At 44.8% G+C, this 72,089-nt stretch overlaps 2 protein-coding genes across 3 annotated transcripts; one reads left to right on the top strand and one right to left on the bottom strand.

Annotated features, from left to right (window-relative positions):
* The first annotated feature begins 20,893 nt into the window (after window positions 1–20,893).
* LOC126504922 (P2Y purinoceptor 3-like) lies at window positions 20,894–21,982 on the top strand. The gene is given in 3 exon segments (XM_050147510.1): window positions 20,894–21,553; window positions 21,556–21,854; window positions 21,856–21,982. Coding segments are annotated over 3 exon segments (1,086 nt in total).
* Window positions 21,983–33,131: 11,149 nt separating this feature from the next.
* Window positions 33,132–53,090, bottom strand: Mfsd1 (major facilitator superfamily domain containing 1). Of its 2 annotated transcripts, XM_050147487.1 has the most exons (16): window positions 52,857–53,089; window positions 51,094–51,146; window positions 50,112–50,224; window positions 48,498–48,540; window positions 46,626–46,693; window positions 44,934–45,042; window positions 42,620–42,722; window positions 41,915–42,013; window positions 41,011–41,122; window positions 40,235–40,291; window positions 39,765–39,921; window positions 38,372–38,469; window positions 36,668–36,780; window positions 35,660–35,707; window positions 34,957–35,014; window positions 33,132–33,761 (listed from the first exon to the last, which is right to left on the bottom strand). In XM_050147487.1, exons 1-16 carry the CDS (start codon window positions 53,014–53,016, stop codon window positions 33,758–33,760), a joined length of 1,395 nt encoding a protein of 464 aa, XP_050003444.1. In that variant the 5' UTR covers window positions 53,017–53,089; the 3' UTR covers window positions 33,132–33,757. The 2 variants fall into 2 exon arrangements, with proteins under 2 accessions (XP_050003444.1, XP_050003445.1); XM_050147488.1 differs by lacking the exon at window positions 33,132–33,761 and having other exon boundaries at window positions 34,953–35,014; window positions 52,857–53,090.
* Between the last annotated feature and the right edge of the window lie 18,999 nt (window positions 53,091–72,089).

Below are 72,089 nucleotides of genomic sequence, written 5' to 3'. Positions count from 1 at the left end.
GAGCACTGTCTGCTCTTCCAGAAGTCCCGAGTTCAATTCCCAGCAACCACGTGTTGGTTCACAATAATCTATAGTAAGATCTGATGCCCTCTTCTTACATAAAGATGTACGTGCAGATAGAACACTCATCTAGATAGATAAAGTATGGTGAGGGGGCTGGAAAGATGGCTCAGCAGTTAAGCGTATTGGTTGTTCTTCCAAAGGTCCTGGATTCAGTTTGCAGCACCCACATGTTAGCCAACAACCACCAAGAACTGCAGTTCCAGGGGTTCTGAATCCCTCTTCTGGCCTCCAAGGGTGTCAGGCACACACGTGATACACGAACGTACGTGCAGGCAAAATATTCATACACATAAAATAAAATCTTTAATTAAGTATGATGATTAAGTGACTGGTCTACATTTCTTCCTTACTCATAAAATTCCTGTTGAAAGCAACTTTAGGAATGCAGTTACTAAAATATTTTCAGCAATCCAGAACTGAAGCCAGGCATGGTGGTGCAAACCTGGATTCCCAGCACTCAGGGCATAGAGCAGGAAGATCAGAACTTCAAGGTTATCCTCAACTTTGTAGCAAGTTTTAGGCCAACTGGGCTATATAAAACCCAGCCCCCTAAAAATTTAAAATAAAAATAAATAATGCCAAATTGGTTGAATGTCATACTAGCAGTTACTGATTTCAATATAACAATAAATAACATAAAAGTATATTAACATAGCATACATTGTATATATTTACATCCTTGATATTTAGCTAACAGAATTGTGCATTGTAGAAAATATACATTTTATATTTACATGAAACTCACATATACATGTGCCATATACACATCTATGCATATACAAGTACACATAAGAATATGTGTTTACATATGCATTCTCCTATTATTTTATGAATAATACAACTAACAATAGCTAAGAAAAACTGATTCCAATCCAGACCTTTCTGAACATGAAGGGTTTACTGGCTCAACTTTATTTCCAATAATTACTAAAACACAAACCAAAACAATTAACAGAAAATACTGCAATAAGCAAATAAAAGTACAATAGCAAAAATGATCAATTTAAATTGTGTAATAATGTCTTTTCCCCAAGAAACTGGAGGCATTTTATAGACATCAATTTTCCTGAGAGAAAACACAGGCTGCATCTCTCCTGCCAATGATTCTTGGCTGTTGATGCAATGCTGGGCCATTATCTGAAATGTGGGGAATTTTATATTAACCACAAGGAAAAGGCTGAATCAATAATGTTGCTTAGAAGGGACATGGCACTTCTCATCTTCACAGTGCTCTATGGATACTGATGAATTAATCCTCCCAGGGTCCTGTGAGACTGGGCTGGAGTCACAGTCTGTAACCTAGGGAAGGGAAGAGACAACGCCAATCCGCTGCCCTCAGCAGTTGGGGAGCGAGGGTCAGGGCAGGACTGAGGCTAGGACTGGACTTCTGGAGTGAGCTGTGCATCACACCCAGATCACACAAAGCCTCAGCCTTGCCCTGTCTTCAGAAAGAAAACAGTGGTCTTGGAGCTCAGGCGCCCCAGTGTCTGAGACAGCATAGAGAATGTGTTTTCAAGTCGAATATCTATCAATCAACACATATCGATTTTCTTTTAATTCTCTCCACAGAGCGCTCTTGCTTCTGAAGAGCCTGTGTGGTTTGAAAAATGTATCACCTATTTGTCAGCATGTATAATTCATGAAAGCCCTTTCATTCAAGGTCTGTAGTCCAAAGCCAGCAATGTGTGCATTATTAACATGTTATTAGATAGACCCTATTGAGACCCGTAGACGTCCAGCCTCTTACACAAAGGCAAGAGCGACGCTACATAAATTTTCACTTGCATGATTGGGCTTAGAGGATTCTGATTTTAACACCACCCCACGAATCCATCCCACAGAACAGTCTGCCACAATTAAGCCATCAAAAAATTACCCCTGACTTTAAACTCATTAGCTTGAAATGAGTCTGCTCTAGATGGGTCTCTCTCAGAATGTGTGGTTCCGTCCTATGTGCGATGCCTGTCAGTACTGACATACTCAGCAGGAACCCTTGGGGATCAAATAATCTGCTTTATAAGTAGCCAACTTAAAAACAGGCAGTAGTACTTAATTCATGAGGCAACACGTCCTTCACATTAGGTCTCGTTAATGCAAAGCGATGCTGCATTTCAGTGTGTCCAAAGACACGAGGCAGGGATTTCTATTACTCTAGTAAGGTAATTCTTTTTATAACTGTCTTTGTTTTACATACAGCAAAAGTAGAAGGATCATTGTCACCTCTCCTAACAGGTGACACCTAGGTGTATCCGTGCGGTGAACTGCTTCTCTTAAATCCCACAACTCTAATTTCAGGCTCTTGAGAGATCATAAACACGCATTGTTCGTATGTCCTTGGAAGCAACCTAAAACTAGGGATCCAGCAGGCAGTAAGGACAGCAACGCAGAGCAGGTGACTCAAGGCAGGCTGCCTCGGGGAAATACCTAGAGCCGGGAGCCCAAGGGAAATGGGGCTTCCGCTAGCTTGATCTCACACAGGTCTTGTGCATGGAGCCACAGCCACTGTGAGCTCCTGCGTGTTACGGTATTGTGGAGAGCCAGGTAGGCAGCAGGCAGAGACCTAAGATGAACCCCATGGGAGGCAACAGGGAGTGGCCTGACAGGAAGGCCAGCCTGCTGAGGAAGGAGCCTGGGACTGAATGCTACAGAGCTGCTGGCCACAGTGAGGCCTGGGCTTCAGAAGACAGCATGGGGCCAGTGGAGGCTTTCAAGTATGGGGACAGGCCAGAGCAAGAGAGGAACCCTGGGAAGAGCAAAACAAATCATTCTAAACAAAAAAAAAAGCCCTGAGAGTCTGGCTTCTTCTCAAAGTCTATCTTAAATCAGAATTGGAGGTGGTTTTTGCAGTTAAAAAGAAAGGTAACCTTCTCAAAAGCTCATGGAAAGAACTCAGTAGCCTACTGCAATGCTACAGTGTCTCTCTGAGGTCACAGGTGAAGCAGGAGAGAGTCAAAGAGGATGAAGCTGATCATTGAATGGATTAAATATTCCCCACACACCAAACATATGAAGAAACCCATTGCAAACACCCTCATGCCCACCACCAAAGTTTAGCCAACATTCATATTCTGCAATACTTCTTTCTCTCTTTTACTTGCTCAGTTCTTTTAAGAAATAAAACATTATAGACAGACATTGACCCTGCTCTGATTTTTGCCTCTTTCTCAAGAAGCAAACATCTCCAAATTCCTATTTATACATCATGGACATTTATTGTGTGTTGGCATCATATGTGTGGTCTTGTATGTTTGTATAATTTTCTTAATGTCTCATCTTGTAGGTGTGCTATGGCCCTGTCGTATCCAGAAAACGCTGGTTCACAGAAGTCATCGACTGCCTCTGACTCTTACAATCACTCTGCTCCCTCATCAGTGCTGGTCCCAGAGCCTTTGGTGGAGGGATGTAGTGCATGTGCCCCATTTAGAGCTGAGTGTTCCACAGTGTCTTATTTTCTACATGTGGGGTCATTCTTTTAGGCCCTTTGTGGATATTGTATGCTGATAACTCTGGTAGATATTAGCATCTTTCCTCCACTTTTTTCTCTGATTAGAAACAACACTGCCATGAACATCCTGACATTTATCTCCTAATATGCATGTGTAAGAGACACGTATGTAAGCTTTTAAGACACTGGAGAAACACTGCCTATTAAAATGAATCCACAGTCTATTTGCTCACCATAAAAATAGTACAATGACGTGTTCGGGTTTCAGGGAATAGTTTGAAACTGCTGTTTCATTTTCAAGATGCGATTTAGATGATATAAAATCATCTAGATGGACATAAAGAGTACACAGAAGTCTCCAGAACTTGAAGTTCTGGTTTCAGTGGCTGAGACGCCGCATGCTCTCATCTAAGCTTTAAGTCTGCTTGAAACAAGAGTTGAGTGCATCTAATTTAAGATATATGTCAAGGAGACTTAAATAGAAAAGGAAATGAGAATAGATGTACTGAGGGAGGCAAAGAAAAAAAAAACCCACCTTGACAGGTTCGGGTGTACATTTCATGGAACAAGTTTCAAAACCCCAGGGGCATCCAGCATTACTTATACAACACAAGCTGCAGATGGTGGAGCTCTTCACAGTCTGATTTTTTTTTCTGTCCTCAAACTATTTCAGGCCAGGCTTTGAGTCTGGTTTCCATTCACCCAGCATGGCTGCTTCCTTAACCGTTCCTCAGTGACGATACCCTAACAGCCACCTTGTCAGAACTTGTCCTTTGGCTAAGTGAAGTGAGAGTGGAGATCCCAAAACTGGACAGCAGCCTCCTGTGGGAGAAAGGCTCCATGGGAAGAAATGATGTGCAGGATGTATCCTTCCCAAGCCAATGAAGGACAGAGGCCTTACATCTCACCCACCATGGAATTCACCAATAATCCTTTGTAACATCTGGAAGACCCTGTGAATTGAGCTGAGGTTTCTGTCACTCCTGTGGCTCAGACACACAACCCATGTATGTGGGTTCATAAAAAAATGGCTCTCTTTGATTTACAGGGAACTGTAGGTATCTCCTTCAAACTACTTAAGTTTGTTTTGCATGGGGGTGAAAAGCCCATTGAAGCGTTATATTCAAGCTCACACAATAAACTGTGAGCATACAAAGTCTCTAAAGTCTTTATTTTGTGTTCTTTGCCCTGCCTTTACACTTAATAAAACATATGGTGACAAATTAGAATGTTTATTTCCCTTGGCTAGGTCTATAACTCAGTGACAGAGCATTTGCCTACCATCCATACACAAAACCCAGAGTTCCATCCCTGCTGCATAAAAACCACTTCTTGTTACACTTGTCATTCATTTTAAAAGTCGCCAGTAGGCATGGCGACTCAGTCCTATAACCCTAGCATTTCAGATGCTAAGAAAGGATAATCTCACTGCAAATTCCAAATCACTCTTGACTACACAGTGAGACCATATGTGTGTGTTCATATAGATAAAGATATAGATTAAATATAGATCTGGATATAGATATATGGTTCGGCCAATGCAGATCTTCAACGGCCACATAGAAAGATGGACACAGCACACATACACTTCTATTCCCAGTTCTGGAGAGACAGAGATGGGGAACTCTAGGGCCAAACTGGCTAGCAGACTGGCTGAGTCGGTGAGCTGAGAGTCAGGGAGAAACCCTGATTCAAAAAACAAATGTGAAAAGCAATAGAAAAAGACATCCAACATTGGCTCCTGCCATACACACATGGATACATAAGAACACACACACACACACACACACACACACATCTACACACAACTTTCCAGCAACAATACTTTATATCTTCTGCTATGGGACCAGATACAGAACACACAATATTTGCTGCAGACCGGTGTGAAGCAGTATTCTGGAAAGTTTTCCTAAGACCAGTAAAGAACTGAAGGAGTCCTGCATCTTTTTTTTTTTCTTCTTTTCTGCTTCTGTTTAAAAAGCCAACATTCTTCTGTTTCATAGATGTTCTTCATTCGAGGTGTAGTGCTGACAAGATGTATACTGTTTTAGTTACTTACAGGTTTCGAGGGAGGGCATGCATAAACATTAAAAATTTGAAACAGCAGCAGAGTGGTGAATTTAATTTTTCTTTATTGTGGGTGGTTTTAAAACAGTTTCCCTGTGTAATTATTGTGAACACCTTGCTTTGTGATCACTGTAACATTGGGGGGAGGGGGGGACAGGGAGGAAAGTAATAGTCCACGTGCCCCTGGCATTTGTTCAGAGCAGTGTGCAGAATGTAATGCTCTTTTTTAAAGAAACATTTTGTGATTTTTAAAATAAATTTAGTGAATCTAAAAAAATATTTTAGAACACTTTGTTATTCTAACAAGACCCAGTAAAAGCTGACTGATACGTTTGACAGCAAATGTCAATAACAACAAAGATATTTAACCAGTCATCATTAAACTGCTCTTAAAATTCTGAACAAAGGGATATACCTCTCTGACTAATCTTTTTCTTTGATGCATTTGCTTCCACACTGCACAGAACTTCCTTCCCAGAAAGTTGATGAAGAGTTCACTGTAGCAGTAGCTGCTTTCCCTTAATGTTCTCAGGAGCACACATTTCATACAAAGTGAGTATGAAGTGAAGGCATTTTGTGTCCACATCAATCAGTTGCTACTTGGAAAGGAAGGGGAAGAACTGAAACAACAAAGAATCCCAGCATCCAAAATTGGAGTAAAATCTCAAACTGTTTTTCCTTTTCTAAATGCGACTTATTTGCCTATTTAGTTATCTGTTTGTTTATTAAAAGGTGTTAGGGATCAAAGCCAGGGCCTGGTACGTACTAGCCAGATGTCCTACCACTGAGCTACATCCTCAGTTCAAACTACTTCTCTTCATGCTAATCTCTGATGGTAGTCCACAACAGCCACAGCCAGAGGCCACCTGATCATCATCTAAATGTGTTGTAGGAGGCCGTTTGTTCCCAGCTGCCCAGATCTGAAATAACCACACAGAAACTGTAGTAATTATATCACTGCTTGGCCCATTAGCTCTAGCTTCTCTTACTTACATCTTAATTTAACCTATTTCTAGTAATCTGTGTATTTCTACGTGGCTGTGGCTTACCAGGTAGAGTTCCATCTGGCTCCATCGGGGCTACGTGGCTTCTCTCTGTCACAAATGAATCCAGCTGTAAAGCCCATTGCACTGTATGGGAGAAACAGTGTGGCCCTCAACAGAGCAAGCCACAAGTCTCTGTTCCCTGCAGGCATATCTACATGTTTGACATTGCAACGTGACATTGTTATCTACAACGGTCTGGCAAGAACCACACAACCAAGTTACAAAAACAAAACAAAAAAAATCACATTGCAATAAAATCTCATAAAGTTTTAAGTAGTTTACATTTTGGGTCGATCCACATTTGTAGCTATCCTGGGGTACACACAGCCCATGAGCCACAGGTTAGACCCTATCACTAAACAAGGAAAAAGCAGCGGGCAACTGTTGAGCATCCACATGTGCAAGATACTGCAAGAACACAGACTAGGTTACTGACTTCATCGAATGTGTAATTTGGTTGGGAAAAGAGATGAAAATCAATCAAAGTATAAATAAGCAGATTTCTGTGGGGAATGAGGAAAGTAAATAAGTTGAGAACGTCAGAAACTGCAGTACAGATTGTCTCTGAGATAGCTAGAAGCCCCCGTGGTACATGACATTTTAGTTGAGAGCCTAAGGATAAGACAGATTCAGCCATGAAGAGAGAGAACTGGGAATGTGTATTTGAAGAAGGGGGAAGGGGTTGTACAAAAGAGCATGACATACTCCTGGAGCAGATTGGCTTTCAAAGAAATGGGCTTGTGACTTGAGTCCTAGGAACAACTCCATATCAGAATATCTCAGACTGAATCAGTCAGAGGAGAAGAACTTCTGAGAAACAAGGTTTCTAATGTGCTGGGGAGGGGGTGGTAAGAAAGAGACAGGCATGTTTTTCCTAGAAACTGATTCCCTCTGATGACAGTACAGCCTTGCTGATGCTGGGCAAAGTTTAGGCAAGGAAAACCCTACAAAAATGCAAAAATGTTACATCTCTAATTGAGGCCTATGTACCAAAGATGTGAGGGGAAAAGAAAAAAACCTTCCTCTTCTGTTAACCATCATATCCCTATCCTGCTTGGAACAGGCACCCAAATGAGGAACTTAATGACAAGGAAAGGCTCTATTAAAATTCACTGTGTCTGTTCCTGTCTCCTGTACCACCCGCCTCCCTCATGTGTTTTTGGACCTTGGCTAAGTGAATGAGGTCTACGTGAAGATGTACATAAGCTTGTGTTGTATGATGTTTTACTCTTTTGAGTTTTTGAACTCTTTGGGGGCCTGCCACATAGCTCTCAAATAAATCAAACACATTGGCAGGCCCCCAGATCATCTTAGTTATGAACGCCCGACCTTAGCTTGGTTTGTTTCTAGCCAGCTTTTCTTCACTTAAATCATCCCATCTACATTTTGCCTCTGGGCTTTTTTCTGTGGCTGGCTGTGTGGCTGGGTGGCTGTGTGGCTGGGTGGCTGGGTGGCTGTGTGGCTGGGTGGCTGTGTGGCTGGGTGGCTGTGTGGCTGGGTGGCTGTGTGGCTGGGTGGCTGGCCCCTAGCAGCCTCTCTCCTCTCCTTGCTCCTCTTTGTCTTCTTCCAGGTTTCTCCTATTTATCTTCTCTGCCCACCGGCCCCACTTATCCTTTCTCCTGCATCAATATTGGCCATCCAGCTCTTTATTAGACCATCAGGTGTTTTAGAAAGGCATAGTCACACAGCTTCACAGAGTTAAACAATTGCAGCATAAACAAAAGACACACACCTTAAAATAATATTCCCCAATAGGCCTGAATGTATGTGTCACCCTGCACTAACTTACAGTCTACCTGATGTACTGAATCCAGCAGTGAAGTCCATGTTGCTGTTGTAGAAGTGTGACCCTCAGCAGGCAGCTGACGTGGCTCTTAGCCACACAACTTAGGAGTCCAGAGGATGCAGTAACAAAGTTGGCAACTGTGGTTATTTGGATTGGGCCCACATAAGACCAGCCCTAAAGACAATTGGTCAAAGAAGGAAGAGAGGCTCACAGAACCATACCCTTGGACACTGAACTGCTTGCTACAGATTCTGGAAGAGAAGCAATCATTGTCTTCGGCTGTGTCCACTGTTGAGTCTACCAGGCTCCAATCGGTACTTCCAAAATCTGCAGTCATTCTGGTGGCCCTGGGTAGCCTTGTAGGTTCCAAAACAAAGTGAACAAATAGGAGTGGGAGAGAGGTCAGTGGGGAGGAGGAAGGACACACAGAAGTGGTAAGAAGTTGAGAGCAATCAGTGAGCAAAGCAGACATATGTGATATTATTATTATTTTTTTTAAAAAAAGGTTTTATCAAAATGAACAACACTTGAGGAATGATAGCCTGAAGATGTCCTCTAGCATCCAGGTATGTGCACATACACACGATCATACACACACACACACACACACACACACACACAGAGAGAGAGGGGGGGAGAGAGGGAGAGAGAGAGAGAGAGAGAGAGAGAGAGAGAGAGAGAGAGAGAGAGAGAGAGAGAGAGAGAGAGAGAGAGGGAGAGAAAGAAGGAGAGAGATGGAGAGAAAGAGGCACACACACAGGCAAATGCACACAAAATACATAAACAACATACACACAAACAACAATACTCATATACACACATATACATACATATACAGAGAGAGGTATACACACAAGCACACATACACACAGAGGCACACACAGGCAAACTACACACAAACACGATACACACATATACATACACAGCGCATGCACACACAGAATATTTTTGTGGGAGAGGAAATTCGGAGCTTGGGGCTGACCATTGGGTGGCGACATCTCTGAAGTCCCCAGGTGGTTCTGCGCAGTTTGTTATGAGTCCAAAGGGAAAGAACAGAGGGCTGTTGACAGGAATTAGGGGATCTCGAGGCACAGATGGTGTGAAGAATACATACCCTGTTTACAAAGGATTCTCTGAGAGCCACACTCTCTCAAGGAAACTTACGATAAGGAAACTAATCAGAGGACCGCGGTGGTTTCTCTCCAGACAGTGAGGTGTGGGCTTATGCAGAGGAGTGGTGTCACCAAGGCCGTCACTGCTGCTGATGGATGGACACGCGACAGCCCAGGAGCATATCTCCAATCTCTTACTCCACGTCCCAATACATACAGTTTCTTATAGCATGCAAGCTGAAAAGCGCAGTCCTCCACGGCAAACAAACAAAGCAAGCATGGCAGTAAAGAGCACCTTGGGGTTAAAGAATAGATTCCACGATCGCAATAAACCTCTGTGGAGGAGACGGAAATATCTCACTCAGGAGATTTCATTACTTTTCCAGCAAACGAATCAGCCAGAAATTCAATTTCACAATGAGAAGAGCAAGTATAGAGGACTCCAACTCTTCATAGAAGTACAGCCCACCTGGCTAGCTCACTTTATCCTTCCTGCCTCGGTGATAACTACTTGGAAATCTTCTTCAACCCCCCCCCCCCCCCCCCGGCTGCTGGAGGAAAGGATGAGGAGTAGCAAGTGCTTTTCAGTCTCAAAACGCTTGTACCAGCAGCCTTCCTTCCCCCTTGAGATTCCTCATCAAATACTATTTCCCATTAAGTTCCCTAGCCTCCCATATCGACTATAGTGTTAGCCAAGGTTGGCTCGGGGTGCCCCAGGCTATCTATGATGCTCTTCCCACCTCACAATGCCCTGAACAAGGTCACCTTGACAGTGAGTACACACCTAGAGAGAAGGAAGACTTGGAGCTAGCTAGGCCCTGGGACTCCATTGTTAGAGGCCACATTTGGGACCGTGACATCACAAACAACACACAGGCATGGAAGGAGAGACACAGGGTGAACTGACATTGTAAGAGCAGTCACTGGTGTTGGCTGGGTTTGCTGCATTGCATCTTTTGCCAAAATATTCCCTGTTATGCTTTCAGGTAATTCTCTCTCTCTCTCTCTCTCTCTCTCTCTCTCTCTCTCTCTCTCTCTCTCTCTCTCTCTCTCTCTCTCTGTGTGTGTGTGTCTGTATCTCTGTCTCTCTGTGTCTCTCTGTCTGTGTGTCTCCATCTCTGTCTGTCTGTCTGTCTGTCTGTCTCTCTCTCTCTCTCTCTCTCTGCATAGGATTTGAGTATACTCATTTCTCCCTTGGGTCTTATTGGTAGAGCATACAACAAAGGCCTTGGCAACCAATGCAAATCATCCCCCTGGCCAAGTAGTTTTTCCAGGACAGACACAAAGCCTGGGACAAGATAATAGGACTGACAGGGACCAATCCCAGGACTTTCTGAGAGACTTTTCTCGCTGGATTTTCACATGAGTAGGTGGAAGAGTTCCGTCGATAGCACAGAAAGGGGAAGCAGACTGCATATTGGCATGGGGAAGACGTGGAGAAAGTGGAGCAAGAAATGGGCAAAGCCAGGGCAGTTCTGGGGGCACTGCGTGGGCTCCTGCTGCAGGCCTTACCTAGAGCCAGCCCCACCAGGACACATGGATTATAAGAGTCAATAAATTATTAGTTTCTTGGTCACCTCTGACATGCGTTTTCCTCACCAGCAAGGAAGTCGTTTGTCAATCGACAAACAAAGAGAAGGGGCTGGATCCCAGCGTGCTCAGCTGTGGTGTGTGGTGATTGAAGGTTTCAGCAGAGTTCACATTGTAGCTCGACACCCTGGAGGTCATCAGAGGATTTGGCAAGATCTGTCACTGCACAGTGGCGACTTGGAAACAAGATTCTCTGATACTGCGGCGTGCTCCCCATGCCTTCTAATCCATCACATGGACTAAGGGAGCACCCTGGACAGAGAGCCAGAGGTCTTCACTCCGGGTACAGCTCAGCCATTGACTAGCTGTATACATTGGGTAAATCACTTGCTTAACTTAGGCGGTTTGCCAGCGTCTGTATCTGGCAAGTGATTCCAGCTGTCTGGTGCCCAGGAAACCCTCCCACTATAAACATCCCAGTATTCGCTATTTCCAGCAGTTTACGCTGCTCAGACACTGAGCAAGAGGAGCAGCCACCAGGTCTTCCCAGTGTGTGCTGGCATTCTGCTGAAATACATCCTCTTTGGCTCGATGCCATCCCATGGTGATCATTTGACCGAAGGCTCCATCGCTGTGTGTGTAGCTTGTCCAAAGCTGTGGTGTACAGCCCTTGTCTCTGGCCCCCAGGCTGAGTCTCTCTAGCTGACAGTTTCTCCATGTGTCCTTCATTCCGCTGCGCTCATGTTCATCACCATCTCCACTACCAACTGAAGACAAGAGTGGTGTCCATCCTGATCAGGGGGGCGGGAGTGGCATCCTGGGCCTTCCACCCTAAGAAGGTGATGGTTTGCCAAGTACCTGTCTTCTTAGCAGATGTTTCTTTATTGCTCTTATTGCTGCTGCTGCTGCTGCTTCTGTGGTTTTTGCTTTTGTTTTTTTATTTTGTTTTGTGTTTTGTGTCAGGGTCTCACTGTACAACACTGGCTGACTTGAAATTTGATATGTAGATCAGGCTGGCCTAGAAGACACAGAAATCCCCCTGCCTCTGCCTTCGGAGCAGTAGGCATAAAAGTTTTTGTCTTCATTCTCAGTTTACAGAGTCTTTTCTGAGGTCCTGGGTGCCCACACCCTCCTTTTTCTCTTTTGTTCATATCCTGGGCCACTGGACACTGCCTAAGAAACAAAGCTTGCAGTAAAGGTTGGGCGCCAGTAAATGCACCCCTCTCATTTGGCTCAGCCAGGACTAGGCACAGATAGGTTAACTTTCTACCGGGCAGCATACCGTATATATCAGCACTAACAATGAGGTTTTGATTTCCCTGAGTCAGCTTTAAAAATAATGTTGACTTTTATGGTCGATACGTTATAGATCACCATATTTATGTCAAGACATATTGGCATGAAAATAAATCAATGAGAATATTAATACACAAGCCGTGTGTTTAAATGGAACCGCCTGCAACTCCACACTTCCCCTCATATTTCACTCTAGGACTCTCAGAAACCTCACCTCTGACGGGTTTTGCTGAACTGGAAATCAAGGCTCATTTTCATTTTCCATGACTACTGTCTTTAATCAGCTTTATATGTAACCAGTTCCAAAGTTTTCCACTTTGTTCTTCTACCATAAACATCCATAACTGCCTTCCATCATTAATAGGAATGTCAATTCAAATTTATGGCTTCTGCTTAAACAAAACATCTCAGAGCAAAACTCTGGCTGATATATCTCTTAATAAATGAAACCCTGCATCTGGAGACTGACTTCAACTATCAGTTTTCCATCCACATCTTATTTTACAGTCCTCTGTTTCAGAAACCAAGCCCATCATTTAGAAATGATTATAGAAAAAAGTGGGTTGAAAAAGAAAATATGTGCTCTTTGCACGTGTCTTCTCTGGTGGGCGCTTTCAGTCCTCTCAGGACCCTCCAGGCACCAGTGGCTTACAAGCCCCCTCTGAGGGAACTGTGTTCCCAGAGCAGCAAGGCCTGAGCATTCCTCCACCAAGTGTGCTCTGCTACCAGCTCCTTAAGTGCCATCACCCAGCCCCAGCTTCTATGAGGGACCACACAGCCAAACAATGGGAATGTTAGTCCAACAATTGTTAGTCCACATAGTGTGTGTGGCCTGGCTTCTGGGACCAGTCACCATGTTCTAGGATGACCTCTTGGGCTCTGTGCAGAGACTGAGAGACCTCCAACAAGAACAGAAGTCAAAGGATGCCCTAGCAGGCTTGTCCAACATAGCAACACATCTAAAAAGTTCATACTCTAGAAATACTCAATAGAGTTACAAGGAAAAAAAACTCTAAAGAAAGATTAAAATTTTGTGTTGGGCCACATTCATAGCTCTCCTGGGTGCATGCAGCCCAGAGGCCATAGGCTGTCACACCTGCTAGGGGTAGAGAGAATCATGGGAAGTTAGGAGAAAGGAAAGACTGAACAGAGAATCATGGAGTAGAGAAAGGAAGAAGGGTGAGGCACCTGGAGTGTAGACAGAAGTCTGCCCCACCTCCTGCATCCCATATTCAGGTCATCAGCCATTCAACCTCACTTGCCACCTACACTTCCTCGTGGACTCCACCCATCGCTCGTCTCTCTCCCAGACTAGCACAACGGCCCCCTTACCTCAACGAAGCCGTTCTCTGTCCTTCAACCAGTAGCACAGTGACTTTTCAAAATTCAAGTCCTACCATACGGTCATGCTTCTCCTACACACAGGCAGACACACAGCAAGTTTAGAGAGACACTCAGCCTATTAGGAGGATCAAATCAAACCCAACTAAAAGGAAAAGGCTTTCACACACTAACACAGGAATGACTCAAAGCACACAGAACTGCAAGCTGTCTCCAAAATCACAAAGCATGAAGAAACAATGAACCAAACTGTAGTTACACTAAGAATGAGGCTGGTGCTGTGACCTCACATAGAGTCAGGAGAATTGCCAGTCTAAGGTCAGATGGCCATACAGAAAAATCCTGTCAGGAAACAAAATTAAGAACTTTTATTTCTCAAAAAAAATATGCACATTTATAACTATTAAGTCAGGAAAATAAGATATGAAATAAAGGGAAATGTGACACGAATAGTTGGGAAATTTTTAACCTAAAATATATAAAGAACTGAATTATCAATAGTCAAGAAACAGACAACAGAATAAGAAAAGTTAGAATATGCTGGAACAAAAGCTTCATGCAAAAAGATCCAGGGCTGGGAGTACAAAAAGAAGCCCTTCCTCTCCCAAGTGGAAATAATGCGTGAGGAGAAAAGAATGACACCTCAAGAAATGGTTGTAAACAAGGCTCAGGACAAAAGCAAAAGCTCTTTCTCCTGGTGAGTCTCCTCTCCTAGTGCCCCTCTGTATCTGTAGGACACTCCCTGCCTCATCTGTTACAGATCCATGTGAGGAACTCTCATCTCTAAACCAAAGAAAAAGCAGGATAGATGTGCCTGTGAAGTGTGGGCCTGACCAGTAAGATGGGGACAGTAACATGGAGACAGACCACTGTTTCTCTCTCCCTGCCCCTGACCAGCAGATGAAACAGCTCTTGGATACCCACGTTGGCTCCGATTCTCAAAGGACAGTCCATAGAGCTGGTCACTCTCTTGCCCTCTGTCGGGACTACCTCAGTAACAGATATCTTCAATCCTCATACTGGCTCCCTCTGTGGGTATATTGTTCCTCATGCCCCTCTTTGAAAAATGGTAGCACTTGTAGCCAGGGCTCTGCTTCCTGGGTGACCCAAGCCGACACAACACCATTTGCCCCTTGCTGAGTGAGTATTCAAACTGAACAGCTGTGGCTAATCCATGCTATTAGCTTTTACACTGCAAGTTACTGAAGGTGTTCCCTGCCTTGGGGTGAGGATGGATAGAGGAAGGGATTCTGGCTCTCTGAGGCCTTGAGTAACTTTACCTCAGCCCCTACAACCGATTTCCTCCTTGCCCCACACCAAACCAATCTTTATTTCTTCAGACCTAGCACACGAGACTCAGGCATGGTATATAGAAAGATATTGAAAAAGGCAAGGAGATTCTTAGACATCATCTTTTAGGGTTCTAATTCTAGAGACAGTGATGGATCTTCCACAGCCATACAGTGATGTAACAATGTTGGTTGTTGTTATTGCTATTTCATTTTGGGGTTTTTTTTTGGGGGGGGGGGCTTGTTGTTTTTTTAATTAATTTATTTATTTATATTTCCAGTCAAAAATTTACACTTCCTCTACATCTTACACTGAAGCTAAAATTTCTGACTTCAGTTCGGTTTAGAGGCAATACTCACGATCAACAGGAGCATAATGTCTGTTTTTCTTTTTTCCAGAGCAATAGCAGTTCCAGAACCTTCTTTGCTATGACAACACAAATATTTCTCATAAACCCCTAAGTCTGCACTGACTTGAAACTGCCAGTTAGGTCACATCCTTGTCAACAGAAAACAAAGCCCTAAAACTACTGCCCAAATTCACTAGTGAAATAAAGTCGTCACTATAGTCTTCAAAATTATTTAGGAATGTAATTTGCTTTTGTTGTGAAAACATAAATATCCTCGGATTCCCTCATTTCAGAACAATTCATGTGTTGAATCTTTGTCTAGGCGCAGAGCAAGCATGAGCCCATACTGCAAAATACAATACACAATTATTAAAAAGCTGGCATACGTATTTAGGTCTTAAAGGTAAACTCTAAAGGTGGGTTGTGGATTGCTACTACTTACTCATTTCCGAAAACCACGCATGCAGTTGTCCCCACTCTGTCTGAGGGGCATACAGTTCAGAACACACACCCCCTGGAAACCTAATCCTGTGTTTAGTACTGACACCTACATTTACACCTACATTTACACCTACATTTACACCTACATTTACACCTACCTTTACACCTACCTTTACACCTACATTTACACCTACATTTACACCTACATGTGTATGCTTCTTTCCTGCACACACATGAAGGAATGAAGTTCAACTTATACATGAAGCACAGGATGGGACTAACAGCAGTAACAAATAACAAAACAAAACAATTATAACAACATAATGAAAATGTGAGCTCTGGGGGCATTATTGAGTAAAATGAGGGTTACTTTGACATGAGAACTTCAGTACTATGATAATGCATCTGATAAGCTAAATGGTTACCAAGCGACTAACAGGCAGGTAGCTTCTGCATTGTACACACCTGACAGAGCGGGTTCATGGGACAGAACACTCTTCAAGAGAATCCACCATGGGCTCACAATTAAAAGCTAGAACCTGTGTGTTGCTGGAATCTTCCATTTAATATTTTTGGACTGTAGCTGACTTCATACAACTGTAATCTCAGAAGGTAAAGTCCAGGATGGAGGGGGACTACTGTGTTCTTTTTAGTTGTTTTTCTGATTTGAGGTTAGATTCTGTTATACATAATAAAGGTGGTACATACAGTTGGGAGGGTGACATGTTACTTCGTTTCCAAGCCTTGCTCTTTTGGTTTGGGGTCGGGGGACGGGCACAGTGGTGGAGGGAGGAAGATAAGAAAATGTTCCCCTGAGAGCTGGCTTTGTACAAAAGAAGTCCCAGCTTGTCCTGCATCAACTGCCCCACGATTCCACTGAGCCTCTCTGAACCTTAGACTCTTGGCTGTACAATGAAGGGAATAAGGTCTTCTCTGCTTACCTCCCAGAGTATTCTGTGCAATAGCCACCCACGATAAAGGGCTGCTCTTAGCTAAATTTCTGTTTCTTTGTATGAAACCAACATTGTAACTGTGGATGCAGTGATAAGTGGAAAGTTGATTGACAGGAGCTCGGGGTGGGGATGGGGGTCCTCAATGAACTGTCTTCTCTATAGCTGCCGCTCTGCAGACAGAAGCCCAACTCCAATTCAGCTTTAAATTTACAAGAGGTGAGGAAGGAAGGTTGAAAACTGTCTGTGGTCTTTATTGCCACCCAGTGGTCAGTTGGCAAAATAGCATCAAATTATTAGTGCTTTTGAAACAAAGTTATTTCCAAGTGAAACATTTGCTACATTAATCTAGCATAGAATTAAATGTACCTGTATTTAAAAGACACCATAAAAACAAATACTTGTGTTGTTATGTGAGTGGTTCCTTTTTGTAAATAAATATTAAATTGATATATATGGTACATATATATGTAAGTGTGTCAACAGGTGCATACATTAATTGATATATAAACAGATAAGTATTTGCCAACAGTTTTTAGAAAACAAAACCTGGTAGAAATAAACAATTACTGTCTGGGAATATTCATGAGCCTCCATTAAATAGTTTCATTTGTTAAAGAGAGGTCTCCAGTGACTAGATGTAGCTCAGCTGTGTTTAGCAGGCATGAGGCCTGACTTCAATCCCTTTCACCTTGAAAACATATTTTTCAGACACAGGTAAAATTCTAAACTCTGAAATCAGTTCTTAGATTTCAATTTGTATCTTTACATAAAAGAGTGAGTGAGACTCTGGTGTTTCTATTCTTATCGTAATCATCATCGTCATCATCATTATTATTATCTGAAACAGATCCTTGTCATGTACTTTAGAATGGCCTATTTCTTGTTCTGTCTGTAGCCTATGCTAGCCTCAAACTCATTATCCTCCTGCCTCAGCCTTCTGAGTACTATGAACAGCATTCAAGAGTCTCTTGGCTGGGCGGAGGTGGCGTATGCCTTTAATCCCAGCACTCAGGAGGCAGAGGTGGGTGGATCTCTGTAAATTCGAGGCCAGCCTGGTCTACAAGAACTAGTTCCAGGAGAGAAATCCTGTCTTGAAAAACAAAACAATAAGAAAAATAAACAAACAAACAAAAAGAGTTCTTGTGTGGGGCCAAGGTCAGTGACCCAACCAGAGGGGCTGCTCCTCAGATTGGGACTCACAATGTACCCTAAAATGTTCTCTGACTTTCACCAGCAAGACAGAGGTAATCCTTGATTCACAAGGTTAGTCACGTGTGTGAGAGGCCCAGGCTGCCGGAGCCAGCAATGAGTCTCAGCTTCCCGTTGAGAGCCCACACTGAGCTGGGAAGACAGCTTTGCTGGAAATAACTAAGCACTTGCCAGCACCCCAGCATGAGAGATTATAGGGAATGAAATGAATAAAAACTACATTTATTTCCCTCTCCCAACCAAAAAGCTTTCTTCTTGTTGTTCAGAAGATTTTAAAGCCAGACAAAGAAGTGGTTGGCATCCTGACACACAGAGATCCTCCATCTCCCACCACCTCGGGAGCCAATCTCCACTGCGCCTCCAAGGCCAGGACCTCATCATACCGGTCCCCAACACTCAGGAACTTGAAAGTTTCGACTCCTCCTCGGACTTGTGCCAAGGCCTGGCACTTCTGTCTCAGTAATGCGACCCCTGTCAGCTCCCTGCTCTGTGTCCATCCTGACTGGCCCTTCCTGCTCCAGGCTAGGCCTATGGCGCTATTAGTATCTTCTTCAAATACATCCCTAGAAGGGGTTTCCAGATAGTCAGAACTGAGAGAATGCAGAGCACCCAGGAATTATTACAGGAGCTGACTCATACCCGAAAATCTGATGCCTGGAAGCTGGGGGCAGCTAATTACAAATGTCTGAGAACTGGGGGTCCCTCAAAAACACCCCAGAGTCCAGAGGCCAGAAAGCCTAGAGTTTACAGAAGGTCACAATTTCCGCCCCAACGAAGAGGGTGGATGTCCCATGCCTCTGCCTTTTTGTCCTGTCTGGGTCCTCAACCATTCGGATGGTGCCACATTAGGTGAAGGATCTTCCTTAATGGGTCCACCGATTCCAATGCAGTTCCCTCTGAAAGCACTTTCTCAGACAAAACTAGAACTGTGTTCCATGGGCACTCTGGGTGCCCTTTAACCCGTCAGTGCACACTCAGATGAGCCCTCAGGGGCCTTACTCCATCACTGCTGCAGTGGGGATCCCCCTCCTCACAGACGCATCGTCCCCAGGGCAGACCCTGCCATCTGCGGCCACAAGGTACCCACAGGGCTTGCCAGCTCATCCTGCCCCCATGCTGCTCACCTTCTGCAGAGCAGGCTCTTCTTTCTCCCTCTTCTGAAAGTTCAAATGCCGCCTGTTTTAAGAAGCCTCAGCCAGTCCCCTCAGCGGCTATATCCTGCCATGTTCCCACAGTCTTTGTGACTGCTTCTCAGTTCTACCTGTGTCTATTTCTAACTTCCCCACTAAGGTGTGAGATTCTGGAGAGAGCAAAGGCTGCGTACTCTTCGGTGTGTGTGTGTGTGTGTGTGTGTGTGTGTGTGTGTGTGTTTGTGTGCGTGTGTGTGTGTGTGTGTACGCATGTGAATGCACACCTGCACGAATGCTTGCGGAGGCCAGAAGTTAACTTGAGTGCCACAGGTGGCTTGACATTCTACCTTGTTTACAGAAATGAGACCTTCAGCTGGGCAGGCTGAAGTAGGCTAGACTGGCTTGCCAGTCCCAGGGGCCCTCCTGTCTCCACCTTCCCAACATTGGGACTGTAAGTGGGTGTCACCTTGTCTGACTTTTGTTTAGATGTGGGAATCAAATTCAGGTCTTCATGCTTGCATAGCCGGCGCTTGCCCGCTTGATTCTCTCCTCAACCTAAATCCTATTGCTTTCTTTGCGAATAAAGCTCTTTATAGTACAGTTGTCAGCTGTCAACGGAGCCACCAAGCCATCCACCTTAAGCTTTTCTTTCTTGCTGGGCTTTACTTTTCACTACGGGTTGGTTTGTTTGTCTTGTCATATTGCCCAGTGTGGCCTCAGACTCGGGTTCAACTGATCTTGCCTAGGCCTCCCTTCTAGCGTGAATCTAAGTGTACACTGCCACACTAGCTTTATCCTACTCCTTATTTTAATTGTCTTTCTAAATATTAAGTATTGGTTGTTAAGGCTTGAGATTAGACATGTTTCAAGCCCCTGGGCTTCATGCTAATTGGCTGACCACACACTGACTTACCTACAGTGACAGAAACCTTCAGGCTCACAGGCTCTCTCTCTCTCTCTCTCTCTCTCTCTCTCTCTCTCTCTCTCTCTCTCTCTCTCTCGCTCTCTCTCTCTCTCACACACACNTCTATCGGCTCTGGGATCTTGGGAAGGGTTCTCTCTCTCTCTCTCTCTCTCGCTCTCTCTCTCGCTCTCTCTCTCTCTCACACACACACACACACAGAGACAGAGAGAGAGAGAGAGACAGAGAGAGAGAGAGAGAGAGAGAGAGAGAGAGAGAGAGAGATTCCTTTGGGCCTGATTTGTCAGCCTGAATAACATAAGGAAGAAACTGCACCTGGCTTCAGAGCTCACAGTTGTTTTCTTAAATGTTCAGGAGGTTGATGGCTAATAAGCAAATCGTCCTCAGTATTCAAACAGGCAGTTAATAAATCCCGAAAGAGAAACAAATCAAAATCCTCCCATAAAGCCTATAGGCAAAACCTCTGTTTTCCCTAATCCTCCTGAAACCTCATGGGTCACTTTCTGCTCCACCATGGTATCGTGGCTAGCACCAGATTGTGGGCATACAAAATCACCCCTGGGCACACTGTCCTCTCAGATGGAAAATGTCTCCCCCGAGAGAGTTCCTGAGTCTATGCAAAGGGTTCTAGCAAGTGTGGGAAGGGGGGAGGGGAGGGGGCATGCAACTGGCATTTCTCTAGGCCCTATTTAAATGACAGAGCTGTCTTCCAGCCCCTGTCACAATTCTGCCAACACAGAGACAAGATGAAGCAAGATAAAGACCCCTGAGCCCCCAGACATTTGGAGCTCAGTTTGAGATTGGGTTTAATTCTTCTTCCACCTAAAGCAGCTTCTGCTCAAGTAAGGACTCTGAGATTGGGGGAGAAGCTGAATGTCAGGTCAGCAGAGGTGAGCACCCAGCTGAGGTCCTGATGCTGAACTGGACTTTCCTCCCAGAAGAAAGAGAAATAGAGGCCAACTCGGAGGAAGCCTCCTTAGAGATGAAGAAGCCAGACCTGAATGCCTCAAAGGAGCAAAATGCGTGCAACGTCTCAGAGAGGTACAAGCAAGTCTACCTTCCGATAACCTACAGCCTCATCTTCATCCTGGGGCTGGTCCTCAATGGGGCTGTCCTCTGGCTCTCCTGCTGCCAAACCAAACCCTGGAGCTGTGCCACCATCTATCTGATGAACCTGATGGTGGCCGACCTGCTTTATTTACTGAGCCTGCCTTTCCTCGTCGTCACCTACTCGGTGAGCGACACCTGGTTATTTGGGGAGATGCTATGCAGGTTAGTGCGATTTCTGTTTTACACCAGCCTCTACAGCAGCATCCTTCTGCTGACCTGCATCTCAGTGCACCGCTTCCTAGGTGTGTGCCACCCGCTGAGCTCACTGCCTTACCGGACTCGCCCGCGTGCCTGGCAAGCAGCTGCTGCCACCTGGACCCTGGTGGTCCTCCAGCTCCTCCCCACACTGGTGTACTCCCGCACAAAGTATGTAAATGGCCGGGCGATCTGCTACGACACAACCAGCCCAGAGAATTTCGATCGCTTCTTCGCCTACGGCGTGGTTCTGACGTTCTCTGGTTTCCTCTTCCCCTCCTTGATCATTCTGGTGTGTTACTCTCTGATGGTCAGGAGCCTGACTTCTCCAGTGGAGGCGCTCCCAGAGACAGGCTACATAACCCGTGCCAAGTCCATTCGGACCATCCTGCTGGTGTGCAGCCTCTTCGCCCTCTGTTTTGTGCCCTATCACATTGCCCGATTCTTCTACTTCGTCACCCGCTTCCGGAACACGCGGGACTGCGAACTCCTGTCGGTAGCCAGCTTAGCCTACAAGATCTGCAGACCCCTGGTCAGCATGAGCAGCTGCCTCAATCCCATCCTGTACTTCCTGTCACGGGGCAACAACAGAGCCCAGCTCCTCCAGAAGCTGAGACAGAACAAGGTGGGTGAGCATCCCACCGGTGTTGTGGAAGGGGCACCTAGGGTTAGGCAGATCTGGGCACTGCCGGGATGAAATCTGGAAAGAGAGAGCTGGACCCGGAACGGAGCTGGTTAGTGGGAAAGGAGCAGAAACCTTCCTACAGGGGTGCTGGTAGGAAGGGCTTAATAGAAATGGTGAGAGGTTTGAAAATAAGACAGACTATTGAGAAAGATACCAAAGCAAAGGTGACCAGACATTGATATATTGCCATTGCAGTCTCAGTTCAAAAGGCAGCATCCCAGAAGCCTCTGCTGCATCCCCGGCCCCAGCTCATGCTGGTCTCTCGCCATAACCTAACCACTCTCTTCCTTCCCTGACCTATGGTCTGTGGAGGATTTCTGAACACCTGGGCTTGTTCACTCATTGACTTATTTCTGATGCGCCTTTTCCCATTGGTACACAGGTTCTCACAGGAGAAGGACCTCGTCCTACTGCTGACTCCCAGCACCGGTCTCTACAGAAGGGCCCTGCAGAGCGCTGCTCAGGAGACAGAGGCTGAGAGAATGAGGGAGTGGAGGGTGGAGAGAGTGAAGCCCTTACCATGTAATCGGGCAGGACATCTAAGCCTCAGCAGCCCTGAGAAGTGGTGTTATTGGCCTGGTTTTTGCCAAAATACACACACACACACACACACACACACACACACATTAGGTTTTTGGCAAGTTCACCCGCTGGAGACCACCCACCCAGATCATAATTGAAGAAAGGCTGCAAGCAAGCCTAGGACTGTCCAAGTGTTCAACAGCAAAGCCTATCCGGGTCGCTCATCCGGCTCATTCCTGTGGTTGGCTATTGACAGATCATGGAGTCTGCCTTCTGTGCTTTTTTCATTACATCGCTTAACAGCAGCTCCCTCAGGAAAGGATCCTCCAGATAAGGTGGAAGATATGGAGCCCGGGATCTGCCTGAAGAAGGTGCCTCTTATTTTTATTCCAGCATAATGCTTCCATTCACAACAGCACATACATACACACACACACACACGCATGCACATACGCATACAATTTCCATTTTCTAATTTTTAGTTTTTTACACAGTTCACATAACACATTAGCTTTCTTCTTTGATAATTTCACACACATATAAAATGTATTACTCTCACTCTCAACCTTGCCTATGAATTAATTCTTTTAAATTATTTAAGGACTTAAATAGTAAAAAAATAAATCAATAGCCTGGACACACACACACATACGAAAAAAAAAACCTTTATTTTAAACAACACAATCCCCCTAAGACCTTCCTCATCTAATAATTTATTACAATCTCTCCAGGAAGGGGTGAACAAATCGTTTTCATAAAAACCAACCTCCCTTTACGATACCACTCTAATTACGGGGAATGTCTGTTTGAGACCACGCGTATGTCTGAATTCCGAAGTTTCATTCTGAAAGTACAGCTTATTGCTTTCAAGGCCACCAATAATTAGCTCAAGATTAAGTGTTGCTTCGAAGAATTTCTCAGGTTAATTGGTCTAATGAGCAGGCAAGGATGCTTCCTAATTAACGGGTAGGCTCTTTTCCATGGGCAAATGTTTCTAGAATAACAGAGGGTGCTTAAAACTGTTTATTCTTTCCACATGTTCTCTCTCTCTCTCTCTCTTTGCACAGCACAATGGGAAGATTCAGCTAACCTAACAGTTCCAGTTCTCACTGCTTACATTTATACATGATCACATCCCTGCAGAATTAGAGCAGCAGGGCCCCAGTGAAAGCCATCCCACGTCACAGCAGACTACTATCTAACTTCCACAATCGTTCCACCTCTATGGGCAGGAAGAACCCTCCCCTAGAAATCTCAGTACTCACTGCCTTCATCTCAAGAGCGTATTCACCCCCCAGGAAACGTTTTCCTGCCTTGAAGCCCTGGTTAACCCTTGTGCTTGCTGTCAACTGTAGAGCTGGCTTTGTTTCTGCCGAGATTGTTTACCTACCTAACAGAAAAGTGCAAACATCCATATTTGTCTTACCTGTGCGGTGAGAAATGTCTTAGTTGACCCCACATCCTTGGTTTTCCTGGAATCATGTCTCCAGACACTAGAATCAAATCAGTCTGCTCTCATTGCGATGAAGCTGCAAATCCTCGAATACAGCAGTGGGTTCTGCACATCCTTCATGATTAGTGGCAACCCCCGACACAAGGAAATCAAGGCCAAGTGTCCCTCCTGAGTGTGCCCGGCTCTGCAGGGAAATCCAGGACCCTCAAGTCCCTTAGCTCTTGGCTCCTCGCCACCTTCTGCAGTCGGTCCAGTGGTTTGAACAGGTTAAAAGTAAAATTGAAGGCCAGTGAGTATCACGCTGAAAAGACCATAATTAGAGCTATAATGGATGAAAATGACCGTGGCCACCAAGACTGCTGATCATGACCCCGGTCCTTCAGGGGGAGATAGATAAGCCATGGGAGAAATAAAATGTAAATACATGCAAGTAACGTGTGAACTCTAATTAACCGTGGAGGCAGCGACAGAGAGCCCTGTCAGCTGTTCATTATCAGACAGAGACCCGTGACAGCAAGGTTTTCAGGGGGCGGGGGGAAGCACCCCAGCTTAGCGGAGGGGCTGTGCATATGTGATTTCAGTCTAAATACTCTCCCAAGCAGCAAAGAAAAGAGGAAATGCAATCCTGATGAGTAAATCCAACCTGTCCAAGATCATCATCAGTTGACTCCCAATAGGGAGTTAGAGACGTGGCCTGAAGAGCCGGCTGAAGCGCGGCAGTGGAGACTTCCAAAGCCAACAGAAGCGTGGCGTCTCAAGGTGTGGGGTCCGGCACCTGAGCAGAGCAATCTGAGGAAAATTAGTCACAGCCAGAGTCCTGCCAGGTCTCTTAAATTGGTTTTTCTTCCCTTCAAAGCTATCCTCCAGCACTGGCAGCTCTGTTGAAAAACAGTATTTTGCCGCTTCAGTGGGTCAAGCGTGTACTGACCAGGTTGTGCCGACCTGAGTTCAGATTTCCCAAAAGCTACCTAAAGGCAGAGACATTAGCACGGGTCTGTAATTCCAGCGTTCCAGTGGTGCAGTGGTAAGCAGAGAATCCGGGAGATCAAACGCCAGAGAGCCTATCACGTATGATGTGGTAATATGAAAGAAAATGGTCCCCAAAGCGAGTGGTGCTAAAAGGTCTGACCTTGTTGGAGGAGGCGTGGTCTTGTTGTAGAAGCCACGCCCAGTGAGACAGACAACTTCCTGTTGCCTGAAAGTCACTGGGATGGATACTTTTCCAGCGCCATGTCTGTCTGCATGCCACCATGTCACACCATGATGATAATGGACTAAACCTCTGGAAATGTAAGCCACCCCAATTAAACATTTTTCCTTTATAAGAGCTGCTGTGGTCAGGATGTCTTTTCACCGCCATGGCAACCCTAACTAAGACACAGCGTTAAACAGTCTGTGAAAGAGAAGGCGGGAAATGAGGACCAATAGCTGAGGTTGTCCTCTGATCTCCACGTATTTACACATATGTGTCGTACACAGGCACGCACACACGCACGCGCGTGCACACACACACACATTTAAAGTATCTGGGGGCTGGAGATACAGCTCAGTTGGTATAATGCTTGCCTAATAAGCACAGAGCCCTGAGTTTTACCCTCAGCACCACACTGAAGACCATGGAGCAAGCCTGCAATTCCAGGCATTGGACCTAGGAGGATTGGGAGTTCAAGATCCCCTTTAACATCAAGTTCGAGGCCAGCCAGGAATACATGAGAAATGTCTCAAAGAAAAGAAATTACTTTTGACACATCCCCTTCCCCCATTTCTGGCATAGATGCTCCATAGAGAAATGTCCAGTGCCCCCAGGCTGGTCTGCCAGCCCCACTACAAGCCTTCCCCACATACTGTTTCACCCCCAACTTCACCGCGCCACTGAAAGTGAGAATTCCATCCCCCACCACCGTTTTCCTGAGCCTGCTCTCTCCCGTTCTGTATCCAGAGAGAACCTTCTCCAAATGTCAGCTTTCCCTTTCCACAGATGACGGACCCCAGTTCCTCCAGCTGCCCTCGCAGCATTCTTGACTGCTGACTCCACCTTGGAGTTGACACACGTCTTTTTCATCTTGGGTCTCTTTCCTTCCCCCAAGACTCTGTTTTCAATCCATAGAACACAGCTTTTCAATCCGTAGGACACAACATTCCAACCAGAGCAGAGAGGAAGCAAGGGGATGCTGAGAACGCAGAGGAGGAAAACGGAAATGATGAATATCAGGAGACCATAGCAGGGATCTAAGTGCCCAGACAATGGGCAGAATGAAGGTGGCATGGATAGAATTAAAATGTTTAAAATACACTGGAAAACATAAAAAGAAGTAAAACGGTGGCTTTGACATCATGGGAAGAGAAACAAACAAAAAAAAAAAAACGACTATGAGCTTCAAGTATCACAAGAATTACCAGAGATGTCGCTCAGTTGGGAGGCTATTTGCTTCCTCTGCGTGACCACCTGGGTCTCTCCCCAGCACCACATAAACTGGGCATGTGCTTGTAACCCTAACACCCTCACTTAGGAGTTAGAGGCGGGAAGACCAGAACCTCCGCGTCAGCCTCAGCTGTATAATAAGTTCGAATCCAGCCTGGGATTTGAGAGTCTCTGGGGAAACAAAAAGACAGACAACAACCAGCACAAAGCAGACACTCCGTAGTGCCAAGGGAGGGCAGATGGAAGAAGGGAACAGGACTCAGCTTAAGAGGGAGAGTTCAGACTTAAACCAGCTGTGTGAACAGCCATTGAGACCTTAAAATGAGAACACATGCCTCTAGTAGTGGGCAGGGGTGAGGAGCACCTTAAGTGAGGGGGAGGGTGAAGAAAGGAGAGGCCCTGCTGACGTAACCAATGTCACCAGGGCACGCTCTAAGCTCTTTGCCGACACCTGTTCTGTTTTACTAGATTCACATGACGACCTTGACTTCTGTCTTCGAACTCTTCACGCGTGCTGTGTCTTTCAATGGCAACTCCGACCCCCGCCTTGCAGTCCGGAGTTGCAGTTTATCCCAGGTCTTCTGTTCTTTCCTTCACTCCTTCCTCAGAGGTGCCATGTATTGGCTCAAACTGTGGAAGTTTCCGTCCCTCATGATGGAGAGGGCATACTGGAGCAGGGCAGTTCATGTCACAGCCTGCCAGGAAGCAAAGGATGCAACCAAAAGTGAGCGAAGGGGTAACGGAGCCTTCAAAGGCCACGCCCCTCCTCCTGTCTCAACCAACACCTACTTCCTGCAGGTGGATCCTGCCTCTCGAAGTTTCCAAAACATCTCAAAATAGGGCATTCGCTGGGGCCCAGCACCCATAAGAGCGTATTAGCTTCTGAGGGGGACATTTCAGACTTACACCATAATGCCTACCAGTTTCGATTCCAAAAAAGCCGAGGATACAAACTACCTACACATAGTCTCAGTTTTGCTTTGTAATCTGTATTCCGAAGACAGCAAAAGAAGGAAATTCCTGGGAGAAAAAAATCACTTGCAATTGAGCACAACCTGGGCTTGTAAACTTGTGGGTTCTCGCCTTTTACTTTCTTTCTTTTTTTTTTTTGCCTTTTACTTTCTTATAAACAAGCCAAATCTCTTAAGGGTTTCAATTTCCCAGCATGGGGGTTTGTTATGGGCTTGTTGTATGCTAAAGTACCAAACTGCTTCAAAGGTAATGGCTTCATGAAGAATCCCATGCACAGAAGCAGAACTTACAGCTCTCGAAGCAAGCTGTAGCTGGGCATTTTTATGGTGCTTAAATCACAAACACGAAGCAAAAAGTGCCACTTCCAGGAAATTAAAGAATCACAGCGTCTGAGACTGCGCCACTCTGCAAGCAGAAGAACACATTAGGCAAAAGACCTTAGAAAGCGTTAGCCCATCAAGCAATGCAGCCACGGCGAAGGCTCCCGTGTCTTCCTTTTTATGGCCTCGTTTCTTACAGGGGTAGGCTACACTTTCTGTCAAAACTCTACCCTGATACCATAATCTAAATCATTCTCTCTGGCTGCCGCTGCCTATCCCCACTCCCCATTCCCCAACTGCTTCAAGAACACACTAATGACCTGCCAGTTACAATGAACGAATTCCATCAGCCCACGTTTGACTTTTCTGTGCTGTTTTTCCCTTCTTATTAGCTTCAGCTAGCTCTTTGGCTTCTATAGATTGCTCTGCTTCCTGTTTTCCAACCTCCTGCCCTTAGGACTGTGACCTTTTCATCCCTTCACCTACTTTGATCTCTGTCTGGATCAGCTCACTGCCTCCCTGACGTTCCCAAACACAAACTTTGTCCCCCTGGGAACCCTGCCCATCATGTCCACTCAACGTGATAACTTCTCTAAGTGCCTTGGCTGCTTACTGCAAGCTCCATGAAACCAGTGCTGAACCCATTTGCCTCCCAAACTGCAGCTCCATCCTGTGGTCTCACTGGTTCGAGGACAGCACCTTCTGTTCAAGCCAGAAATCTGGAAGGAGACCTTCATTTGAACCTTCCTTTCCCACCTCACCTCCCCAAATGGCCACACCTTCAGTTAGACCTCCCAGCCATAGTCAGGATCTCTCCCTGTTCCATCCTGCCCCTGCTGAAGTACGTGAACTATCATCTGTCCAGTATCCTTAGCCATGCCCCTGCCTCTACAACTTATTAACCATGCCTCTGCCTCCACAACCTATTAACCATTCCCCTACTCCACGACCTATTAACCATTCCCCTGCCTCCACAATCTATTAACTATCCCCCTGCCTCCACAACCTATTAACCATGCCCCTGCCTCCAAATTTGTTCCCTCTAACAATGATTCCCTCCCTTCCTACTGCTTCCAGTTGTCCTAAAATGCAAATTAAGTCTTGGTAATCCCTAGCATAAAATTCTTCCCAGCGCTCTGAAGACCACTTGCTGAATGTTATGCCAAGTTCGCTGAGTCCACACAAAACCAACAAGGAGACTGAGTCCTGTATGTAAAAGCAAAGAGCCCTTATTCTAATTCAAGTTGGAAATAGGACTCTCTGTGGGTTCAGTGCATTGAAACAAACAGAGCCTTGAGCTCAGTTTGGTGGGCTACTTAAAATTCTACTTTAGGCATGCTGTTATTATGTATAAGTTTCTTTTGAAACATTCCCTCTAGGAGAGGAACTTCTGAGACTCAGGAAGCTGTCTGAGAAAGCTGGGGTTTACTGGATTACCAAAAGACCCCCTCCCCAAATTACTGAAGTGTTAAACAGCTGCTGGCGGAGAAGAACTACCTGCCAAGTACAGACCTCTTTGGACTGCGGAGCTACCTGCAGGCTGTGCAGAACTCCCGGGCTGAGGCTGTGGCGCTAGATACAGGCTGTGCAGAGATCCCCACTGCAGACCTCTCTGGGCTGCAGAGCTACCTGCAGGTTGTGCAGGGCTCCGGGCTGCAGATCTCTCTGGACTATGGAGCTACCTGCAGGCTGGCAGAACTCCCGGGCTGCAGACCTCTCTGGACTGCTGAGCTGGCTACCGGGAACCTGTGCAGACTTTCAAGAAAGCAACTTTATAAGTCCTTGGCTGTGTAGGGTGGGTGGGCCTTTGGATAATGCAGCCCACTCAAATCTCTTTTCAATCTATCCTGATCACACTTTTCCCCTGCCGCAGGTCGTCCCATATCCTCCCTACCACTCCATCCAACCAACTCCATGACCCTTTCCTCTTTTCAAAAGTTAGGTCCAAATCGGGTACCCCAAAACAGCAGTGACAATGTCCTGAGCAGAGGGACTCTGACTGGGTAAATAAGAAGCCTAAATTCAGCATCCCCCAGGAATCTCCTAAAACAGGTTTCTGCTTACCAGGACCCTCTATTAACCTGCCCCAAGGTCAACCACCTTGGGCAAGGGCACCTAGCTCCCAGTTCAGCCTGTATACACTCAAAAATCCACACCCGATGTTATATAAAATCCTCTTGTTTTCTGAAATTCTGCTCCTTTCTGTCTGTCCCGTCCCCAAGAGATAGTCTGGGCAGTCTGATGTCCAATAACCTTTCTTGATACCTATGTATGGAGCATTCTAGTTTGGTCATTTTACTGTACCCTTGAAGTTGCCTAAAGAAGGTGAGGCAGTCCTTCAGGCCTCCTGGCACATGAAAGAGTCTTCCAGACATTCTGCAGAACACAGAGGACAAACTGCCAATATAGGCTGAACTGTCTTTGAAATTTCCTGCTCCATGGGAAAGTCTGCCAGATAACTATGGGTCTATAGGCTGGAGATGGATGCCCCAATGTTACAGAACTTTGGGTGACTGTCCAGGCAGTGAGATGTCTCTGTCAATTCTAGAGTTTTGAAAGTTGCTTACAATGCACTTCCTGTTTACTTAGATAATATATCCTTCTGGAGTCTTTGATGGAGTTGAAGAATAGATAATTATATTTTTCCTAAGTTTTGATAAAAGATAAATTAGATATAAATATTGTAACTATAATTGCTTGATAACTGTTTTGTTATTTGTAATTTTACTATATTAAAGTTAAAACCTTTCTTTTTATTTAGACAGAAAAGGAGAGGTGATATGGGATTCCCCTCTGTATGCTGTGAATGTTTTATTACCATTGGTTAATAAAGAAACTACATTGTGCCTATGGCAAGGCAGAATATAGCCAGGCAGAAAATTCAGAGAGAGAGAGGGGGAAAGTAGGCGAAGCCAAAGAGACATCATGTAGCTGCTGAAAGAGATACTTACCAGTAGGCCACAGCCTTGTAGTGATACATAAATAGAAATGGGTTAATTTAAGATATAAGTTAGCCAGGAACATGTCTAAGTCATTGGCCAAGCAGTGCTGTAATTAATATAGTTTCTGTGACTATTTCGGGTCACAGTAACCAGAAAACAAGCAGCCTCCTACTACAGACCCTCACACAAACAAGCAAACAAATGGAATACAGGTTGGGGGAATCAGAACCCAGAATATACAAGCAAAAGACCAACAATAAGCAAAGAATGTCTAAACAAAACAAAATCAGACAAAAAGTCTACAAAAATACTAAACAGTTCATTTTGTGTTGACCAACCTTGAAGTGTGGTTAATATACCCAGTGAGACTCCATTAGAGAAAACTAGTTTGTCCTTTGCCAGCAAGTGCCAACTGCAGACAGCTTCTTGGTTAGAGGTAGGAGCGTATGTCTCCTTCCCCTCATCTGCCTTGATTCTGTGCAGGCCATGTAGATGTTGCCCGTCTGAATTCATATGTGTGATGCAACCACTTTGGAGTCATTCCTGCTCCTGTAACACCAATAAAAACCCATTGGTTCTTGGGGTGTGATGGCACCCACCTTTATTCCCAGCAGAAATCTGAATTAAGAGCCCAATACAGTCTACATAGCAAGTTCCAAGCTAGTCAAAGCTATGTAGCAAAACCTTGTCTCAGAAGTACGGAGGGAGGGAGGGAGGGAGGGAGGGAGGGAGNAGGAGGAGGAGGAGGAGGAGGAGGAGGAGGAGGAGGGAGGGAGGGAGGGAGGGAGGGAGGGAGGGAGGGAAAGGGAGGGAAAGGAAGGGAAAGGAAGGGAAAGGAAGGGAAAGAAGGGAAGGAAGGGAAAACTCATTGGCTCACCAAGTTGGATTTCAGTGCAACGGTTTGGTCTGTAGTGGGTGCCCCTTCTGGGCTGAGCAGTCATGGGTGCCGCATCTCCCACGAAAACTCTGGCTTGTGCTTAGTTTGTCGGATGGGTACAATGTTAAGAGGCTAAACGACACTCGCCAGCACTCACAACCAGCTGGTGGGTAGGCTGGAGCAACAGTTCTTGGGTGACTTGTGAACTCTGTGTCCTTGCCGGTACTATAATGGGATGAACTCTACCCATGAGCTGTCTCTAATCTCCACAGACTATTTCCCAAAGCTTGGGACTTGGGGCTCTACCTCACACTAGCTTAGCACAGGCATGACCACGGGCCTGGGCTCACTCCCAGAGCCTTAAAATCACGAAAACAACTCTTGGACTTCCATATGTGAATGTCTCCCCATCAGGCCATTAAAAACTCACCCCATCAGACCATTATAAAACCCAAAAGGAATACATGAGTGCCCGGTGGTTTCCTTAGGGTACATAGTAAATATAAGATTTCTAAGCCAGAAGGCATGCAGCCCACCAACCCTTTTGGGGGCCTTATTTGAATTGTTATTTATGTTCCAAACAGGTTATTCCAATTACTTTTTATTTTATATACATTAAAAATAGAAAGGAAGGAAGGAAAGTTTTGTATATACACTGTGCTAGGCACAATGGATACATTCACTAACAAACCAGACAGTGTCCCTGCTCTCAGGGAGCTGACAATCTGAGGAGGAAACACACCACTCCAAACCCACACCGACACCAATTCTTCACAAACTGGAGGGAGCTAAAAAGACAGAGGAGGAGGCTTTCAAAGTTCATAGCCATCACGGATTGTATATGGCCTGAGTAGTTTGGAGGAGTTTCTGTACGGAAGAAGGTTCTGGGCTAGGAGCTAAGGCTTTTGTTTAAATCAGATGAAATCAGGTTAGAGTGTGCCTAACACACCCTAGAACACACACTAGGCAAGGGGCAAAGCCTGTGAGAGGAGCAGGAGCACAACCCGTTTACAAATACATCAAGGTTCCCTACAGCTCGTGTGTAGACACAGGGGAAAGGGCAAGGCCAGCACGCGGGAGTCAGGCAGCCAATGCAGCAGGGATGACGTCATACTTGGTGCGGGCTACAACAGCCACAGGTAGTCAAAGCCTTAAAACTAACAAGTGAATAAAGGCATAATGATAAATCAAAAAGAAAATGAATGCCTGTTCAGATTCTGCACTTTATAAAGATTATTACTATATTTGTGCATGCGCACACATGTGTGCTCTCACGTGTGCAAGAGCCCGAGGAGGTCAGAAGAATGTGCTGGATCCCTTGGAGCTGGAGTTACAGGCGACAGTGAGCTGCCCCATGTGGCTGCTGGGAACTGAACTGGGGTCCTCTTGAAGAGCAGCGAATGTTCTTAGGCACCGCCACCTCCACAGCCCCTCGGTGCCCAAGCGTTAAAGCATATGACAATTTGTACCATGTGTAATCAATCATTCAATGAGACTGTACCTAGGATATTTTCTTACTGCAGCTTTGATTTTTGGAGATTATATTCCCCAGGAAAAGTGAAATCAGTGTTGAAATGTTTTAAAAATATAAGGAAGACATAAAGAATAATTTTTGCACTGATTCTATATACCCATGTACGCAGGTAGCCCCTATAAATTGAAGGACACTTTTATTGTCTTTTGGGCGGTTGCGTCAGAAAGTTGTGTTACAAATCATGTCCCTGATAGAATCAACAACAACAAAGCCCTCCGAAGGTTTGCTGCTCAGCAGCCAACATTTAATGACACTCAGTCTCCTAGCAGAGAACATGAAGCAATTGTACACAATTCTCTGAGACAGCACGTGCCTGCGAAAATGTCTTTTATTCTATATGTAACAGCCTTCTCTACCATCCCTCATATTTCTTTTCCCTTTTATAATACATAGAAAATGTTCACCCTGAAAATGCACGTACTGAAAACCACCCCAATAGAATATGCAGACTGACCATTGTGTCTGGTCCTTCTTAAATCTCCTTGAACCTTCCAAACCAATTTTCTAAGTGTTCCCTGTTGATTAGAATTCTTTAGTAACTCATGCTACAAAAACCACAGGCTAAAGTGGTCTGCAGGAACACATTTTTTGTAGGCATAGTTGAAATATAAATATATTTTCCACTCTAATATTTTTCTAAATAACTCTTTTGTAAAAAGAGAAAAAAAAAAGAGAGAAAAATCTTCATGAAGGTTTCCAATCAGGGATGCACACTGCCCGTTCTCAAGATGGTCATTTCAGGGTGCTATCTGCAAAACAAGAAATACAAGAAATTACCAAAAAGAAGGAAGCTTCATACAGTTTTCAAAATGAAAATTGTAACTTTGTGAGACACAGAGTGTAAAACATTATCATTTTGTTGGGGTGGAGTGGGGGTGCACATGCGTGCAGGTGGCCACAGAAGAGGCTCCTGGGTCCCCTGGAGCTGGTGAGATACCCAACATGAGCCCTGGGAACTGACCGCTGGCCCTCTGTAAGAACGGTACACACTTTCAATCACTGAGCCAGCTCTGCAGCCTTTCGCTTCAGTTCAACATGAAAAGCAAGAGCACCCCCCTGCTCTAAAAGACATAGGCTGTTTCCCCAGACTCCAACCTATTCAAGTCACAAAACTGAACATCAGATGATATGCGTATTTGCAATAAATCTTTAAATCGTAAGTTTAGTGGCTAAAATCTTTAGAAATAACAGGAAACAGAATTACCACCATGTTTAGCATATACTTATAAAAAATAACATAACCCCTTACTACAGTCTTTAATCTGTTAAGAAGAGATCTGAAAAAAAGCAAACAGCATGCTGATATTAGGATGTCAACTGGACATAGTAGAGTCACCCGGGACATAATGTAATACACATGCTGTTTAAACTGAGGAACTGCCGGACCAGACTGGCCTGTGGGCATATCTGTGGGCACTGTCCAGTGCACCATGGGACAGCATCAGGCCGACACAGGCGGCTGCGGGCGGTACAAGAAGGGCAGGCATGAGCCAGTGAGAGGGAGCCAGCAGACGGCGCTCTGCTTCAGGCTCCTGCCCCGCCTCTCTCGATGACGGATGAGAGGAGACTGTGACCTGGAATGGTCAGTTCCTCCCCACGTTGCTTTTGCCCAGAGCATTTTATCCCAGAAACAGGATAAAAGTAGGACAGTAGGCAAGACAAACAGTTATTTAACTACTTTAACAGGGCAAACAGAGAGAACGGAAGGGTACAGTCCAGACAGGAGGCAACATGCCCACTCTTCCTTTACATTCTTGCATTTAAGCCTTGATATTCATCTTAAATTTTCTGAAATACCTAAGAATTTGGTATTGCTATTTCCAGACCTGTTAGCTCTTAAAAATCAAGAAAACAAATGATATCTTTAAAGTCCAAACCTAAATTGAAATGAAATGCTCACAGCTAAAGTTTTCAAGATACAATTTTTTCCCTTTTAGTACTCACTCGGTATGAGAAAGTTTTAATTCTTCCCTTTGTTTTGCAGAATAATTTAGATTCCCACCTAAAATGTAAATGAGTAGCCATTTTAAGCAACACGAGTAATTAAAATTTAATCATACACATAAATATTTGCATGAAAAGTTATGAAAGGCAAAATGAAAAATATATAATCACACTTTAATTTTAGCTTTGTATATTTAAGCTTGAAGTTATATTTTGCTTCAGGTTTTTTTAACTGAAACACTGTTAAATGTCAGTATCACTGAAAATTAAGAAAAATTAAAAGAACTTTAAATTTTTTGTGTTATATTCTCTTAAGTATATCATGCCTTTTAGGGACAAGCAATTGGAAAGATTAATAGACATCAAATTCTTATAAAAAATACACTAACACATACTAGTATGGACTAGTCAAAAATCTACTATTTCTCATTCTAAACCAAATATACTCAACCTTAAAGTGAAAATTAATTTCCTTTTTATTTTTAGAAATGAGATTATGAGGGGTTTAGGGATTTTTTGCTAATATACACCTGAGATTTTATATTATGAAACACTGATCTTACTAGAGACGAAAAGCAATAACAGCAATTTCGACAGAAGGGAAGGTTCCGAATGTGTGATTATAAACATGAAATCACTAAGTAAAGCTCGGCCCTCAGGAAGATCCACCAGAGGTGAAGAAGAAATCACAAGAGCTGCTTACCTCGGGCACGATTCACCAAATACAGGCAGACCACAGCTAAAAGTGACACTGGAAGACACAAGGCACCCTTGTAAGTGAAGCCTCTGTGATCAAAATTAACGCGTAAACCAAATTCCTCTTCCTGGGTGCAGGGGTTTGACTATAAGGTCTCCACAGACTCATGGGTTTCAATGCTTGGCCTATAGAGTGGCACTATTAGGAGGTGTGGCCTTGTTGGAGTGGGTGTGGCCTTGTTGTGGAAGTGTGTCACTGTGCAGCAGGCTTTGAGGTCTCATATATGCACAAGTTATGCCCAGTGTGGGACAGTTCATTTCCTGCTGCTCAGGGATCAAGACATAGAACTCTCAGCTACCTCTCCACCACCGTGTCTGCCTGCGTGTGGTCATACTTCCCACCACGATAATGGACTAAACTCTCAACTGTAAGCCACCCCCAATTAAATGCTTTCCTTTATAAGGGTTGCCATGGTCGTGGTGTCTTTTCACAGCTACAGAAACCCTAAGACAATTGGCATTTTAAAAAACACAGGTCTTTGTTTCTGAAAGCTCTCAAGTGCTGCAGTGTTTTTCCCTACAGGGAATCACATGGTGCGTGAATGGCTGACACAGGAAGGAGGGAGCCAACACCCCCACACACATATACAAACAGGCACATGTGCGATCTCTTATTCTCTCCTTCTCCCTCTCCCTCTCTCCTTCCTCACTTCTCGCCCCAGAACTCCAGCCAGCTCCTTGCCAGTTTGTCACTCCACAGGAGTAGGCTTTGCAGGGATTTCTCATCTGACGACACCATGTGTCTTTACAAATGAACAAATGAAAACGTCCCCCTTAACTTCCCACCCAGAGCCAGTTCAGAGCCCACAAGGTGGAGCCTGGCTGCCTGCCCTTACTTGCTGAGGCACACACACTGTTTATCTTCCTTTAGATGATATGGCAAACCCAACTGTGAAAATCTACACATTTTACTCTATATCATAAGAAAGCAAATGCTGCCACATGGCACACTCACAAGAAACACAGGCAATGAAGAAAACCTCCAAAAGCAAGTATCCCCGAGAATCCAGTATCATGCCAGCAAGGATGGAAATGACGGCCAGCCCGAGGTTCTGAATGGATTGCATGCTAGGATTTGGGGATAAAAAAAATCATTTCATTCTCCAGAGTCTTCATACACAGACTAACTTCACTATTAATATTAGTATCACAGACCAAACATTATGGGTGTTACGAAAGACTCTCAGCCAGGGAGCACATGGATAGACTTTGGGTTTTGGAGACAAGGCAGCTATGTAGCCCTGACTGGCTTGGAACTCACTCTGTAGACCAAGCTTGCCCCGAACTCACAAAGAACCACCAGGCTCTGAGTCCAGAGCACTGGGATTAAAGGTGTGTGCCACCACTGCCAGCAGATTTGGGGGTTTCTCCTAGACTGTTCCTGCTACTCGACCATCAGCTCCAAGACGAGGGAAGTGTGAATACCTACCTGATGAAGGAAGGGAGAGCGGCCTGCACAGCAGTCACCGGAGCAGGCACCCTTCCTTGCCTTTGGGGGCCTGGGATACCGATCACCCTCCCACTGAGCAGAGCTCAGATGGACAGGAGTGGGCATGTCTCCTATTGGTTTTAACTTCTGCCAGCTGTCTTGCTAGGGGCTTCCCTTGCTGGATGGCCAAGCGTAACTAACTGTGTTTGTCTGGACTGCGGGGCACCCAACAGAAAAGAACCCTTCTAGGTATGTCTGTTGGTCATGTCTGGAGGAAGGATTTCAGCAGGAACTCCTGGACGTGGCTAAGCACCACCCATAGGCTGGAGACCTGATGAAAATAAAAGGGCCTGTGATGGCTATTCTTGGCTGTCAACTTGACCACATCTGGAATTATAAAACCCAGAAACAGAAGAGCACACCATGAGGGACTTTTGCTTAATTTGAAGTAAGATCCATCTCTAATCTGGATCTTTGAGTTAGGAAGATACCTTTAGGTGGAAAGACCCACCTCTAATCTGAGCTCGCCTTTTGCTGGAAGCTGATATAAGGACATGGAAGAAGGAAGCTTTTGCTCTTTGCCTGCTTGGTCTCGGCTCCCTAGCAAGACCATTTCTTCACTGGCCTTTAAGCCTACATCTTCAGAATCCAGAGTATACTGAAGACCAGCTGAGACATCCAGCCTCATGGACTGAACAGCTACTGGATTCTTGGACTTGGCATTCACTGACAGCCATTGTTGGACTAGCTGGACTGCTGCCTGTAAACCACTCCATAAATCCCTTTCTACATAGAGAGATGCATTCCATGATTCTGTTACTCTAAGAGAGCCCTTAGTAATACAGGAAGAAAGGTCTTAGAGCAGTTGTAGGATGTGTGTGTGTGCAATTGCATGTGTGCACCTGCTTCCTGGCTGCCATGATGGATCTGTCTCACCAGTAGGCTAGAATCAATGGAGTCAAGAATTATGGATTGAAACCTCTAAAACCAGGAACTAAACTAAACCTTCTCCATTGGGTTGTTTTCCTCAGATCAATATTAGGGAAAATGACCAGAAACACCACAACAGTTGATTACAATGGACTGACGTTTCCAGTCACCCTCAGGGTCAGCGCTGTCCCAGAGTTAGGACACACAGAGCATCACTACAGTTAGGACACATGGAGCATCATGATAACTGACACAGCGGAAGGCAGCGTGTGTGACAGGCGATGAAAATGCAATACTTACAACCCGTATGCAGTTCCCAGCTGGTGTTCCGGAACTACAAATGCCACCATTGGCCACAAAGCACAGGCAAGCAATGAGTAGGAGAGTCCCAGGAGACACTGGACAGGAGGGCAGAAGGATATAGTATGTCATTTTCCTTGATAAACATTAGTAAAGTCACATACTAGCTAAATGAAAATGTAAATAGGTTTTACTGTAATTAGACTAAAATTTGAAATGCTTGGGCCTCTCTCAGTGCCCGGCACTGTCTTAACCATTTTCAATTGTGTGTATAAGCTGCCTGGGCCACTGAGTAGTCAAGGGCACAGACAGTTTCCAAGAAGTTCTTACCCAAGTTTCAGGCATGATTTTGACCTGATTTTTCGTAATAACAGATGAAGTAATCAAGGCAGCAGGGTGACGTTATTTTACTGCTGCCCGTACAGGACCAATTCTGAGCTGAAAAGCAGAGCAGGGATCCAGCTGCCATCATCACTTGTTAGACGCTATGTGACAAGGTCCTTTCCGCAATTTAAAAAAAAAAAAAAAAAAAGAACTTGCTGACTATGCTGGCAGCAGGCCTGCAGATGTGCAACCCTGAGTGCAAGGCCAGTCGAGTCTACACAGTGAAGTTGGAGATAACTTTAGCTGTATACAGCAAGGGTATGCCTCAAATTTAAAAAAAAAAAAGTGAAAAAGAAAAAGCATGATTTGAATTTAAATTAAGTATTACATGTACCTATCAAACTGGAAAATAAGAAAATAATGCTGACACCCAACATTAGCAAGGCAAACGGACACATCCGGGCACTCCTGGCACAGTTACAAATGAGGAAGGAACCCCTGAGCATCATAAAATGAGACGTTCCCTGTGCAAAGCCTCCAGGGCAGCACTCCTATCCCTAGGACCCGGATGTCCCTGTAGGAGACTGCCGTGGAATCGCCCACTGACGCCCAGGGCGCTCCAGTGAGAACAGGTAAGACACACGCACTTGAACCTGCACTCTGAAAACAGACACCAAGAAGACGGCGAAACCTTCATGGACTTCCTGCCACCTTTATTCCTACCAAGAATCAGGCGGAAGAATGGCTACCGGGCCAAAAGATCAGTCACTTTTAATGAAATGACTTATTTTAATGCAGCTCAGAAAAAATAAATGGAAGTAATTAGTTTTCCAATCATGAGACTATTCTGCTTCAAGTTCTACTTCAGCTTTGACGGCTCCCTACTAAATAAGCAAAATGAAAAACCCTTATACATTAATAATTGATAATCCTTTTATATATAAAAAAGTATTTACTTTATCAAAATTATAAAGTCACACCCCCCCTCAGCACTGCCAACTGGGTTTGCCAGGCACACCAAGCATCCCTGAGCGCTCTCTGAGGCCCTGACCATCCCCCCGCTAATCACCATAGCGATCCACGGGTTCCAGAAGGTGAAGGCCAGCATCATGTGGGACACGAGAGTGGTAGCTACTGCACACAGGACCCAGATGATGTTCTTCCCAGTTTTATCCACCAGGAGTCCGAATATTGGGGACATGGGAGCTGATATGACATACACGATACTGCCCAGAGAGCACAGGAATTAACAGAAGGCCACACAGCATCTCTACAAACAGCAGACTAAGCAAGTCCAGCTCATTAATTCAGCATTCTTCTCAAACGACCGCCAGAAAAGAGAAAGAGAAAAACCAAGAAGAATTCTTTGGTTTTGGTCCCCCCCCCCCCCTTAATGCAAAGCCAAGTCTTTGGGACTGGGGTCTGCAGTGTTGGGAGGGGCTGGGGTCACACAATTTTTCTGGCCTCTCAGGCACAGCCTCTGCTTATGAATACCCAAATATCACATGCAAGAAGAACTTACAGAATTGCACCAAATACCTGTTAATTGCACTTGCTGACTGGGGAGAAAATCCAAATTTCTCTATGAAAAAAACTCTAAAATTAAAAAAGAAAAGTGTGCACATTAGAACTACTTTCGCTTCATGAAATAAAGACAAGTTAAAAAATAACTCTAATGTCCAATGGGCTTTCCTTTCCTGATAATATTCTCCCACTGTTATCTTTTATCAGTCACGTAGCACTCCGCCGCAGCTCAAGGACTCATGGGACTCCTTCACTGACTCAACTATGCCTGCCCACATGTCTTCAGAACACCAAAGTAACAGTAGAACGGCCGAGTCCTTTACTGTGCAATAGAGTTCTTGCCACTGTGACTACGTGGTTTTAAAGGTTATAAAGACATTAAAACACAATTCCTGCAAACACATTTGCATTCTCACACTGCAACAGCCAATGAATGAGGCAAGAAGCAGACAAAGCAAGCAAGAACCTGCCTTGAATCCTGATCCTAAGTCTGGCAGGATTAACCCTAAGTGGTCAGGCACCAATGCACAACTTCCATTCATAGTAAGCAGCCTCCTGATCCAAGAACGAAAGAAAATTTTAAAGGATTTCTTCAAGAGAATAATGAAAGTATTAAAACAAAGCTAAGCCAGGAGCTGTCAATGCCCACTGTATCCCAGAACTTGAAATAAGTAGTCTAAATATACACTGTGTCCAGAGTGGCAAAATTAACCACAGAAAGTACCCATTCATCCACGTGACTCAGCTCTCACGGTAACTTACAGGTGGGCGGACAGCTGGAGGATACTCACTTGCCCAGGCCGATGAACGGGAACACCGCTACATAGTAGCAGACACAGATGAGGAAGACCAGCCACAGGGGCAAGGAGAAGTCCTTTATGTCAGTCAGCTTAATGACTTCACCTTGAGAAAGGGAAGATGCGCTGTTTCATAAACGTAAGGACCTTTCATCTATGGTCACCATTTTTACTCACATAATTAAATGATTTTTTCTAGAAAATTCCACAAATAGCATCTCTGAGACAACTTACAAGTAACAGGGAAAAAACAGAAGGTACAGTTGTTCCCATCTATGGGAACTAAAATCATTTTACTGATATGAAAACAGAATCAAGAATGTACGGTCTGTCAAAACGTTTAAACGGAGGAATACATACAAAAATTTAGATAAGCAGAAATGAGTCTGCAGATATAAACATGTGGCGTCACAGCACCGCACTGTGGTTATGCCACCGTAAAACAGCTTTAGAGATGCCTTAGTTTAGTTAGCTTAGTTAGAGGCTTCACCCCAGCCCCCGGCATCCTATAGCCAGAGAGTCTGGAATGTTCAGGTAAAGGTTCCATCCCAAACAACCCCCCCCCCCCCCCCCCCCCCCCCCCCCCCCCCCCCCCCCCCCCCCCCCCCCCCCCCCCGGAGTTGCCTCAGTCCAGACTCCACCTCTGAGAAAGTCAGCCAAACAGTGACCCCTCCTTAGGGATGCTCAAGACCACTCCCACATGGTATTTAAACTGCCAACCCCCCTAGAGAACAAACAAGTGGTCTCCTGGTCTTCCTTCTTCATCTCCTCTCTGAGGGCCTGGAAGGTCACCTGGGAGTGTTAGTATCCATTAAACCTGGGCTTTTTTGGTTTAATTTGGTCTGATCTGGATTATTTTCTGAGCCCTCCGCCCTACTCTTCCTCCAGGCTGACGTACCTGTTTTTCCTTGCTCTCTATGAAGGATTTTCTCTGCTCTCCGATCCAAATAGGCAAGGACCAAAGCACAGATTAGTGAAAGAATGCACGTTACACCCCCTAAATAAAGGAGAGAGATTTTAGAAAAGCCCAGAGGCTGGGAAAGCTGCACCTACACACAGACCTTCATATTCCACTCAGTCACTCAGCAACTGGCACCATGGGGCTGGCTCAGCGAACCAAGGGACAAGAGGAACCCATCCAGTATGCAAAGACCCGCAAAGACCACTAGTAATGGCAGCAGAGAATGATCCCAGGCTCCCAGCTTTAACTTAGTGGACTTTCCACCATGCCACACCACTTCTCTCTAGCCTGAGCAAACGGCACCCAGCTTCTTCCTGCTCTCCATGACTGTGAGCTCACCTGGACACACTCCCTGGCAGACCTCACTTCACACACACACAGTCTCTTTGAACATACAATTTACAAAAAAAGCACTGAGGCACACATGGGAAAATCAGGTCCTCCTTCAGAAGTGCCAATTAAAGAAGAAACAAGGTGCCTGACTGTCTATTTCTAACCAGAAGAACTAGTGAACAAAGGAGGCAAAATCACCACCCATAACCACAGTGTCGGTACTGAGTCTAGAGTTCCTTCTCCTTTGGCACAGTGTCTCCTATGGCAGGCCTTCAGAGGACAAGGCGAGGGACAGAAGGGTTCACTCACCAGTCATGAGTGTCACTCCCAGGGTCAGGTGGCCAGCGGTGCCCAGTGAAGTCTCAATCTTGGAATACAGCCATCCCATGAGGTTCATGTTCACTGTGCTTCCCTGAGGAAGGAAGAAACAACAGGATTCTCAACTCTATACTCTTGGGGGAGGGTTATCTCAGTAAAGTAAGTATAACCAGAGTCCACATTACACGGAAGATAATCCGGATGTGATCAAGGTGGGAAGACTCGCCTTTAATCCAGATCCTTTAAGGCAGAAGACCCACCTCTAATCTGGGCAACACCTTCTGCTGGAAGCCTATATAAGGACCTGGGGAAAGGAAGCTTTTGCTCTTTGCTTGCTTGCTCACTCCTTGCTTTCAAGCCCATTTCTTCACTGACATTGGAGCCTACTTCTCTGTAGAGCACATCTGAGGCAGGGTGCCAAAATTGATGAGAAATTAGACAAGCTATAATTGGTGAGAAATTAGGCAAGCTATATTAAGGCTCTGAACTAATGAATGTTCATTTTACTGTCTTATGTTATTTATGGATGCTTTACTGAAGACAAAGTGCGGTGGTTTGAATAGGTATGACCCCCATAGACTCACGTGTTTGAATGCTTGACCCAAAGGGAGTGGTACTATTAGGTGTGGCCTTGCTGCAGCAGGTGTGGCCTTGTCAGAAGAAGCGTGTCACTGTGGGGGCAGGCTTTGAGGTCTCATATGGTCAGCTACCCCTAGTGTGGTACACAGTCTCTTTTTGCTGCCTGCAGATCAAGATGTAGGACTTCCAGCTCTTTCTCGAGTACCATGTCTGCCTGCATGCTGCCAAGTCACTAATGATAATGGACTAAACCTCTGAAACTGTAAGCCAGCCCCAATCAAATGTTTTCCTTTATAAGAGCTGCCATGGTGCATATTAGATGTAAAGCCAAGTATAACCAGGCTACAATCCTCAGCACCAGAAAAGCTAGGTAACAAGGAGGTCCCTAAGAGGGACAGATGGCTTTCCCTGGGAAGAGGAAAGAGAAGAGATGTCCTGGGAAAACTGATGGGGGAATGGGGACATGTGGGATCAGGATGGTCGAGTAGGGGGAGGACGGAGTGGGAAGGCAATGAAAGAGATGTCTTGATAGAGGGGGCCATTATGAGGTTAGGGAGAAACCTGGTGCTAGGGACACCCCCAGAACCCATAAGGATGACCCCAGCTAAGACTCCTAGCAGACAGTGGAGAGGGTACCTGAACTGGCCTTCCCCTGCAATCAGATTGGTGACTAACCCTAACTGTCATCACAGAGCCTTCACCCACTATCTGATGGAAGCAGATGCAGAGATCCACAGCCAAAACCTAGGCTGAGCTGCGGAAGTCCAGCTGAAGAGAGGGGAAGGGATTATATGAACAATGGGGGGGGGGGGGCAAAAATCATGATGGGGAAACCCACAGAGACAGTTGATCTAAACGTGCAGGCATTCACAGACTCTGGACAGACAGGAATCAACACGGGACTGACCTAGGCCCTCTGCATCTGGGTGACAGTCGTGTAGCTTGGTCTCTTGTGGGACTCCTAGCAGTGGGACCAGGACCTGTCCCTGATGCATGAGCTGGTTTTTGGAACCTATTCCCTATGGTGGGATGCCTTGCCCAGCCTTGATGCAAGGAGGAGGAGCTTGGTCCTGCTTTAACCTGATATGCCATGCTTTGTTGACTCCCATGGAAGGCCTTACTCCTTCTGAATGGAGAGGGAGGAGGAGTGGATGAGGGGGCATAGAAGGGACGTGGCGGGGAGAGGGAAGGGGAGGAGAGGAGGGAAGGGAAACTGTGGTTGGTATGTAAAACAGTTACCACGGTCATGGTGTCTCTTCACAGCAATAAAGCCCTAACTAAGCCACAAAGTCAATGTCACTTTAAGTCCTAGAGAAGTATAAAAACAAAGGCTAGAGAAGTAGCTCCCTGGCTAGGGCTCTTGCTGTGCAATCACGGGGACGAGAGTCCAGATCACAGCACCCATGTAACATGTCAGGGTCCCCTGTATGCCTAATACCAGAGCTCTGAGGAGACAGGAGACTGGAGCCTGCTGGCTTCCAGCCTGCATGAGAAAATGCCTAGGTGAACAGGGGGAGTGTGACAGAGAGTAACACCCAATGCCCTCCTCTGACCTCTGCACGCAGAGACACCTACACAGGACCACACACAAACAGGTGTTTCGGAAAGTGATATATAAAACCAATGCCTACTTCTTCACACCCAAGTGTGCCCAGCATACTTCTAAGACTTTGAAGAGATAATCTTCTTCCTATTGGGCCCTCATGAGGTCTGGCACCATACTTACAATTCTGGCCATGCTGAGTTGGAGTCCAAACACCAGATTTAATTCTTTGCCTTTAAACCAACTCACGGCGTATGTGTTCTGGGCAACTGCTAAGGACTCTCCTCCAATTCTAAATGTGGGGGGAGAAAAGTCACAGCTTTGAAAGAAACCCCAGTTAGCAATTTCAACATTCCTCTCCAAAAGAAGTAGGACTTCTGTTGAATGGCGGTAGGCTTGAGGGCTCCAGCCAAGAAGACACAGTGAATGAATACTGCGTGGTCATAAGCATCCCAAAGATGGCATCGGCCATTTCAACCCGGCACTCACAGCTGGAGTCCTAAGTTACTTTGCACAAATGGTAACCATTCCATGCTACACGAAAGCAACCCACACTAGAGGCACCACTTGAAAACAAACAGCTCTTCAAGGCCCCCAAGTATCCAATATGCAAAACAGCAAGCTCCAGGTGATTCCAGCCTCTGCCCTTCCATGAATCTCTGCAGCAGAGATCCCAGACACCAGGACAGAGAGTCTACCCACATATTCCACCTGCCCAGCCTCTGACCTTCCATGAATCTCTGCAGCAGAGATCCCAGACACCAGGACAGACAGTCTACCCACATACTCCACCTGCCACTAACTGTAAACAAATATGATGACTGTCTTCTATTGTGGCGTGTTGGGATGATGCGGCAAGCCGAGTTCGCAATCATGACAGCAACAAAAGGAGCCTGACCTCTGCACCATCTGTCCTACACAAAACACTGCGAGGGGAGTGTCCTGTGTTCACATTTTGTAAAAATGAAATCTCACTTTTCAGACCAATATGCAAAGCTCTTGCAGAATCAACATTCTTCTACTTCTGGGGTTCAAATGTTCTTCCACTTAGCTCCACACATTTATCACTACCCCCTTGAGACCCATTTCAAAGATGTCACCTCCACATCCTAAAATAGGTCCTGCCATGGCTCTGTCCTAGTCCAAAGGAATCTTCCTCCTCGTCTACAAATAAGTTCCCACACTCTCACTTCACCCATGTGGCCATTTTTAGCCACATTTTTGTTCCAGAATCTCTTTCAAGGTCTTCTATACATTTTATTTCCTTCAGAGATATACCACATCTATCTACCCACGTGCTCTTGGTGCCTTTGAAAAAAGACTTCCTTCTGTCAACTGTATGCCTCAGGGTAGGAAGCCCGCGGCTGGACTCAGAACAGGTTTGTGTAGCAGACACTGAAGTGTACCTGCAGGCAGTCAGCCTAGAGATACTGCTACTTCAAGACACCTGAACAGTGAGCAGGAAGACGTACGCACCACTCACTCAGGAAAAGACGCCCAGAGTAACTGACCTAGAAACTGATGGGCCATACTTTCATGAATGGAAGCAAATCTGTCTTAAATGCAATCAGAGAAAAAACATCGTTTCTGAAGAAGCTTATAATAGCAAACTCTGCAGCTAACCATGATCACTCAAAACACTGCGTCTCAGTTAAAACAAGTAACCAAGAAGAACACTACATATTTAGGCTACATTTCAAGGATGTGAAGTAATTCCTCAAAATAATGATGTATTTCTTTTAAATCCTCAATAAAAGACAAGTAGTGTGGGTCAGTGGATAGGTTGAGATATGGAAGGCCCTGGCTTTAGTTTTTAGCATTAAACAGATCCTCAATAAACATGCTAAGATAACATGAAATTACGGAATAACTTACCCAAACACAAACCTCCCAAACTCCATCAGCCAAAACGCATTAACTATTCCACCCAGAGCAAAAATAACCTGTAAATAGTAATAGAAAAATAAATTCAGGACATTTGAAAGGGATGAGTAACACAACAAACCCTTATTCTCACAATAATCTTATTAGCCAGACTAGAAAATCTGAGACATTAAAATATCAATGCTCATGCATTTAACAGGACTTATGCTGGCCAGAAGGCAAGCCTCCAGCATGACCCTGAGAGATCTTCTGGATCAGGTTAACCCACAGGCAAACATCCACCCAAACGTGGGTGACGCCATTCTCTGAGCTGAGCAGCATGAAGGGGGAAAGCAAGTTGGGCAGGCACCCTCACTTTCTGCTTCCAGCGACACACACGGCAACAAGCCACAGCATTATACAGTAATCGCTCAGCCAGCTTCTCAGGAAGTGACTCATCAGAGCCAAAAGCTTTGCTGGAGGTTTAAACCAAGACACAGGGCATATTGGAATCATTACCTTGTGAACAAAGTGGCTGCTTCTTGCTGTAAGATTTCTCACTGTAGCTAGCCCCCTTCTGTTACAAATCTGGGGTTTATCTCCTGCAGTTCAGAACTATTTGAGCTACGTCTGGAGACAGTCACACAGTCTAGAATCCCGCTTCCCACTACCAGGCCTTTGCTCCTCTCTCCTATATAAGCATAGAGATCTGCCTTCCTGCATTTTTGTTTTTATTGACAGGCATTTGGTCGGCATTTAGGGTCCAAGCAAAAAAAAAAAAAAAAACCTCCATTTAAGAGATTCCCAGATGTCCAAGGACATAGAATTACTACATGCCTAAAGCTGTTAATTCATAGCTGCTCACATAAACAGAAAAAAAATAAGCATGCTTTGGTTTCACCTCACTTATAGATAAGGAAAGTGATGACCTAAAGCTAACCTTGCATTAAAAGATTCCTAACTCCTCACCTCACCTTTACCTCCATGTAACGATGACTTTAGTTCAGGAGATTAACTATGAGTCTTACTCTTAGAAAAAAATCATTAACCATCTAGACACAGTGCAGAGGAAGACAAACCTCCACTGGCACCTCTGATAAGCACAAGCTTAAGAGTTTGCTAACAATGAAGCTTTCTAACATTTGACAAAAACGCTAATGGACCAAGGGTGATATACTTCCCTTGTCTGTTTATATTGGCTGCCTGGTTACCTATGCCTGCAAGGTTATGTGGGTCTTTATGGGGCGGGTGTAAGAACAAAGAGAGCTAACACAAGTGGGGACAGAAAGAGGCTGGAGCAGAAGAGAGCAGCAGAAGCATCCCAGAAATTAGCAGAGATAGAAAAACAAAAAGAAGAAGAAAATGTGGTAGAGAGTTGAAATTGGAATCAAAGATGAGACAGAGAAGTTATAGACAGTTAGGAGAGAGCAATTAGAATGGAGAACAAGAAAGAAATAACAATAAAGAGGCATGGATAGAAAGAGCGTGTTGTGAGTAGACATCTTAACCTCCAGATTTTAGTTCCTTTAGCTTTTCGTGGCATCTTTCTTCTGAACCCTGAGAGGAACCCTTGGAGGCTGGACCTTTAAGGTTCCCAATAAGACGCTGTGTGACCAGCTGCTTCATACTCCCGCCAATATGCCTTCCCCTCAATCTGTGGGCCAGAATAAACCTTTATCCCTCCTAAGTGGCTTCTGCCATTCACAGCAATGAGGAGAGCGACGAAGATGATGTAATTAAAGGCTTAAAATAAATGATACCACGTGGCCATTCGTGGGCCTGATTAATCAAGCTGGTCATTCATTAAACATATTTTGCTTGGGGAATTAGATTAGACTTCAAAGTCACTGCCATGAAATGAACAAATATTTTGGCCTTTCTTACCTGCCCAACGCAAACAAGGCAGCTGAAAATAACCGTGCCCCACCTGTGTGAGAGAGAAGATGTCATTTCTTCACCTTATCGTCAGTGACCAGAGTCCTAGACTAACCAGCTGTGCGGGTTTCTTTGTCCACTCTACACGAACGCTCGCCTGCAGCTTTCCTAAACCAGGCACTCATACACAAAAGCCCAGCACTCTGATGGGACTGCAGAGGTTCAGCGGCGGCCCGGGCTCACGCACATCATTGTTGCCCCCTTAAAATCTGAGCAATCTTCAAAAGGCTCCCAGGATCAGGCAATTAGAAATAGAAATTCTTTAATAAACTTCTGTTGGAGGCTAGCGAGATGGCTTAGCAGCTAAGCGAAGACATCGCTCGGGCAGAGGACCCACGGTCAGGCAGCTCACAACTGCCTGCAACTGCAGCTCCTGGGGATCTGGGCACTAGCGGCATAAAATAAATCTCTATTTTACGAGTTTAGGATTGGGTCTAGGAAGTTCTACAGTAGATAATTTAAGTGACTATAATTCTTGATAACTAAAAACTTCTTTCAGAAGACAAATCTTAGGCAAGTTAATGGAGTTCCAAGTCCAACTTTAGTCTAAGTAACAATATTTCACCAGCTCAATTAAAAGAGCAGGATTAGAAGCATCTTCAAAAGTCACCAGAGTCAACTGTACTTCTGAATCTGAAACCCACTCAAAATCCTTGTTAAAAAAAAAAAGACCACACCATCAGCTGAATGTTCTCTACAACTTGAAAATTCAATGTCCCCAGATGATTTAATATCACCCCAATGAAAAAGCAAGTTCCTCCTCCGAATAAGTGGGATTAACTTCCCTGAAAACTCAGCTAATTCTATTCCTTGGGACCCAGCAAAATATGTCCTTCGTACTTAACTATTGAAGATTCTTAAAAGCAAACCCCAAGCCACGCACACGGGAGTGCTTTCACCACTCATCCCTCAGACACGAGTTCAATCCTCGCTTCTGCCTTCCGAGGGAACTCCCAGCTGTGTTCACCAAGTCTTCACAGCCAGCGCGAAAGGTACAGAGTGACAAAGCTTACTCGACTATTCCTCTTCAGCCTCTAACGTGCATGGCCACAAAAAAACGTCAATGGCCACAGAAAGGCGGAAACAGAGCGGGAAATTCGTAAGTCTTACCAGAGCTGAGGGATGTCTCTCTACCTATGTGCAAAGACCTTACATCTCCAGCTCTCCTTTAATCTCTGTGGACACTTGTCAGGCAGGAACTGTCACCCTACCTGGCAATGAGGAAGCCGAAGCTTTGGACAGTAGGGACTTGACCAAATGGCAGTGAGATGACTCACACCTGGATCGTCTGACCCAAATTAAGAGTAAAATTAACTTCCAGAAACAGATGACCTTACTCCATCTGCAGCATTCACTAGACCTGACCTTAACTGATCAGCCAAGCCTCAAGGATGAAGTCTCGAGACAAAAACAAATCTTCAAAAACAGAGCACCAATCCTCATGTCCATCATCGGTCACTTCTCAAGTCTATTGAGTTCTTCGAAGAAAAACGTCAACCCATTCCTACATTTTCCCAATCACCAGTTAAGTTTGCCCACAAATTAACTTTTCTGCAAGCTTACCGTATTCCAAATATTCGGTCTATCAAAAAGCCACCCAAGAAACACAAGACTACATTGGGCCAAGAATACCAGGCATACAGCAGCATGAATTTCGTGGTATTCACTTGCATGTCCTATATGGGAAGAAAAGAAAACTTTTTTCCAAACGGGCTTAGCAATTAACAGGTCAATACAAACAGTGATGACAGCTGTCTAGGGTAAGTTCCTTGAGACTCTCGGGGAAGCTACAATCCTTGCACTCAGAAGAACAGTCACACGTGGGCACGGCTTAACTCCACACACTACTGATCAGGCCTCATGGATTCCAGGACCAGTCACTGGTACGGGGCACAACTCAGACTGTTTCTATCTCCTACATCCTTATGTCTTCATTTCTGCCTGCATTATGGATTCCTCCCACATAGAAAGAATCATCTTTGCCCAGTCTTATGGACTCTATCCTCTTTAACACCTACTAGAACACAGAAGGACAACCCGTGCACTTTCCCTCTGCTCAATGGCTTAAAATATATACTCCCAACAACAGTCTAAGCGCCCAAGAAACAACAAATATCAAATATAACTTTACAATTCAAAACCAGACTATGGACGCTGATAGGGACAATACTCAGCAAACGGCACCCACATTTATAAAGGTAAATAACAACTGAGCTTATCTAAGAAGGTCAAAGCCAATCCACAGATCACTTATCCAGAGGGGTAGGAAGCGGGAGTGTAAAACCTCAACAAAAACTGGCATTTTTAGCAACACAAGTTCACAATTATCCACCTAAAGAATGAAACTATATTGCCATCTACGCGTCATCCACGAGTTCTTTGGGGAAGCAAATATGATCCCAAGAAGCCTGCAGCTTGTGGGCTTGCTGATGACACCAGAATAGAAAGTAGGCGGACCTTTCACATGGGGCACCCGGAGAGCTCATGGTACCAAGTCAGTGCTCCAAAACAAAGAGCAGCGCACGAATGTGGAAAATGAACTCACCCGTTTAACCTGAGTCTGGAGGGCAGAGGGGCTGTCATAGCAAAAGTAGCTACCTAGGGAAGAAAGAGCGCATATGTCAGCCGCAATGATCAAGCCTGCACAGAAGTCTACAAGGCCTAATTACAAGCCCTAATTAGTAACTAGGCTGGGGAGTTGAAGGCTTACGCTATTGCTCACGCCAGGGAAACGTTTGTAGACACTTCCTCTTCTGCCATCCAGAAGAACTTCCACAATTGAGCAATGTGCATACCCAGCAAATAACAGAAACCTAACAGCCACTATTTTTAATCTTTTTTTCTTCATGCGTCCCATGCTTATTACTGTATTAATACATTCATGAAATAGCATCACTTTCCTTTCTTAAAGCCATCAACACTAAAAAATCCTACATTCTTTACAGTTGCAAGTTAGCTGCCGTCACTTTTCCTGAAAGCAGAATTAACTTCCACTATTCAAACCAAACCAGTCTTTGAAATAAATTCTGATCCTGTAAACAAAATACCCGGGAGCAAATGACTACGTGAATATGGTACTAGAAACAACACAACCGAGAGACTAAAAGGATCAAACGAAAATATAACACGGTCTCCTGAGGAGTTAGAAACCCGCGTGGGGAGAGGGGTGTTATCCATGATCGGGAGAAGTATCTCAACTGTGACTGACAGGCTTGAGGGGCCCCAAGGTAACACTGCCGGTTTCCACACTGACTGCAGATTCCCAAAGCTACCGGTACCAAGGTGGGCAAGGTAACTAGAGAGGCAGGACTCCGGCTTCTCAAATCCTTAGCCCAATCTACCTACCAAAAATAAGCTGTCAGCTTGAGTACGGACAGAATCTTCAAGTGTTTTGTCTTTGCTTCTTTGTTGTTGATTCTAAACCTAGAACTTCTAGTTCCTAGTTTAGTTTTTAGTAAGAGATTCAATACCAAGGTTTGTTTGTTGAGACAACGATCTCTCTCTCTAGTGCTGGCTATCCTCTGTAACTAATAGAGTCACCTGTCTCTGCCTCCCAGGACCGGGATTTAAGAAGTACACCACCAAGCCTGGCCCAGTACCACCACGTTTTAAAGCAAAGGAATGGGTTCCATCATTCCAAAAACTAGCCAACAGCGTGTACAAATTGCAAAGAAACCAAAGCCAAAAGTGTCCGCTCTACACCAGGATCATATGTTTCTGAATCTGATCCCTGAAACGACACTTTCAAGTCAATCCACTATTTACGAATCGGACCACTTGCAGCGTAAATTTAAACTGTAACAGAGGAGGGAAATACGTTTTTAAAAGAATCTTAAGAAACTGCTTTCCGAGGATCAGATTTCTTAAGTGAAACCAAAAGCCTCCAAACAAGTGGGGTCCCGCAGGACTGCTTCACACAGGAAGGGTAAGAAAAGACGCCTACTGTTAGGCTGCCAGCAAGGTACAGTGAACCCAAAGCCAGTGCGAGAACTCAAGAAACACCAAGAAACGCGCCCGCGGTGGGGTGGGGAGATGTCACCTAGGGAAAGGAGGGAGAGGGATTTGAACAACGCTCAGAAGTCTCTTGAGCACAGTGCTGGGGCAAACAACTGAGATTCCTTCTCACCCCCGTCCCCAGGGAGGAACTGCTGCACTCTGGGACTTAATAGGAACAAAAGTCGCCAGCTCTGTCCCCAGCCTCGCTCGCGACAACTAGATGGAGAGGGTCCCAAGCCAGGACGGCAGAGCGGATGGGGGATTCGAACCCCGGAATCCTTCGATCGTTCTCCCTAACTCTCCCGGGCTCACCAAAGCCGAGGAAGCACATCAGCAGGAGCACCACGAGTCGGTGCGCCAGGTGGCTGGGGTCGCAGAGCGCGGGCAGAGCGCGCGGGGCGCCCCGGACCGCGCTGTCCCCCTCGGGCCGGTCCCCAAGCAGCGCCCGCGCCTCCTCATCCTCCTCCTCCATCGGCCTGCAGCTCGGAACGGAGCGGGAAGCAAAAGCAAGGATGGAGAACCGGCGCTCACGTGACCGCGTGCGCTCACGTGACCCCCGCGAGTCACGCACCGCCGTGCTCACGTGAACGCCTGTTCACGTGGTGGCGGGGCATTTGTTTACAGCGCTTTCTGGTCCGCTGACGCGGGTGGGATGAGGTGAGGTGGATCGGGTCCTCCTGCTTCCCGTTAGCGTCTGGTTTAAGACCGGAAGGGTGTTACGGGTGCAAAACTCCCAATGGGCGGCTCGATTTGAGCAGGTAGGGACCTCAAAATCCTTCTGCAGCTGAGCCCCCTCTCTCCCTCATTTCGCCAATTCCTCCTGCTCCCGGACCTTCTGATGTGCCTAGCACTGATGTTGGGGAAAAGGACGAGTTCTCTCACCTCGAGAGTACCGGTGAGAGAATTTACTTAGGGAGTCAGACAGAAACTAATAAATCTGGAGGCTGAATGACTGCAGCGGGAACGGGCATTCCTCACAAATGTCTCATCTGGGTTTTATGCGTTTATAATTACACGTTATATTGATCCTGGAATACGAGAAGGAAGTCGAGAGTAGCGATGTGAAACTTCCTGAATGAAGAGCCCTTCTAAGATGGCCAGCAGAGAATCAAGACCACTAGATTTGTTTTGAGAAATTCGATTCGGCAGCGCAGCAGCCTTCTACCCCACTTTTCTAGGTGTCCCAAGGCTTTGCCAGTAGAATTTGGAATGTAGTAAGACTAGGTGCTAAAAATAGCCATGAAACATGCGGCAGAACTGAAAGTGAGAGACTTCGAGTCTGACCCTGGAGAGTTTATAGGCTTGGCACAAAGGAAAGATTCAGGGACTACCTGCAAGGTAAAGTAGAGACGTGTTTAAACAATAGCATATGAGATCTGAAAGAAGAGGGGGCCTTTTGAGTGTCTACAAGATGTCTAGGGTGGCTCTCCAAAGAGATCCAAAGAGAGGGGCCAGGGAAGTAGAGGCGGAGTGTCCGAGGAGAGATGTTTAAAAATATTTACACAGAACCTGCTTTCTACCTCCTGGTCCTCTGACTAACAACTACGGCACAGCGGTCACTCCATCTTGGGCTTATTCTTTCACTAAACAGCTGTACTGCAGTGAAGGACCTAGACCATCAATTTACATCTGCTGACCCTGCCCACAAGATACATGACTAAATGTCTTGTATTGGCTACTTTTATGTCAACTTCACAAGCTGAAGTCACCTAAGAGGAGGGAACCTCAACTAAGAAAAAGTCTCCATACCATCAGTTCTGAACTCTCACAGGCAGAAGAGCTGGCCCCTGGATAACGGGACTGGGAGGGCTGGCCCTGCTGGGCACCAGCTGCAGCGCGCAGAAGAGTAGGTCCTGCACCTAGTGGGCAACACAGTAGAGTTGACCCTGGTGGTGTGGGTGTGAATGAGCATGCCCTGGCCCCAGGGCAGGAGAACTGGCCCTGCCCCTTGCTGCCTGCTGCATTGGGGGGAGCTAACTGGGACAGAGCTGGAGAGTTCACCCTAGGGGTGAGTATGAGGGAGAGCTGGTGGGGTGCTGACCAACCAACCCAGTTACCACCCAGGCCAGAAACCACCCCAGCATCCACCCCATCTGTGATCTGCTGGAGTGCGTGAAGGCGCTGGTCCTGCAGATCCAAAGTTGCAGGATCTCCATGACACATGTCAACAACAGAAAGTCCAGGAAAAGTCCCAGTGAGGGCTCTGTATTGATGGTGTAGCAGAACGCAGAGGCATCGAGCCAGACCAATGACTCATTGCAAAGAGCACTTGCAAGTAAAGCTTATGGGCTAAAGGGTATACTGTGTGACTCACTAGGCCACACTACAGCTTCCATGTCACATTTTTTCTGCAGGGTTGGTGAGAGTTTGCAAGGGCAGATACAAAGGGTCAGTGTTGGGTCCATGGGGGTTGTGCAAAGATGGGGACAGGCCACCAAAGTCCAATAAAGCAGAAGCAAACTTTATTCCAGAAATTCCAGATTCAAGGATAAAATAAAAAAAATAAAATAAAAAATCTCCATGGGGCACAAAAAGCTTATCAGCTAGCTGAGACCACAGCCAGGGACAGATTTTGTAAGACTGTGGCAAAGGCCGGTTTCTGAACCCACCTTTTTATAGTAGGGGCGCCGAGCATTAGGTCTGAACAAAGGAATTTTTACAATATTGAGGTGAAATTCAGATACAGGTTGTCTTACTTTACAATCTCCATTAACAGAGTTTCTCAGTTACACTGGTGTTTATACTTAATCGATTGTCTTCCTTGGTACTTCCAGGTCGTGTTTACTGAAGCCCTGTGCTCTCCTCTTTGATGCTGCCAGTTTCACACGGCAGGGATAATGTGTAACCCAGAGGTCATAGATCTATGTCCTAACAGTTGACTCAGCTCGTATCCATAGGCTAGCTCTCGGTTTCTAGAGAGATTCTTCGGCCTTCTAAATAGAGCTATGGGTTCTAAAGTGGAGTAACCCATGTTAGTCCTTAAGCTGCTGAGAAAGCTGCTGACAGTCTGTTCTCGTTCTCCTAGGCTTACAACTTTATAATTCTTTATTTCCACATTCTTATCTCTGGAATCTACATTTTTAAATTTTTATTCTTGGACCCTTCAGTCAGGAGATTAATGGGATCAGGATGCATGATGTGAAATCCACAAAGAACCAATAAAATGTTTTTTTTTAAGAAAGGAAAATACTTTAAAAGAAAAAGAAACCTCCATAAGATCACGCTGTGAGTAAACCTGTAGGGCACGTTCTTAATTAGTGTTTGATGTGGGAGGGTCCGGCACATTGTGGCTGTTGCCATCCCTGGGCTTATGGTCCTGAGTTCTACAAGAAAGCAAGCTGACCAATGAGGAGCAAGCCAGTTAGCAACACTCCTCCATGGCCTCTGCATCAACTCCTACCTCCAGATTCCTACCCTGCTTGAGTTGCTGTCCTGTCTTCCTTCAGAGATGAACTACAATGTTGAAGTGTAAGCCAAATAAACGTTTTCCTCCCCAACTTGCTTGGGTCGTGGTTTTTCATCATAGCAATCCCCATTTACATTAAAGCTGTATGCGGATAATATAGCAATGAATTTGTGGGGACATAATTTGTTACAGCAATGGAATAATCAGATTAACATTATCCTAATCTTAGAAACAAACCATAAATTAAGGTATGGTTATAAAAAACTAGAAGGTATTATAAAGAACAATCACTGGCCATTCAGGTTGTACAAGAACAGGCACAACAGCGGCTGATCTTTCAAAGGCACTAACAGCCCTACCTTTAAAATGGTTGACAGACAAACCTGTTTGTATTGCACAATGGCCTTTAACAACAGAGAAACTTCATACTTTAGAACAGCTGATAAAGAAGCAACTAAACACTCAGCAGATTGAAAAATCAACCAACCCTTGGGATTCTCCTATATTTGTTATTAAAAAGAAATCCAGAAAATGGCAGACATTATCACATTTAAGTATTGGTAATAAGGTGACTCAGACAATGGGCTTTCTACAGTTTGGCATCCTTTTGCCTTTTCTATTACATAAAGGATGGCCTCTTATAGTTAATGATTTAAAAGGTTGTTTTCTCACTATACGTTTACAAGTAAACGACAGAAAAATTTGCGTTCATGGTGCCTACTTACAACAATTCTCAGCCTGCTAAGAGATATCAATGGAAGATTCTCCCACAGGAAATATTAAATAGCCCCACACTGTATCAATATTTTGTCCAGCAGCCATGGGAAGTGATGCATAAGCAATCTCCTCAATCTATAGTTTACCATTGCATGGACAACATCATATTAGCTGATTCAAACATAGCTGCTTTAGAAAGAATGTTTGAAGAAGTAAAGAAAGTTTTGCCTTGTTGGGGGTTACAAATTGCTCCTGAAACAAATACAAAGAGGAGATTCTAATATTTATTTAGGCTAGAAAACAGGTTTACAAAAAATTAGACCCCCCAAAAGGTGTTGTGTGAGGTTTTATTCTTTTGGCTTTTTGAGGGGCCTGCCACCCAGCTCCCAAATAAATAATATGGATTTATAAAAAATATAGATTTATGTTATTTATTATTAAATGTATATTATTAAAAATTATAAATAATATAAATTAAGTATAAAAATAATTTATAAGTGAATTCTTATTTATGAATGCCCAGTCTAAGCTTGGCTTTTTTAAAATTTATTTATTTATTAAAGATTTCTGCCTCCTCTCCACCACTGCCGCCCCTTTCCCTCCCCCTCCCCCGATCAAGTCCCCTTCCCTCATCAGCCCAAAGAGCAATCAGGGTTCCCTGACCTGTGTGAAGTCCAAGGACCACCCACCTCCATCCAGGTCTAGTAAGGTGAGCATCCAAACTGCCTAGACTCCCCCAAAGCCAGTACGTCCAGTAGGATCAAAAACCCATTGCCATTGTTCTTGAGTTCTCAGTAGTCCTCATTGTCCACTATGTTCAGTGAGACCGGTTTTATCCCATTAAGCTTGGTTTTTTTTTTTTTTTTGCCAGTTTTTCTTAACTCATATTATCCCAGCTACCTTTTACCTCTGGGCTTTAATCTTTCTCTAATTCTGTTTTTCTTACTTTCCTTCTTACTCTGTGGCTGGCTGGCTGACTGGCCCCTGATGTCCTCTTCTCCTTGTTCTTTCTTTTCTCCGGTTTCTCCTTCTATTTATGATCTCTGCCTGCTAGCTCCACCTGTCCTTGCTCCTGCCTTATTATTGGCCATTCATCTCTTTAGTAGGACCACCAGGTGTTCTAGAGAGGCACAGTAACACAGCTTCATGGAGTTAAACAAATGCAGCATAAACAAAAGTCACACACCTGAAAACAGTATTCCTCCTTTTTTCTTTCTAAAAAAGAATTAAAGGTTTTAACTTTAACATAGTAAAACTGTATACATTAAGAACAATTATCAGGTAAAGATTACATTCACAATTACTGAACTCCAATTCATTTGTGTCTGGTAAATTTAAAGAAAATACTACATAATCTATCCTATCTCAGTAAATCAAAAATTTTATACCTAACTTACTTTTCATCATATCTAGGAAAAGCTGCCACTAGAACTATCTAGTCTTCAACTCCATCAAAGACACCAGAAAGATATAACATTATTTAAATAAACAAAAAGTGCATTGCAAATGACTTCTAAAACTTCTAGAAATAGCAGAGATATCTGACTACCTGGATAGTTACCCAAAATTCCTTTGCAACATTGGGGCACCCATGTTCAGCCTACAGGCCTGTAGTATCTGGCAGCCACAGAAGATGCTGTAGAGACGCCTGGCGTGGCAGGGGAGGGGGACAGAACACTTGCCACACAAGCATGGAGACCAGAGTTCTTGGCATCCACATACAGCTCTGAGAGTGGCCTGCATCCATCACGCCAGTGCTGGGAGCTGAAGGCAGGCAGATCCCTGGACCCCAGCCTTACTAAATCAGTGAGCCTTGGCAATAAAAGGCATTGTACTGGCACAAACTCTGACATGTAGAGCGGTGGGGTAGAGCAGAGAACCCAGAAAGAAACCCACACGGCTGCACACAGCGATAGCCAACTAAGTGTCCTTGCTGACCTGTTTCTCCTCTCCTCCTCCTCCTTCTGCTTCTTTGGCTTTTTTTTTCTTCTGAAGGTGTCAAAAGCACACACCGAAGGGCTGGGGACTTGGCTTAGTAGTAGGCTGTTTTCTTAGGACACACAAAGCCCCCTGAAAAGTCAAAAAGGCGAGGGGCTTTTCAACAGATGGTGCTAGGAAAAGTGGATATCCACATGCAAAAGAATTTATATCTTTCACACGCCAAAAAACAAACAAACAAAAACCCTCAGGAATAAAACCAGAAACTTTGTGACTAAGAAAAACAGGGAAACACTACGGGGTCCCCACATAGGCAAGCATTTCCTGTAAAGGACTGCAACAATCTATGAAGTCACCCCGAGAACTGACAAGTGTGATTACATTCAGTGAAAAGGCGCAGGAAACAATCCCAAGTGAAGAGAAAGTCTATGAATTATTTTTTTAAAAAGTTTGTCTCTACATCAGTCAGGGCATTAATATCTAAAATATATAAAGAACTGCAAGAACTTAATACTCTCATAAACCTTCCAGTTAATAAAAGGGCCATTGAGATGAACAGACAGATTGCAAAAGAAGAAGGGAAACTGCCAATAAGTGTTTGGAAATGGTTTCAAACTTCCCACGATGGCTAACAGCAAGGGGGAAAAAAAACCTCAACAAATGCTAACCCAGTGGTGGGGAAAGGGGAACTTTATGTACAGCCACAATGGTGATAAATATGGAGAAATTTAAGCTAAAAACAGAATTATCGTGGTCCAGTTCTAGCAGTCCTGGGTACTAGCGAAATCTAACCATGCATGATGACCATCTATTCAGTCGTAAAGATAAACGGAATAGTGGCGTTTACAGGAAGTGTATGCAATGGAAACTGTGGCTGTACCTACGGGAGTGTGTACTTGGCGGCATGCCCTTGGGCCCCCGGCCCCTTGCTCTTTGCCCTCTTCTTGCCTCTTTTTTTTCTTTATCTTCTCAGCTCTCCTTCCTCTCCCCCTTCCTCCCGTCTCTCCCAACTCTTGGCCACCACAAGATCAGCGGCTTTCTTCTACCAGACCTGCCTCCCCTGGTGTTTAGGCTCATCACAGACCTCAAAGCAATGAAGTAAATCAGCCATGAACTAAAAACTTCTAAAAGATTCACCAAAACAACCTTTTCCTATAACCATTTGATTTTCTCAGAGCAACAGAAATCTGGAGCATACATGGAATTAATTCATACAACGAAATGTATTTTTCTAATGCAGAAACCTCCAGACTGGCGGTGCCTTCCTGTGATCTATTTTGAAAAGCTGGGGAGGAAAGGATGGCTGGGGAGGTGACCCAGACCTTTAAGATTTGCTGCTTTCGCAGAGGACCTAGGTTCCATTCCCAGCACATACACAGTGGCCCACAATCATCTGTAACTCTGGTCCAGGGATTCAGTGCCCTCTCCTGGTCTCCACAGGCACCACGCACGTGTGCGGTGTGATACATACATGTAGGCACAACACACATATATATAAAATTTTAAAAACTTTGAAGAGGGAAAAAGAGAAATTATGTACCCTTGAAGACACCCAATTGCTATGTCCAGAAGAACAGAAAGGCTGGCATGTTGGGAACACAGACATGTACTGTATTAATTAGTTCCCTCACTGTGTGGCCAAGTGTCTAACAGAAAAATGCTAAGGGGGAGACATTTATTTTGGCTCACAGTGTGAGGGGATGCAGACCACTGTGACGAGGAAGGCATAGTGTCTGGAATGCATTCAACAGGCACTGGCAGCTCCTCATGGTAACAACAAGGGACTGTAGAAACATCTGGAACCCCAAATAGACACCGCCTTTAAAGTCTTCTCCAGTCGTTAACCTCTGCTTCTAGGCCGCACACTCCAGCCATTCTATGATGCTCCAAAACAATGTAAACATCTGGGCACAGAGTGTTCGACCAGGTGAGCCTGCGGAGGGCTTTCACAGTCCTGATAGTCACCATGCTGAAGATAAACCATTGCCCTAAGTTTCCAGCATCGTTGGCTAAACTTAGATCCTACAGAATTCAATTTTAATAAATCGGTTTAGAAAATCACTTTTATGAATGTTCTGTATGGTCTCCCTCCCGCCTACTTGTGTTTGTTTGCACTCCTATTTCTCATGTGACTGTTGGCATATTCATCCATATGGTTATCAGCTGTCTCCCTACCCAGATGCATGGAAGTCCGTATTAAAGTCAATTACAAAAATAAACTCATTAGGGGCCGGAGAGTTGGCTCAGAGGTTAAGAGCATTGCCTGCTCTTCAATTCTCAGCAACCACATGGTGGCTCACAACCATCTGTAATGAGGTCTGGTGCCCTCTTCTGGCCTGTAGGCATACACATAGATGGAATATTGTATACATAATAAATAAATAAATAAATAAATAAATAAATAAATAAATAAACTCATTGTCTTTCTGGCTCTGGGTTACCTCACCCAGGATGGGTTTTTTCCTAGTTCCATCCATTTGCCTTCAAATTTCCTGATGTCATTGCTTTTAGCAGCCGATTAAAACTCCATTGTGTAAATGTACCACATTTCCTTTATTCATTCTTCAGTTCAGGGGCAGCTAGGTGGTTTCCAGGTTCTGGCTATGGCAAATAAAGCTGCTATAAACATAGTTGAGCAAGTGTCCTGGAAAGTTTACAAAGAAACCGTTTAGATTGGTAGAGGAAACACATCGTCATCGTCATAAATTAAACAATGAAAACGGTGCACATACATTTGTGAATTACGTATTGAAGAGAAAGACAAGCCTGGTGCAGGAACAGTTAAGTAGAGTGTCTATAATCACGCTCCACGCGGGTTTTGGATTTATGGTCTTTGGGCCAACATCACCCTTCCCTTTGGGGCCAACATCACCCTTCCCCGGCCCAGGCTGTGTGAAGGGTTTGACTCTGTCAAAGGTTGTTTTCCTTTGCTGACTGGTACGATACTCACCTCCACCAGTAGATGGCGCAGGAAAGACATCCAGAGGGAGGGGCTCCGCCTTAGTCGCTGGCAAGAAGGCTCCAGCAGAGTTTGAGGACCACATTGTGCTCTTCTAAGCGAAAATGCTACAGAATCTTTGCTTGGGCGCGCAGACACACGCACAGCTGCGTTCACGCGTCTATATACATATTTTTTTAAAAAAAAAAAAAAGACTAACACAAAGGACCTGTGGAACACAAGGAGAAAAGAGTACTGGACGAGAAGGTTTTTTAAAATGCCACTGGAAGACAGCACTGAGGAGCGCTCCTGTACAGAAGCAGTTTACAACTGAGAAAGTCCCCAAGTGGCGCCAATCACCCTGCTTGTCAGAGTAAAGAGGAACTAATGAGACAAACCTGGCTCCCCACCCCATGATCTCCCGCTGCCCCCCACACCAGCACGACTTGTCTAGGAGAACTGCAACAGAGCAGAGCTGTGTGTGGTTCAACTCCTCCACCTAACCCCACACATAGTTCTTATCTCTCTGATCTGTATTTCAGCAAGTCTACACAGTGAGTGACCTGCTCTGGTGAGCATGTCAGGAAGGCTGGTAACCTGCTTGGCCTGAAAAGCCATCTGTACCCACCTCCACCATTCCTCACTCCCAAGTTTCATACCTAAAACATACTCGATGCCTGCTTTAGGTAAAATAGATAGGGCTGGTGTGTGTGTGTGTGTGTGTGTGTGTGTGTGTGTGTGTGTGTGTGTGTGTGTGTGTATCCCTGTCCAAAAAGCAGTATTGTCTGTTGTTTAAAGCCAGCACTGTTTACCTACTTATATTGAGAAATGCTCTATAGAATTTCACATAGATTTCCCTCCCTCTTAACAATTTACGTAGATCTTCATTATTCTTCCACCCCATAATACCTCATCAAGGACATGTGTCCTGGATTGCAGTGCATTTCGTACATTCACAGCATTGTGTTATTACTAAATGTGTTTTGCAATAATCTTGGATGCATTTACTTTTCTGTTACCCGAAGAAATTGGCTACACTGGGATTCGTGGGTTAAAGTAAAAAAAAAATGAATTTTGTTAAGGGTTGCCAACTTTTCCCCATTAGAAGCATTAAAGCATTTTGCATTATAAAAATCACCATTTTAGCAAGGGGCTGGAACAAAAACAGGCAGACACACCATTAAAATAGAAAATCCATAAACATGCCTTCACAGCTACAGCTCAACAAAAGTGTCTCAACAAAAGGGCTCAGAAAGTGTCAGAGAAAGGACGGTTCTGCTAACAGGAGGTGGTGGAGACCACTGGCCGAATATTGAAACCAGATCTCTATCTCCCTCTCTGTATGGAAAGCATTCAAAACAGACCAGAAACCTCAAGACCCCAAACCGAGGAACATATATGGAAACCCTCCACAAGCAGTGGCTTTTTGAATAGGACTTCAATTCTCTCAAGAAATAATTTTAAAAATTAGCAAATGAGATTGATCGCAGGACATCAAAACATTTCTGTAAAACAAACAATCACCATAATAGAGATCCTAAGAATGGGAAAACGTCTCTGCAGATTTTTATATCACACAGGATTATATACCAGAATATATAAAGAACTCAAAAAAATAAAGCACACACACAAACACACATCAAATCAATAAATGAGGAAAGTAAGGGCAGTTATTTCTCAAAACAAATACCAATGTCCAACAAGTTCACCAAAAGATAAACAAATAAAAGTTCAGCAGGGCAGTAGTGGCATAGGCCTTTAATCCCAGTATTTGGGAGGCAGAGGAAGGTAGATCTCTGTGAGTTCAAGGCCAGCCTGGTCTACCAAGTGAGTTCCAGGATAGCCAGGGCTGTTATAAAGAGAAACCTTGTCTCAAAAACAAACAAAACAAACCAATAAATAAATAAAAGTTTACCATCTTAGTCATCAGAAAAATTAAAATTAATTAAGATTCCATGGAGACGGCTGAGTGTGTAGAGTGTGACACCAATGTGGGGAACTTAGTTTGAACTCACATAACCCATATGATGTGCACATCTGTAATTGCAGAATTAACTGTGGCAAAATGGGAGGGAACAAGAGACAGAATCCAAGAAACTCTCAAGCACCTGGCCTGGCTCACACTGTGATGGACGAGAGAGCCTGACATAAACAAGAGAAGAGAGGACGGACACCCAAGGTTGTCCTCTGACTCTCTCTCTCTCTCTCTCTCTCTCTCTCTCTCTCTCTCTCTCTCTCTCACACACACACACACACACACACACACACACACACAGGTAGGAGTGGGGCCATTACAGCTCAGTCAGAATGGCTAACATCAAGAAAACAATAAAGGGGCTGGAGAAATGGCTCAGAAGTTAAGACAGTGCACTGCTCTTGCTGAGGACCAAAGTTCAGTGTCTAAGATCCAAGACTGGCAGATCACAACCCCCTGAACCTCCAGCTTCAGGGAATCCAATGCCCTCTTCTAGCCTCTGACAAAGCTGAACTCATATGCAAACATGCCCTTCCACCCTGCTCTCTCTCTCCCCCCCCCCCCCCTCTCTCTCTCCCTCTCTCCCTCTCCCTCTCTCTCTCTCTCTCTCTCTCTCTCTCTCTCTCTCTCACACACACACACACACATACACACACACACAACACACATCCAACTGAAAATAAAAATAAAATCTTTTTTAAAAAGAGAGAACAATGCAGCACGTGTTAGGGAGGGTGTGGGGAAAGGAGCCTTAGATGTTATTGGTGGGATGCAAATTTCTTGAGCCTCTACTACACATACTAACAAAGGGTGAACTTAAAACCCTACACTTACAAAAAGTTCAAAGACAGTCTCTATTTTCCCACAACTAAAAACAAGAGAGCACGATGTTTTTGAATGCTTGCCACTCTGTGATGCACATATGGTATAAATTTCCAAAAATAAAGAGAACGTCTCTAATAATGGGAAGAAATTATGTATACATTTGGATGCGTGGGTACACAGGCATGCACATGACATGAAGGCCAGAGAAAAACCTGGGAGTCACCTTCTTCACATTTTCCAGGTACCATCTACATTATAAAAATAAATAAATAAATAAAAAAGTGTAGCGAGCTGCATGGAATCACACCTGATGGAGATGTATAATCAACTCCTATGGCTAAAGTCTGACCTATGCTATGATCATGCAATGATTATCAGCTGCCTGCATATGCGTGAACCTATGGGCAGTGCCCACCTGGCAGTTCGGGGTTGGCAGCCCATGCCTACTTAAGGGCTGGGAGAGGTTTGCCCAGGGAGAGAGAGGAAGGAATGAGAGAGGAGAGAGAGGAGAGAGAGAAAGAGAAGGAGAGAGAAGGAGATAGATTGCTGTGAATAAAGTCCTGAAAACTGCTGCAAGAAGAGCTCTGGGTGTTGCGTTTTTCCTTGCTGGTCAAGGGTGGACGCGACAAAAAAGAGTCCTTAATGGCTGAAAATTTGCCATGTAGGCAAGGCCGGCTAGCCAGGATGCCAGTAGCCTCTGTCTTCACCAGGATCATTACAGATGTAATTTGTTTAAAAGCGGAAACTGTTCAGCCCGGGATGGATGCATTCAGATCTTTAGAGCGTCTCTGGGATGCTCATAAGAGTCCTGTCACTGCCACTCAGTCACTAAGGCCCTGTGGCCAGCGGATGTCACTCTAGGACTGTTTTCACATCCTCTCGGCTGGTTTATTTTACAATAATCATTCTCTTTTAAAATCCACGTCTTCTACCAGGGATGGGCTGGAAGGAGGAAAGGGGAAAATTAGGGAATTATATTTTAACCTAAAATCCTTTTAAATAAAAACTCATGTGTTCATTGGATGGATAAGGGCAGAACTTCCTGAAGGTCGAGTTTGTTGTGAGACCCCTGAGACTACCAAGCTTAACAGGAGGAAGTTTTTGAAAGGTTAGAGAAGCTCGGTTGAACACATTCTCAAATATGTGGTGGCTTTGTGGTGGTAATTCAAATTATCTAAATTCTGCAAAATGCATGGTGGTGTGAATGATACCACGGACTCAATATCTGTACTGAGAACTGCTTGGCATTTTGGCCCTACGATGAAAAACACACACAGGCACAGAAATCCATCAGGTGTCTTCACCTGCACTCCGAAGACGGCTCTCCACCAGAGGACGAGGGTGCTTCCATCTTAGAGGACGGAAGTCAGTAACAACAGGCAAACAACGTGGGGTTACAGTCCTTCTGCTAGAGTGACATTCCAAAAGAGTTGATTGATGCATAAAGGAGAAAGGTAAAGATGGGGCCCACAAGGTGGCTCGGGAAGAGCGGTTACTGGCCACCAAGCCTGAGTTCGATCCCCAGGAAAAAAAGAGAAAACCCCTACTCTCCTCCCTTGCCCCCAGCCCATACACTGAGAGTCCTACGTCTTACAGGGACATCAACTGACCTTCACATTGAGCGAAGCTGGAATGAAAAGCCTGTCCCCACAGTGACACACTTTCTCCAACGGGACCACACCTCCTGAGAGGGCCGCTCCCTTTTAGATTGTGGGGCCAATTACATTCAACTACCACACATGTGGATTTATTTAATTTCCGAATGTAGTCTAGGACCTGGGTAACTAGTCCCTGTTGTAATAACAAGCAAACACAGAGAAGGCAATATGAAAGTTTAAGCTAAAGAAGCAGTATCTTAAATATCTTGTCATCATCAGTCTCTCAAAGCCGCAACACAGATCTTCTCAATAAGTACAGTGGGTAGAGATTTTAAGATATTTCCAAATAATAAAGTTTTTTAGTTGCTGGGTTTTGGTGATGAGGTTGCATTTTCTCCCCCCATCTTCTTTATTTCTCTAGCTGCTCTTTTGGTTCACTTATCCCTGCCATATAACTTAGCCAAGGAAATCCTGTGTTCCTATCTCTGTAACCCACAATCCTAAGTATGACTGAGGCTGGGCTCCATGGCTCCCGCTGGACATGTCCTTAGGTTCCCAGGACACCACCTCACAAACCTCCCAGGAAATGTATGCCAAACTTCAGACCTTCCTCCATTGAGGTTTTGGGGGGGGGGGAGATTCTCTTTGTCAACTTTCATTTTATTGTTAAGAAGAAAATTAATCCCACATGCAAAGGTATCAAGAATTTTAGCAAGAAACATGTTCCCACACAACAGAATGCCGTTTAAAAGCATGCGTTGGTCCATGCAGGTTTGCTTCCTCCAGGAATTTTGGACATCCTGTATGTGAACTGGATGACCTCAGTAAATGATTATACTGGGAAATGTATAGATTTTGCAGTGCAAAATGAGAACGATCATTTTTTCAAACCTTTTTCTAACGTTTGACTAAAGAAAATTTAACTAAAGAATCTCTTAAATTAGTGTTAGGAAAATGGGTATTATTTAAACATGCTGCCAGCAACCTCACATCTGAACTAGACACAAATACCTGGGAAGACATACTGTAACACTACCTAAAGATAAACCCTCCTTACTCACAACAGAGGCTGGGTTGTAAATTGTATTCCCTGGTTGTGAAATGACCTTGACTTTAAGCTCTTGGGGTGGTGGCGAAGTAATTTTCAGTTAGTTGAATTATTCTGCCCTGCCTGTGACTACCATCCTGAAATGCGTAGGAGACAACCTACGTGGAACAAAACAGGCCTCCAGGGAAATAGATTGAGATTAAAACAATAAGAAGGCGAAGTTCGAAGGCTGCAAACTCTGTGACTCCATTTATACATCACTCTGGAAAGAACAAACTTCTAGATATGGAAAACAGATTGCTTGTTTTCCCAGCTTGAAGATTTGAGGGTCAAGGGTAGAGGTCAAAAAAAAAAAGGAATAAGCAGAATATTATTAATTGAGGCTATACGGAGATGAAATCACATATACCACTTTTTACATATTTGTCATTATATATTATGTCTTTTTCATTTTCAACCACATATGGTTTTCACCTTGGCTATGACCTTGCAAGTGGGAAACATAATATCTTTAATACATGAGTTAAATCTAAGATGGTGTTCAAATGAACTACAGGTAACTGTTTATGTCAATAATAAATACAGTAGATTACTTTTTAAACCCATACTTCGGACTTTTTATTACAGATGCAGTTGCTGACTTCCCATACATCAATGTGCTTAAAGTGCCATATGATGTCAAATGTTTAGCCTAACAGCATAAAATTGAGCAGAAACTGTAAAATGTGTTTTATGGGTGCCATAAAAGCCTGGGGCTGGAGGTCTCCTCTTTTGCATTACTCGGATCCATCAAGTCCACTGGAAAGCCTAGATAGCCAATGCACTTGGGAACTGAAATTGGCTTTCAGAGTTTTACTGACTTCAGTTGTGACCTCCAAGACACAGTTTCCCATCAGAAGTGTGCAGGACAGGGCACAGGCTCCTGCAGGACCCACAAGGTCAAAACCTTAAACCTTATATGGCCCTCCTCTACATCTATGTCTCGCCAAACCAAATTGGTTCTCCTTTGTCGAGTACATTGGCTGTCTGGAGTTCTGCTCTGGGGTTCTTGTGGGCAAGACAAGACAGGTGCAGTTAGGATGTGAAGCAGGGGTGTGAGAGCCAAAAGGAGACAGAGATGGTTGAAGGGCCAGGGGCTCAAGAGTCGATGAGAGCGGCATTGCTGACATCTGTGTAAGCGATGGCACATCCCCCTAAGACGGAGAACAGAAAAGAGCCAGGGACAACGGGCAGCAAGAAAGGACCACTTCCTTCATTTGAGACATCTGTATGTCATCCACGTGCAACAATTCAAAAGCAAACAACAAATCCAAAGTCAAAGTGAGAAGCCAAGCAGGAGTTGACACGGTGTGTTCCTCCCGTGGGCAACCATATTCCAAAATACTGCCCTCTGGCTGGCAGGAGGATTGAAAAACACATATTCATGCCCCCAGCTCCTTTGCAGCTAAGACCTAATCCTGGGTAATGGCTCCACAGAAAACCTGAAAGGGAAGTTTTTAAAATGCCTTTTTTCCCAGTCAGAGAGGCTTTTGTGAAAAGGAACTACTCTTTTTTTTTTTTTTTTTTTTTTTTTTGCTGCCTTTAAACACAATTGTGTGGAGTGGTTGATGTTTGGTGTTATGCAGTCATCTTGCAACCTTGAGAATAGAAGATCTTAGATAATCAAGTGTATTGAGAACTGCAGAGCTGAAATAAGAGAAAAAACCTGGATCCTAAATATCTTAGAAAAGCGCTGGGTCTGGACGCTTGGAATGCAGCATTACTTAGACCACTGTAAGTTGGATTTCCTCTCATGTGTAGTTGAAAAATATCACAGCTAATATGTTGACAAAGAAATGCATGAAGCTGAGAAAGTCTCTCACTGGCAAAATGCTCGCCTAGAATGTGCAATGACCCGGACTGAATCACCAGCACTGAAGTAAAAAGAAGTGGGGAGGATGTAATAACTTTTAAAGATTCATTTTTATTTTTAACTATGTGTGAGTATATACATGCGCACATGTGCATGAGTGTGCCTGAGTGCGAGCGTGTGCGTACACGCGTGCGCACACACACACACACACACACACACACACACAGGGGTTGCCTGAAGAAGTTAGAAGAGGGTGTTGAAGCCCTGGGACTGGAGTTGCTTGCCGGTGGTTGTAGACCATCTAACATGGCTACTGGGAACCAAACTTTTCTGGTCCTCTGCAAGAAGAGTATGCATTCTTAACCACTGAGCTATCTCTCCAGCCTTATAATAAAGAAAAATAAAAAATTAATTATTTTGTGCTTATGTCCATCAATTCTTAAAGCTGGTGAAATGAAACTTATTAGAGACTCTTCTTTTTAAAGGAATGGAAGAAGGTGAAATGGTTTTTCAAACACCAACCAAGACACAGAATGTAGCTCAGAGGGGTGTAGAGAACAATCGTTCTGAGAAACCAAGGGCAGCAGCATAAATGCCAAGACACCTAGAAGTGACATTCCAGAGATGAGGGGCAGGGTGGGAGCAGCGGAGTGGGAATTTGGAGTGGGAGTTTGGAGCCTCGTAATCTCAGTCAAAGGCAGATAGTCTGGGAGGGCATAGACCTTAGGATAGAGGCTGCAGCTGCCGCTTTTCTAAATCCCCATGTTGTCAAGCAGCCTTCTAAGTATGTGTGCTTGTATCCATCGACCTGGGCTGTTCTCAACCGTGGTCAGGGAAGCTGCTTCTCGCAGCGGGCAGTCGTCAATGTGACACGCTGAGGGCTGGAAATCAGAGGCTGACGGCTCAGCTCTCAGGGGGACATCCTTCTAGACCCGTCTGGTGCTGCCGCCACCAGGGCTCCTCAAACATCCACGAAGAGAAGCAGGGAATAATGTAAGGGCTGGGCAATGAGGAGGGCTGGGAAATGCACCCTTCTGGCACGGCTATCACACTCATGAACTCACACCGGCCGTGGGGAGCAGCCACAATTCCAGCACACCCAGGGTAGATTCTCTTTAAGATCCATGCCATATTTGTTGAAGGCTTATTGGCCCCTGAGAGTTGCTGGGGGAGGGAGAATTCCATTTGTTTGTTTGTTTGTTTGTTTGTTTATTTATTTATTTATATTGTGTGACTGCTGGTAGATTTCTCAAAACGCTCCAGGGAATGCCCTATGCCCATATGCACATGGTCAGCACTAATTGACTTTGGGGTGTTAGAAAAAGGAAGAGGACTTGAAGTTCAGGTTGGGAGGAGGATATGTAGAGAAGGATATGAGGAAGGGGGCAGGAGGAAATGGGGTGGATATGGTATTTCCTTGTATAAATAAATGAAATTTTCAAGAATAAAGAGACGTCAATTTCTTTCTCTTTCTTTATCCTTCTCTCTTTCTTGTTTTCTTCTTTCTTTCTTTTTTAGAATAAACAATTTGATGGCTGCATTTTGCTACTTGCCACTCAGGCGTCCTCACCAGACAGAACGGTGAAGGCTCCACGGCTGTGTGCAAAGGCTCATAAATATGGATAGTATTTTAATAAGCATCGGATTCCTTCCGGCAAGATCATCACTCAGCTCCACGGTGTCACTGGTAATCTCTGCTTGAACAGCTCCTGACTCAGGAGGCTCCTTCAGCTGTCCCTGCATGATGCAGGCCTCCGCCCACTCCGGACAGCTCACCAGCCTCTGAGCAGAATCGCCACAGCAGAGGCCCCTTCTCTGGGGACAGGAAACTGCTCACCCAGCTTTTAGTTCCCATGACAAGCTCTGGCCTTCTCCGGGCACCACAGTCTACACAGCCTAATTGGTACCCCAAGAAGAAAACACCCCGGGTGAGATTACATCATTTACAACTTCCTCACTGTGGCTAAGAACGCTGCAGGAGGCTGGAGGACTCCGTCAAAACAGGGTGTTAGCTTACGGTCGACAGCGTGTCCTAATTGTGAAACGTGTATCTGCTTATCTTTTTCCTTAAAACTACATAAAAGACACAAAGTTGGGTAGGTAAAGAAGGGGTGATGCTGGGAACTAATGCCAAAAAATACAAATTTTAAACATCTTTCTTGGGTTAATGAGTCAACAAACAGCATTTTGTGAGTCTACATTCCGTTTGTGTGTGTATGGGATGGGGTACGCTCGAGCATGCACGCATGCATGCATGTGTGTCCACACGTATGTGGAACCTAGAGGAGAACACGATGTGTTGTTCCTCAGGAGTGGACCAATTTTATTTTATTTACTGAAAATGAAGTTATTTTCATGCCATATATATTGATCACAGTTCTCCTCTTATATCTCCCAGATTCTCCCCGCCCTTCCAAGTCGATACTCTGTTTCTCTTTCTCTCTCTTAAGAAAAGAACAGGCAAATAAAAAAAAAAGACAAGAATGAAACAAAATTAACAAACTAACAGACAAAAAATTTAAAAATCCACGAGAAATACAAGTGCACATATACACCATAAAACTCAAAATCAGAAACCTTAGTATACAAAGACTAGTAACGTTTTTAAAAATGCCTAAACAAAGCAATATAAGACAAAAGGAATCTACAGAACACCATTGAGTTAACTGGGTGTTGCCCAGCTATTTACCTGTGGATGTCGGAGTTTCCTTTTCAACAGCTGACTAATATTACATTGTGTAATTTACCCCATTTTCCTGACTCATTCATCCGCTAATGGACATCTAGGCTGTCTGCAGTTTCTGACTATTACGAATACGGTAGCAATGAGCATGGCTGAGCAAGTGTCTCTGTAGTAGAGTGTAGCATCCTTTGGGCATCTGCCTAAGAGTGGTACAGCGGGATTCTGAGATAGATCCATCATCAGCTTCCCAAGGAACCACCACACTGACTTCCATAGTGACTATACAAGTTTGCACTCCTACCAGCAATGGATGAGTGTTTTCCTTGCCCCATAGCCAGCCTCCCAGACTGAACTGCCCCCCCCTTTTTTTTCATCCTGATCGTTCTGACTGTCCTCTTTTTGGAGACATGGTCTCACTAAACTGGAATCCAACAAGTAAGCTAGACAGGCGGGCCAGTGAGCCTCCCATTCCCACCTCTTTAGCTATGGATCACAAGTGCACCTCATCACATGGGATGAGCCAGGTACCTGCAGAAGCAGGATTAAAACGAGCCAATCTCACGGT

This window comes from Alexandromys fortis, unplaced genomic scaffold (assembly GCF_014885135.2).
Source record: "Alexandromys fortis isolate MF-2015 unplaced genomic scaffold, M_Fortis_MF-2015_v1.1 scaffold_53, whole genome shotgun sequence".
Lineage (NCBI taxonomy): Eukaryota > Metazoa > Chordata > Mammalia > Rodentia > Cricetidae > Alexandromys > Alexandromys fortis.
Note: the sequence above shows the minus strand (reverse complement) of the source record. Positions and strands in the feature narration are given on the sequence as shown.

What these genes read in the sequence shown, in the direction of transcription:
- Mfsd1 (XM_050147488.1), bottom strand. Translation starts at nt 53,016, where the DNA reads ATGGAGGAGGAGGATGAGGAGGCGCGGGCGCTGCTTGGGGACCGGCCC. An exon ending in TTTGGGAGGTTTGTGTTTGG is followed by an intron (nt 45,043 to 46,625) that starts GTAAGTTATTCC and finishes CCCCACATTTAG; the next exon opens with AATTGGAGGAGAGTCCTTAG. An exon ending in CCGTTCATCGGCCTGGGCAA is followed by an intron (nt 40,292 to 41,010) that starts GTGAGTATCCTC and finishes TTTTAATTTTAG; the next exon opens with AGTTTTTTTCATAGAGAAAT.